This window comes from Meles meles, chromosome 17 (assembly GCF_922984935.1).
Source record: "Meles meles chromosome 17, mMelMel3.1 paternal haplotype, whole genome shotgun sequence".
NCBI lineage: Eukaryota > Metazoa > Chordata > Mammalia > Carnivora > Mustelidae > Meles > Meles meles.
In genome coordinates, this window is record NC_060082.1 from 7,155,127 (window position 1) to 7,227,215 (window position 72,089).

General features: G+C 41.5%; 1 protein-coding gene across 2 annotated transcripts; it reads left to right on the forward strand.

Moving 5' to 3' along the window:
* The first annotated feature begins 21,817 nt into the window (after positions 1–21,817).
* RGS4 (regulator of G protein signaling 4) lies at positions 21,818–28,969 on the forward strand. 2 transcript variants are annotated; one of them, XM_045983637.1, is made up of 5 exons: positions 21,818–21,968; positions 24,815–24,919; positions 25,227–25,288; positions 25,864–26,030; positions 26,461–28,969. In XM_045983637.1, exons 1-5 carry the CDS (start codon positions 21,925–21,927, stop codon positions 26,698–26,700), a joined length of 618 nt encoding a protein of 205 aa, XP_045839593.1. In that variant the 5' UTR covers positions 21,818–21,924; the 3' UTR covers positions 26,701–28,969. The 2 variants fall into 2 exon arrangements, with proteins under 2 accessions (XP_045839593.1, XP_045839594.1); XM_045983638.1 differs by lacking the exon at positions 25,864–26,030 and having other exon boundaries at positions 26,461–26,531.
* The last annotated feature ends 43,120 nt before the right edge of the window (positions 28,970–72,089 follow it).

The following is a 72,089-nucleotide window of genomic DNA, read 5'->3' on the forward strand; positions in this document are numbered from 1 at the left end:
AACCATTTTAAATATCTATGCCCCTAACGTGGGAGCAGCCAACTATATCAACCAATTAATAACAAAATCAAAGAAACACATCAATAATAATACAATAATAGTAGGGGACTTTAACACTCCCCTCACTGAAATGGACAGATCATCAAGCAAAAGATCAACAAGGAAATAAAGGCCTTAAATGACACACTGGACCAGATGGACATCACAGATATATTCAGATATATTTCATCCCAAAGCAACAGAATACACATTCTTCTCTAGTGCACATGGAACCTTCTCCAGAATAGATCACTCCTGGGTCACAAATCAGGTCTCAACCGGTATCAAAAGATTAGGATTATTCCCTGCGTATTTTCAGACCACAATGCTCTGAAGCTAGAACTCAATCACAAGAGGAAAGCTGGAAAGAACCCAAATACATGGAGACTAAACAGCATCCTTCTAAAGAATGAATGGGTTAACCAGGAAATTAAAGAAGAATTGAAAAAATTCATGGAAACAAATGATAATGAAAACACAACGGTTCAAAATCTGTGGGACACAGCAAAGGCAGTCCTGAGAGGAAAATATATAGCGGTACAAGCCTTTCTCAAGAAACAAGAAAGGTCTCAAGTACACAACCTAACCCTATGCGTAAAGGAGCTGGAGAAAGAACAAGAAAGAAACCCTAAACCCAGCAGGAGAAGAGAAATCATAAAGATCAGAGCAGAAATCAATGAAATAGAAACCAAAAAAAAAAAAAACAATAGAAAAAATCAATGAAACTAGGAGCTGGTTCTTTGAAAGAATCAATAAGATTGATAAACCCCTGGCCAGACTCATCAAAAAGAAAAGAGAAAGGACCCAAATCAATAAAATCATGAATGAAAGAGGAGAGATCACAACGAACACCAAAGAAATACAGACAATTATAAGAACATACTATGAGCAACTCTACGCCAACAAATTGGACAATCTGGAAGAAATGGATGCATTCCTAGAGACATATAAACTACCACAACTGAACCAGGAAGAAATAGAAAACCTGAACAGGCCCATAACCAGTAAGGAGATTGAAACAGTCATCAAAAATCTCCAAACAAACAAAAGCCCAGGGCCAGACGGCTTCCCAGGGGAATTCTACCAAACATTTAAAGAAGAACTGATTCCTATTCTCCTGAAACTGTTCCAAAAAATAGAAATGGAAGGAAAACTTCCAAACTCATTTTATGAGGCCAGCATCACCTTGATCCCAAAACCAGACAAGGATCCCACCAAAAAAGAGAACTACAGACCAATATCCTTGATGAACACAGACGCAAAAATTCTCGCCAAAATACTAGCCAATAGGATTCAACAGTACATTAAAAGGGTTATTCACCACGATCAAGTGGGATTTATTCCAGGGCTGCAGGGTTGGTTCAACATCCGCAAATCAATCAATGTGATAGAACACATTAATAAAAGAAAGAACAAGAACCATATGATACTCTCCATAGATGCTGAAAAAGCATTTGACAAAGTACAGCATCCCTTCCTGATCAAAACTCTTCAAAGTGTAGGGATAGAGGGCACATACCTCAATATTATCAAAGCCATCTATGAAAAACCCACCACAAATATCATTCTCAACAGAGAAAAACTGAAAGCTTTTCCGTTAAGGTCAGGAACATGGCAGGGATGTCCATTATCACCACTGCTATTCAACATAGTATTAGAAGTCCTAGCCTCAGCAATCAGACAACAGAAAGAAATTAAAGGCATCCAAATTGGTAAAGACGAAGTCAAACTATCACTCTTCGCAGATGATATGATACTATATGTGGAAAACCCAAAAGACTCCACTCCAAAACTGCTAGAACTTGTCCAGGAATTCAGTAAAGTGTCAGGATATAAAATCAATGCACAGAAATCAGTTGCATTTCTGTACACCAACAACAAGACTGAAGAAAGAGAAATTAAGGAGTCAATCCCATTTACAATTGTACCCAAAACTATAAGATACCTAGGAATAAACCTAACCAAAGAGACTAAGAATCTATACACAGAAAATTATAAAGTACTCATGAAAGAAATTGAGGAAGACACAAAAAAATGGAAAAAATGTTCCATGCTCCTGGATTGGAAGAATAAATATTGTGAAAATGTCTATGCTACCTAAAGCAATCTACACATTTAATGCAATCCCTATCAAAATACCATCCATTTTTTTCAAAGAAATGGAACAAATAATCCTAAAATTTATATGGAACCAGAAAAGACCTCGAATAGCCAAAGGAATATTGAAGAACAAAGCCAAAGTTGGTGGCATCACAATTCCGGACCTCAAGCTCTATTACAAAGCTGTCATCATCAAGACAGCATGGTACTGGCACAAAAACAGACACATAGACCAGTGGAACAGAATAGAGAGCCCCGAAATCAACCCTCAACTCTATGGTCAACTAATCTTCGACAAAGCAGGAAAGAATGTCCAATGGAACAAAGACAGCCTCTTCAATAAATGGTGCTGGGAAAATTGGACAGCCACATGCAGAAAAATGAAATTGGACCACTTCCTTACACCACACACGAAAATAGACTCCAAATGGATGAAGGACCTCAATGTGAGAAAGGAATCCATCCAAATCCTTGAGGAGAATGCAGGCAGCAACCTCTTCGACCTCAGCCGTAGCAACATCTTCCTAGGAACACCGGCAAAGGCAAGGGAAGCAAGGGCAAAAATGAACTATTGGGATTTCATCAAGATCAAAAGCTTGTGCACAGCAAAGGAAACAGTTAACAAAACCAAAAGACAACTGACAGAATGGGAGAAGATATTTGCAAACGACATATCAGATAAAGGGCTAGTATCCAAAATCTATAAGGAACTTAGCAAACTCAACACCCAAAGAACAAACAATCCAATCAAGAAATGGGCAGAGGACATGAACAGACATTTCTGCAAAGAAGACATCCAGATGGCCAACAGACACATGAAAAAGTGCTCCACGTCACTCGGCATCAGGGAAATACAAATCAAAACCACAATGAGATATCACCTCACACCAGTCAGAATGGCTAAAATTAACAAGTCAGGAAATGACAGATGCTGGAGAGGATGTGGAGAAAGGGGAACCCTCCTCCACTGTTGGTGGGAATGCAAGCTGGTGCAACCACTCTGGAAAACAGCATGGAGGTTCCTCAAAATGTTGAAAATAGAACTACCCTATGACCCAGCAATTGCACTACTGGGTATTTACCCTAAAGATACAAACATAGTGATCCGAAGGGGCACGTGTACCCGAATGTTTATAGCAGCAATGTCTACAATAGCCAGATAATGGAAAGAACCTAGATGTCCATCAACAGATGAATGGATAAAGAAGAGGTGGTATATATACACAATGGAATACTATGCAGCCGTCAAAAGAAATGAAATCTTGCCATTTGCGACGACGTGGATGGAACTAGAGCGTATCATGCTTAGTGAAATAAGTCAATCGGAGAAAGACAACTATCACATGATCTCCCTGATATGAGGACATGGAGAAGCAACATGGGGGGGTAGGGGGATAGGAGAAGAATAAATGAAACAAGATGGGATTGGGAGGGAGATAAACCATAAATGACTCTTAATCTCACAAAACAAACTGGGGGTTGCTGGGGGGAGGTGGGATTGGGAGAGGGGGAGCGGGCTATGGACATTGGGGAGGGGAGGCGAACCATAAGAGACTATGGACTCTGAAAAACAACCTGAGGGTTTTGAAGGGTCAGGGGTGGGAGGTTGGGGCAACCTGAGGGTTTTGAAGGGTCAGGGGTGGGAGGTTGGGGGAACAGGTGGTGGGTAATGGGGAGGGCACGTTTTGCATGGAGCACTGGGTGTTGTGCAAAAAGAATGAATACTGTTACGCTGAAAAAATAAATAAAATGGAAAAAAAAAAAAAAGAAGTGTTGTGAATAGAAACAGCTCATTGGCGCAAACATCTGGCCATCATCTGTGCCCTCAGCTGCACTGGTCTCAAACTGCTCTATGCCCCCCTGTGGAACCTTATCAGTTTGGTTGCTTGTGTCCTAGCCAGACTGTGGGATCCTTGATTTGCATAGGATATTTGGTTGTTTTTTGGTAATCCCAGTACTAGCACATGGTAAGTACTCAGCAATATGTTTTTAAATAAAGAATACCAGTCAGTCCTATTCTGATTTTTGTAGTGCTATAGGCTAAAGAGAAGAAGTCAGGATATCTAAAAAGCACAGAGAAGAAAATGGAGGACAAATCTGAACGACTTCTTAAATTTTGCCAGATTTCCCCTTGTGTGTACCTCTCCCTTCATGTGGGCAATTAGAGATTCCATTGTGTAGCCTGGAGGTGTTTAAGTTATGAGGAGCATGGCCTTGAGCCTGCGGTATATGTCAGCCATCCACATAAATGATGAATCTGGTATTACTTTGCTTTTTAAAGCTGAGTCACTTTGCTTAGAGAAGACTTGGCATTGAAGCATTCTGCTAGAGATGGGGTCAACGTCTGAAGATTGAGGAAAACCCAAGAGGGTCAATGTGGGAGGGTTCAGTGTTTGCTGAGCTGAAGGGGGGAATATGCCTGATGGTCTAAATTATTTTTGTAAAGTAAAGTGTTAGTCTTCCCATAACAAAGTGAGTAGGTGATCTGAGGAAGAATTAATCATTAATTGTATAGAATAAATGAGGTGGGAGTGTATTTAGGTTGATAATGAGAGAGAAACACCAGTGTTGCTAACTACCACATACCAGGTTGAACATTAATGAATCAGTTCTGTATCATGATCTTAAGTGGTAGGCACAGGGAAGTCTTATTATCACAGTTTTGAGAGAGGGAAACTGAGGTTTCGAAGAAGAAGTTGACTTGTTCAAGGTCACGCAATCAACTCATGGCAGCTCCAAGAAGACATCTCAAGTTTTTACTCGAAGCCCTTTAAGATGCCTTACTGTTTCCTCAGTCAGGGCACTGTGCTCTCGCACAGGCTGGAGCTCCAGAGGAGCAAACCCGACTTGCAAGATGTTCCTGAGGGCGACATTTGTTTGTAGATGACAGTCTTGGGAATCAAAACAGAAAACCAGCAGAACAAAACTGGTAAAGTCTAAAGACATCCACCTCATAACAGTGTAGCTACATCGTTTCAGATGATTTCTAGACCTCCGTTCCCCTGTGAGACCTCTTCTTCAGGAAAGAATGCTCCGTGGTACATTTCATTTGGCTAAAAAAGCCAGGCACAGACTCCTGCAAAGACAGAACCACAGTTAACCTTGGCAGTCTCACCTTTGTGAAGTGTTGCCCCAGTCCAGCTTTCTCAGAAATAATTTCTTAAAATTTTTTTAAAGAACCTTACACAGTAGATTGTATTCATCCCATTTCAGATAGTAACATCAGTGTGGACATGGAGATAGAGTGTCTTTGAGCTGAGGTCCCAGCAGACAGTGTTAGTCCCAGCTCAGAGGGGCTTGACCTCTGTAAGGAAGAAAATAGGACCCAATCAGATGTTGTGGGTTGAATTGTGTTCTTACCCTGAGAACCTATAAATGTGGCCTTATTTGGAAATGGGGTCTTCATGGATGTAATCAAGTTAAAATGAGGTCATCCTGGATCAGGGTGGTCCCTGATCTAATGTGATTAGTGTCCTTATAAGGAGAGGGAAATTTGGACACAGGCGCACTGGGGGAATGTTGCGGGATGATGGACACAGAATCTGGAGAGGTGGGTCTAACGGCCAGGAGCACCAAAAATTGCCAGCAATCATCAGAAGCTAGAAGTGACAAGGAAGGATCCTCCCCAGAGGCTTCTGAGGGACATTCTGGCCAGCTGACACTTTGATTTAGACTCTCATGCCCAGAACGGGGGAGAACACATTTCTGTTGCTGTAAGCCCCCGAGTTTGTATTCTGTATGATAGCCACATGAAACTAATACATCAGTATATTCTTAAGAGACATTATTGGATGGGGAATGGCAGCTGGTCCTTAGGCTGGGATATCATGCTTCTACTGAGTGAAAATAAGGAACCAGTAGAGCAAGCTCCCTGTCACCTAGAAGACAACATGGAAGTTTCATGAGGTCCTATAAGATCTGGCCCCTAGCGACTTCTCCAGCTTTATTTTGCCACTCCCTTATGTGCTAGGCACCCTGAACAACCCATCATCCCCAAACACGCCACTCTTTCAAACCCCAAGACATAACTCACACTGTCCACTCTTCTCCTCATGTCTCCCTGGAGAGCGCCTCCCTATGTTGTCAAAAACTGACCTCCGTGCTTTGAAGCCAAAATATAACTCAGAGAGAGTTGGGGAGAAAGAGGAACAATAGTTTATTGCTTTATTAGGCAAAGGAAGCTGCAGGAGGCTAGGCCTTCAAGAAACCGCAAGCCCGCCTGGAGGAAGGGGTTGGGGGTTTCCAAAGGGAAACACAGGATCTAGCTGGTTTTAACAGGAAACGTCTACTTGCTGTCAGCCTCCTTTATCTGGTCTTTAGGGTGGTACCAGGTTCCTGAAACAAGAGGCTAAGAAGGGAGGAGGGGAGTTTTGGAGAAAAGAGGGAAAGGGTTGCTTAAAAATCAAGCTTTCCTGAAGCATGAGTGCAGCCATCTTGGTTTTTGTTCAACTTGATGTTTTTTTTTTGTTGTTGTTGTTGTTGTTGTTTAAAGATATATATATATTTATTTATTTGACAGAGAGAGATCACAAGTAGGCAGAGAGGCAGAGAGAGAGAGAGAGAGAGAGAGGAGGAAGTAGGCTCCCCGCTGAGCTGAGAGCCAGATGCGGGGCTCGATCCCAGGACCCTGAGATCATGACCTGAGCCGAAAGCAGTGGCTTTAACCACTGAGCCACCCAGGCGCCCCCAACTTGATGTTTTTAAATGATTTCATCTACTCTGTGTGTCTCAGCTCAAGCATCACCACCTGTGTGAAGGCAGCTTCCCTGACTTCCTACACAAATACTGCCTTACTCACGTATCCCCCTGACAAGTTATCATAGCAGATACAACATTTCTTATGGGTCTCTTCACTATACTACGGTTCCCTAACCTTTGTGTTAACACCTTTAAAGGCCTCTCGTGAAAGACAGATGGTCAGAGTCTTCCCAGATATGGGCTTATGCTCTGGACTCCCCCATCTGGCTGAAGGTTAGGTAGAAGTCAGTGACCTTCCACAGGTAGAAGATACACACAATATTACCCAGCTCCTGAGAACCCATATAGTTTCTCTAGCTCAGGACCTCCAACCGGGGCATGATTAACATTGTGGACAGGACAGTCCTTTGTTGTAGGGGCTATTATGTGCACTGCAGGGTGATTAGCAGCATCTCTGGTCTCCACCCACTAGATGCCAGTGGTATCTCCCACGAAAAAGGGCTCCAGACATTACCACACGTCTGCTGGAAGGCAAAATCACTCTGGTCGAGAGTCACTGATATGAATGAGAGTGACAATGGTAAAAAAGCCAGACAGTAGACCGAAAGCAGGGCAGAGGAGGAGCTGTTGACCCTTCCACATTTAAATATATAAACAGTCCTTAAGTAAGGCCACAGGGGCTCATCCAGCCCTGAGTTTCTAGCCCAGCTCCGCTACTTAGTAGCTGTGTGATACTGGGATCTGTTGTTCGCTTCTATGAGTCCTGGTGTCTCATCTGGGTTATTGACAAAATGGGCCAACTGAGAAAACATCCATAAGCGCCTGACTAAAGGCCTGGCACCTAGTGGTTCTCAGTAAAAGTCATTTCCTTTTACCTTTTCTGTTGCTTTGGGAGTAGATGCAAGAGGAACCCTGGGGGACTTGATGCTTTCTCCCTGGCGACGTTCACCTGTGATGAACAAACAACTTGAGGTGAGAGTTCACGATCTCCAGGGCAGAGAAAAGGGTAGAGTGAGGACGGTAGTGCTGATGCCTGGCTGGGCAGGTAGGGGTGCCAGGCAATAGAAACAGAAACAAGAGATATTTTGGGAGCCTTGAGAAAAAGACGATCTGAGTCACAGGGAATTAGAAGCAGCAACATGGGGAGGCACTTAAATTTAATTTACAGGGAGAAAAGCAAGGCACAGATGAACATTGCTCCCATGACAGGCACTCGTAACCCTCTGACAAGCCCAATCTGAGGTCGTGTGTATCCTGCGATCCCACATACAACTTCTTTTGTTCCATTTGCACTTGAGTGGGAGACTGCCATATGGGGCCACTTACGAAAGGAATTTTGGGGACAGATGCTAATCCAAGGTACTCCCCCCATCACACGCACACATATATACACAGGCATGTGCATGCACGCGCATCCATCGTCTCCCTCCCCTGGGCAGAACTGCTATATTAGGTGGGATCTGTGAGCCCAAGGCACAACAATAAAACCAGTAATCATTGGAAAATGACTGCATGAAACAACGCAGACGCACTGCTCTACTTACCTAATTACTTTGCTCTTGAGATATTTTTGTTTAAAGCCACCGAGATAAGAGTAGCATTGCCATAGTAACCTCCTGTGGGATGGTGTTCGGCATCTCCAAGCAGATTAAATCGCCCACAGTTCCCATCAGCAGCGCTCTAGTGGCATAATTTCTAATAGCCTGGTGCATTTTCCCACTTGATTTTTATAAAGTAGAATGGAAACTGGATGCCCATTGGCAACGAGGCCCTGCCATTTCTATGTGGGTGTCTAATGAGGCTTCAAAGGGACCTCATTTCAGAGAACAGCTTTGAGCTATCAAGAGAAGCATGGGGAATTGGAGTCAGAAGATCTGGACCCGACCTTACTAGTAATTACTTATTAGCAATTACTTAACTAATTATTAATCTTCAGTAATTCCCTAACTTGGGATCTCTGTTCTATATTTTTTCCTCATCTGAAAAACAGGCTAGAGATGATTTTCCTTCTCCTCATGCCACCCCCAGCTCAGAGCCTGCTGTGAAGGCTACAGAAGAGGGTGAATACGGCAGCTCATGGCCATGTGCTAGGTCAGGATTTTATGGGATTTGCACCAGTTTTCAGGACCTCTAAGACATGACCCATGCATGTTTCCTGATTTCTTGCAGCTCTCTGAAGATCTCTCACATTGCATTGGTGTACGCTGTATAGAAACCATACCTCCCTTTCCTGAGTTTTAACCCGAGAGACTTCTGACCTAGAGAGTAAGATTTCATAGAGAATGAGAATAATCCCCAGGTTGTTTCTTTCATGGATAATCAAATAGAAATAAACTTCCTTTTCAAAGATTTCCAACCAAACTCATGTCCGTTTTCTCCAAAGGGGGGAGAAATAAGACACATTTCCTTGATTGAAATATGAAATCAGGGGCACCCATGTGGCTCAGTTGGCTAAGCGTCTGCCTTTGGCTCAGGTCATGATCCCAGGGTCCTGGGATGGAGCCTACATGGGGCTCCCTGCTAAGAGGAGAGCCTGCTTCTTCTGTCTTTATGCCCCTCCCCCACACTCATGCTTTCTCGCTCTCTCTCTAATAAATAAGTAAATAAAATCTTAAAAGATATGAAATCATCTTGGAAACTGAGAAAGCATTGTGAATATGTACGAGGACACTGTGCAGGCAGGTTCTGGGGCTAGGATATAGTAGCTGCTCAGTAAATGCCTATTCTATGGATGGATGGCAGTGGCCAGGGGCAGAGTGAGACAGGTGTCCATTAGCCAAGAGGACTCCAGTGCCTGGACACAATCAGAGCCTGTGAAAAAGAGAGAGCAAGAAAAAACTCCTTCCCTGTCTGCACGTTTTCCTTCCATTCCACCTTTTAACCAGATGACAAGGAGCAAAAATAAGAAATGTAAAACTGAAATGAATAACCTCCACCTCTAGTTTTGGGTAAGATACTAATTTGGCAGCTGAACGTAACACCACTGTTTGAGACGCTGTATTTGAGGTTATCAGAGCTCACCCTGAATGCACCTTGCCCCCTCCTTTGCCCCCATATCATTATTTGTGCATGTCTATTTTTAAGCTAAGACCCCTCTTTGTCTTTCCATCAGCCACAACACTTAGCCCTGTACTTTTCACTTAGAGTTAGGCCAAAATGTAGCTAATAACAATCATGACCTCATTTTCCAATTACCTTAAATGTAAAATGAAAAACCTCTTCGCTTCAAGACTTATTACTAAAAATCTTTCTAAAGTGCATTAGCCCACTCTCTGCCTTAAGGGGGAAAGTGTGACGAGCATAATTGGATCTCTGGTGACTCAGTGGCTCATAGGAGCATGAACATTAGTTCCCATTTATCAGCGGGGTTCTCAGGAAATGGGGGTTAAGGCCCAGAGACCGAGGTTGGGCCAACTGTGTGCTCATTTCAGATCCCAGTCTGGAAGCTTGGAAAAATAGATCTTTAATGTAAATACTGCCCCCCCCCATCACTTGACTTTTCTTCCTAAAAATTGAATACTGTTTCAACAGTACAAAAAAAAATTAATGTGTGTAGAGTTCATCAAATCTAAGTTTTATTTGCTCCCTTCCCCTCTAATCCAACAAGTATGGTCATTTGTCTTGTATCCAACTAATGCGGGCCTCACACCTCATGCCATCAAACCTACTGAGAGCTTGTAGAACTAGTCCACACAGTAGATCCTGGTCTATAGTGTTACTCTTTCTCTGTTCATCCTATACTCACCCAAATTCCAGTCATTGTCCTAGAACACAGACCTCTGTGCTGACCATTCTGTTTTCTTGGGACAACGGCAGCACATTTTAACAGGTGAGTCAGCCCACCTTCCCCTCCCACAGACCAAATCTTTGGCAAGATTCGCAGCCACTGTTGTGCTCAGGCTTCCTGGAGATGAAAACAGATGCCAAGTACGTCCTGTACACAGGACAGAGGAAGAGTCTGAAGCTGCTGAAGATGACAGACGACAAGACAGGAGAGGAAGGAGGAACTTGTAAGTGCAGCCCTGGTTATGAATTGGCGATGTGTAACATGGGATTATTTTTTATTATTATTATTTTTATTTTTACTTTTTTTTTTTTAGTGATAGAGAACAAGAGCACAAGTGTGGGGAGGGGCAGAGGGAGAGAGAGTGAAATCTTAAGCAGGGTCCATGTCCTGTGCAGAGCCTGCGGGAGGGCTCAATCTCAGGACCCTGAGGTCATAACCTGAGCCATAATCAAGAGTCGGACACTCAACCAACTGAGCCACCCAGATTCCCCCGGTTTTTGATAATTTTTGCTTAAGATTCTGCGGATGTTTGTATGTGGCACCAAGAGAGATCCTGGGATTAGCTCAAGTTACGCTACATTTCTTGAAATCCTAGTCATAATTTTCAAGGCTCGCTGGATGACACGTCTTCTATAAAACCTTCCTGTTTTTTTCTAAGTTGGTGTGATCTCAATCTCTCTCTTCTCTTCTGAATCTCTTTGGCATTTTGTACCTCTTTGGTGACACTCATCTGACACGATTTTGTATTGTGTTAACTTCACTTTTCATTTCTTCCTGTTAGAGGACTCCAACGTGCCTGAGAACAGATGGCAATTTTCTCATCTGTATAGTCTGTGATACAAAACTACCGAATTGAATGTGGTTAAAATGAGCAAAGGTAAATCCCGATGCTGTGAATGTCTTGCAGGGTCTTGCACCAGTGGGGTGATTTCTCATGGCTGGGACACCTAGCAAGGCTACAATTGCATCAAAGACCCAGCCTCAGGGGAACTCTGTAGTGTGAATTATGGCTCTGGCTTTGTTTCCCTGGAAAAGCAAGTGAGCTTGGCTTTCACACCCTACTGCCAGTCACGGGGAGAAGGCACTTAAACTCCTAGGCAACTCCCACTTTTTGAGTTTGCTGCTAAAGCTGACGTTGGTCCTCCAAGACAAGGTCAGGTGCAGGTGAGTAGAAGGGAAGACATTCAAAATTTTGGGGGGAGCTCACAGAAACAGTAAAAGGGATTCAGGGGAATCTTGTCAGAGCACCGAGAGCGTCTGCTACAACCCTGTTCTTCTCTTTTTGTTCTCACTCCCCTCAATGTCTGCATTTTACACTGGACTATCATCTCTGTGAGGTCAGAAGTGATATCTGTCTCGTTCCTCGGGTCCAGCGTAGTGCCCAGAACATAGTGGAAACTAATTAACTATTTGCCGAATTCTCCATAAAAATGGCCAGAAATCTGCTCTGCTTATATGAAGTGAATCTCAATGATTTTGCCATAAATGGGAAGATGAGTACATTTAAAGAGACATACATGAGCACAGTGCCCCTCGGCCTGATCTACGTCCCCATAATCCTTGTGCCATCCAGCCTCCGCAGGCCTTTCTGTTCCTGAGTGCTGGTAATGGTATTTAGAGCCTGGGTAATGCAGCTGAAGCTTTATTCCATTTACCGCATTCTCACTGCTTCCAGCAGCCTCTCAAGGCAATCAACAATAATAGAAGCTGTCACTTCCTGTATTTCCATCTGTGGCCACAGCCGTGGATTCTCCAATCGTGATACGCTAAAGAAACTGACCTAAAGACATCACTGATCTCATTTGTTTTCTCCCCTTTGAGTGTTCCCGGCTGGTGGGTCAGTTTGAGTGGCTAGAGCAGAGCTGCTTCAGTAGGCGCCACATCATTCCCTCTGGTCATCACTTTGCTTTATGATGGAGTGAAGAGAGAAGCTGGACTTATATATCAAATGACTTCCTTTCGCTTCCTGTCACTCGCTCCTTGTGTGATTTTGGACGAGTCATTTAACCTCCTTGTGGTAGACCTTGTAGCATTTAGAAATATCTGCTGCCACTTCTAGGGGACAGATTATGCTGGCCTGCCCCTGGGTCATGAAGTTTGGTTGTGTGATTTGCTTTGACTGATGACATATAAACAGAACTGATGTACATCACTCCTAAGAAAAAGTTGTCATAGAACACCAGCAATATTCCAGACGGAGCTCTCGTCTCAGACTCCAGACAACAGCAAACATAGCCTGGAAGGACACTTGGGATGAACAAGAAGAAGTCTTTGTTCTTTTAAGTGCATTTGGATCTGGGAGGTTGTATATTACTGTGGTAGAATCTTAATTTATCCTGACTGACACACATCTTCTTTTTTAGTTTACTCATTGGTAAAACGGATGGTATAATAATTCCTACTCTGCAGGATCATGGGTTTATTCATTCAGCACCTATTTAGCTTAAGCTTCCTAAATGCAAGATAAATACTGGGTACCAGTAGGTTCTGCAAGGATGGAATATGGTCAGCCTCCTATCTATCATCAGCGAGATTATAAGACAGTAAAAGAAAGAGTACTAGTGTGTGTGTGTGTGTGTGTGTGATTAGCATTTATGACAGAAATTGCTCAATGCCACGATAGGTAGTAACAGAAGTACTTTGGTAAACTGAAGGAAGGAGGTCTCTTTTCACTGTGGGCTCAGTTAACTCTTCTAAAGGGATTTCAAGTTTGGAGATTGGGTAGCTACGAGCAAGAAGTCTTCTGCTAGATAAAAAATGACTTGGGTATAAGAAAGCATGGACCATTGAGAGAGAAAAGTCAATACTTCAGAGTGTTTGGGAAGGGATTGGAAAATAAGGTCAGAAAGATACGAGGAAGTCAAGTGTCGGGTAGTGTGGGTGAAGAAATTGTAACTTTCTTTTGCAGAAAGTTAGTGGCACAAGCTTGTTGAGGCAGGCTATCACTGCAGTGTGCTGGATGGATGAATAAGGGAAAGAAGAGTTCATATGGAACCCAGTTCAGTAGATCTATCGTTACATTGTAGCCCAGCGACCAGCACCGGTTTTTGTTTTTGTTTTTGTTGTTTTGTTTTGTTTTGTTTTCTGTGAAAGGCCAGAGAGCAAATATTGTAGCCTTTGTGAGCCTGATAATCTGTATTGCAACTGCCCAACCCTGCCACCAACACATGAAAGCAGATATAGACTAAATAAATAAACGAACAAATGGGCAACGCTATGTTCCAGTGAAACTTCAGGGATTTCAGAAGATGACCTCATGGGGCAGAAAGCTCTTCTGTCCTTCCAGTTGCTTCATGTAATTCTGCTCTCTTTTTGATGTTCTGACTAAGGAGTTTGTTTGAAGCAGGAGCACTCTTGCTTACAAAAGCAACGAAGGTGGGGTGCCTGGGGGGCTCAGTCAGGGAAGTGTCTGCCTTAGCTCAGGTCCTGATCTCAGGGTCCTGGGATCGAGCCCCGAATTGGGCTCCCTGCTCAGCAGAGTCTGCTTCCCCCCCTCTCTCTGACACTCCTCCCCATTTGTTCTCTCTCTCTCTCTTTTTCTCTCTGTCTCAAATAAATTGGGGGAAAAAAAAGCAATGAAGTCATCTGTTCCAGAGGACATGTAAGGGGTCTGAACCAGGTTAATAAGGCCAGGAGAGGAAGAGCAGAGTAAAAACACCACCGGAGTAGATTGACGGGAAAAAACACTGGAGGCAGCGTGGTTTTTGGAGGGCAAAATTATCTCAATTTTGGACATACGGAGTTTGATCTGAAAGGCAAATGAGATAATGTAGAAGAAGTGCTTTGCAAACTGTGAAGTGTTACAGAAATTGGATATTTTAAGAGGAAATGGCTGAGGCCATTTTATGGCTCAACAAAAACCCATCAACACTCCCCCAAAACAATCAAGGCACATGAACTCTCTATTGTGGGACAGTCCTTCCATATTTCTGGGTCAACACCTCGGCACAATGATACTATTTCAGTCACTGTTATTTCCTGTGAGATGAGGGGCAGCTGTTTCCATGGATTGATATGAGTAAGTATGTTTACTTGTTCACACATACGTCCTGGTCAGAAATCCTACCAGATTATAGAGCTGCTTCCCTGAGGACCTTCAGCTGGGGGGATACTGAGCTCAGAAATGGATGAAACTTGAGAGGGGTTCCTCAGGTGGGTTCTCATTTTAGGATTTTGATGCAGTATTTCCTTAAAACGTGACCTTTCTAGAAACAGATATAATGACTTTCTACACCTTAATTATCAAGTCAAATGATTAATTATAAATACAGAAAAGATTATAAATTAAAAAAAAACTTTTTAAATAAGGCATATGCTCAGAGGAATTTATCCTATTGGGAGCTACTACATGAATTTACTAGACTTCCAGAATTGTTCCTTCTTTCTTACCTTGCCTTCTCTTAGATTTGTTAATTGTACCAGTGTGACTGAAGAGTGAAGATTGAAGTCATTGCATTCATTAAATCAGGGAGAGAAAGGCAAATACCATATGATTTCACTTATCTGTAGAATACAACAAACAAAACCAATGAGCAAACAAACACACTCATAAACACAGAGATCAGACCAGTGGTTGCCAGAGAAGAGGGGTGGGTGGAGGAAGGGCAAACCAGACAAAGGGGAACAAGAAGTACAAACTTCCAGTTATGAAATAAGTAAGCCATGGAGGTGTAAATTACATCATGGGGAATATAGTCAATAATATGGTAATAACACTGTATGGTGACAGATGGGGACTACACTTATCATACTGAGCCTTTCACAATGTATGTAATTGCAAATCACTGTGTTACACACCAGCAACTAATATAATATTATACGTCAGCTGTACCTTAATTAAACAATTTTAAATAACTAAAGTCATTAAATTTAAGTGGACATGGGAAGTTTAATTCACTGGTGTGACAGAGGCTGACCCCATCACCCCGGTTCCCTGGATGAAAAGAAACAATGCATATAGGCAAAATATCATTGGAACAAGCAAGCACATGAGATGAGAAGCTTCTAGCAGCTCATGGCCAGGCAGAGAAGCACAACCAATATGAGAGGCAGTATCACATGGGAGTTAAGAGCATGGTCTCTGGAACCAAGTGGCTTAAGCTTCAATCTTGCTCGTGATTTCATAGCTGTGACACCATGAAACACATTACTTAGCTTCTTTGTGCTCAGGTCCCTCGTGTGTGAAATGGACAAATAAGGATACCATCGTTTCAGGTAGGGAGGTAACTCAGTTCACCTCCATGACCACCTCATGCTCTTCCCTCCTCCTCTCCGAGCATCTATGATTGTCCCTATTTGTGAATGTCTAGTATTTTCCTGAAATTAATTGTCGAATGACTTTCTCCACTACCAGAATGCAAGCTTTTCAGTGTTGGGATGGAGCCTTCTCCTCCTGCCTGTTGCACACCCCTACCATTCCTTCTCTAGACAATTTCTACAGTTTTCTACACAACCTCTTGATGTCCTGGGTTCTATTTACCATAAAACAGTCCAAGATCCAGGAAATGTGAGTCATAAAATGCACATGCCACCTCCTCGCACTGTAGGGGAAATAAAGTTCAAGCCCCTTATGTAGATTCCTACCCGTCTATCCATCCTAGCCTAACCTTATCTTGCTGTTCTTGTTTCTACTCCCTACATCCTAACCCCTGTCGTTTTCTATGCGTCAGACTTTTTCTGGCCTCAGGGCCTTTACGTCTGCTTTCTTCTGCCTGGGATGCCCCATTATTTGCGTAACAGGCACCTTCCCATATTGTAGGTCCTTCTTAGAGAAGCCTTGCTTCTTCATCCAATATGAAGTAGGACTCCTTACCCTGTTCTTTCTTAAGGCATCCTTTGGTGTAGGTCTTCTTTTTCTCCTTGACAGCATTTATCCCAATTCATAGTTACTTTATTTATTTGCCTATATACTCGATTTTTGCTCTCCACCTCCCCACCAGAATGTAGGATGGTAAAGTGCAGAGTCTGGTCTTGTACCTACTGCCTAGCATGGCACTGAGCACACAGAGGGTATCTGTATGTATTTGCTAGATATTTTTTAAAATATTTCTTTCTTTCTTTATTTGAGAGAGAGATAGAAGAAAGCAGGGGTAGGGCAGAGGGAAGAGAAAATCTCAGGCAGACACCATGCTAAGCACAGAGCCCATTGCAGGGCTCAATCTCACCACCCATGAGACTATGACCTGAGTTGAAACCAAGAATCAGACACTTAACTGACTGTGCCGCAAGTGCCCCTGTGTTTGTTAGATTAATGAATGTCTCCAGAGTAAGCACCTTTTCAGACCCACAGAAGACATTGAACATAAAGGTTTGCATAAACATTACAAGGAAAGGTAACACAGATTTAAAGAGAATTTAGATAGAGGTTGGGTGCAAGAACAGTGCTGGCAGAGGACAAAAGAGGTAGCGATGGGTTAAGATGGAGGGCAGGGGAAGAGGGTTCGACAGGTGGGGAATTGTGTCAGTATTCCAGGTGGATGGCACAGCGTCAGCCCGGGCACGGGGTAGGGAAGATACACACATGTGTGGGGAATCCTCAGCAGTCTGGGATGAATATGATGAAAAGAGTGGAAGGAGGGATGAAAGGTATGCTGTGGTCCAAGCATCAAAGTCCTGGAGGGTCATGTCAAGAATCTGACATTTTCATTTGAAGGCAAGTGGGAGCCCATGCTTGTTTTTTTTAAAGAGATGAATAATGATCACAATGCTAATTCATATAAAATGTGTAATACATTTCTGATAATAATAGTTATGTTTTGAGATTCCCAAGCATTCCTGATAACTCTGGCATACATTGTATCATATAATCCTAACAATATTCATTCAACAAATATTACTGAGCACCTCTACCAGATCATAGAGTATTATACCATTCGACACAAGAAGAAGCTGGAATTCAGAATGTTTACGCTAGCTTGCAGGACCACCCAGCCAGTATGTGGAAGAGCTATTATTAGAATCCGAGTCGACTTGACGGCGAAGTTCAAGCACATTCCAGGATACCATGTCATCTCTTTCCATTTACACATTTTAAATGAAGTCTTATGAAACTCCTGTTTCTATCTTGGGCTAAGTTCTGCATAAGAAAGATGAGATCTTTGGGATAAGGATATTTTGGTTCTTCCCTTATGTCTTAGGAAAGAAAGATTTTTCCCTCAGCTCATTAAGTGTGACACCAACCAAGGGAAATTGAGCCATACCTCACCTGGTTTTAGTCTAGTGTCAGGGCGAAGGGCTCTGATTTCCTGCATGTGACCACCAAGCTTGATGCAGAGAATTAAGACACCTTTCCCAAAAGGGAGGCACCGGGGAAGTCCCTGTTCACCTCCCTGGTGTACAGCACTCTCCAGTTGGTTATGTTTGCTTTTTGGCCTTAAATCAATAACTTGAACTCTCACTGACATCCCGGCCATTGTAGTCAACTATTAAGGGGGGAGGGCGTGGTTCTAACAGCTGAGAGGAAATTGTCATCTGAGATGGTATGAATGTTGACTAAGGCTGAGCCTTGGTCTCTACCCTGCCCCCGTAGGGGTCCCTTTTTAATACTTAGGAGAAGAATCATGTGCCTGCCACGAAAGCTTCTTTCCTTGTTTCAGATCTCAGAAAAGCTTGAGCAATGTTTTCTCTTGTTCTCCCTGAGCTAAGGGTGGGGAAATTAGAAACTTACCTGGGGACCGCACACAGCTCACATCCAGTGTGGTTTAATGTCCCTCAGTAGGAAGCAGTTTACAGAGCATGGGCCCACAATGCCTTCCAGATGCTAAGCATTCACAGTTAAAGAGCGTTTTTCCACCTATAACCTCCTTTGATGCTCACCATCCTTGGCCAGCAGTGTTTTTTACCATTATCTTCTTTCACCTGGACTACTGGGATAGACTACAAACTTTCTGCCACTATCTCCCTCCCTGACACTGCTTCCCAAGTTCTTCTACGGCACTATTGTGATCTGCTTGAATACATCACCTAGCCCTCCAACTACAGGATGAAATCTGGTCTTCATTGTGACCAGAAACACTCTTCGGGTCTCAGAGTGTCCATCTAGCTTCCTTTCTCTCTCCCTCTGCCCCAGAGCCATGGTCACATGCAACATCTCGGTGGTCTCTAAATGATACACTTTCATCCTTCGTGGCCGTGGTAGCATAGAGGATAATAGTAGACATCCTGGACTGTCTGAGTTGACCTCCTGTCACCACCACCTTGTAGATACATAAACCTCAGGTAAGTTACTCAAACCCTCTATGTCTCATCTGTCAAATGGGACCACTGTAGGCCTTCTTTCACCATGAAAGATCTCACTCCAGATCCCACTTCTTCAAAGTGGCCTTTCTGAGCACGTTGGCTAAATGAGCCCCTTGCCATTCGGTTTCTTTCTGCGACATCACTTGCTTATTGTCTTCATGGCATGGGTTAAAATCTGGAATTACATGTTTATTTGCTGACTCCTCCTACCTGGGTGGAAATTCCGCTCGGGTGGGGACTTGCCTGCTTGTGGTTCTTCAGACAGAACCTGTCACAAAGTAGGTGCCAAAAGACAGGTCTTAAATCAACGAATAAATAAAAAGTAGGTCTTTTGAGAATGAAGCTGTTCCACCTCACGAGAATCATTCAGGAATGACAAATCACAGAATAATAGAACAAAAGGCTTTGTGCATGTCAGAGAAAGAGGGCGGAAAATTGTCAAGGTATCATGATGTACCCGTCTTTGCCTCCTCAAACATAATCCAGTCCTGCAGTGTAAAATAAGTTAACTTATATAAAGCTTTCCCAAACATTCTTTGAAATATTAAAACTCTTAAGAAATTAAGAAATTGCAGTTAAAGAAGTGAAATAATATGAAATGCCTTGACAGATAAATAGGTAATCACAAAGTTAAAAAGATCTGGATTTAATAGAGAACCAGAGCAATGCTGTCAGGGCCCAAGAGAAAATCAGGCAGAGTCTCCTTGAAGGAAATGCCCAAAATTAATATTGCATTTTGTTATCTGCTGTATATAATCTAACAATAAACAATATTTGCCTAGCACTTTACATTTTATAAATATCTCTGTTTACATAGTTTATCTCATTTGATGTGACAGTTTAATAATACGATAGCCAGTAGAAAATCTACACCACCTAGTTTCAAGAAACCAGTTCTATCAGTAAAAAAGCCAAGATCTTGGCATATCACTTTTCTTCTTGTTTACCTTTTTGGTAAAATGAAGGAGTTAGCCTAGATTACCTTGAATCCCATCTAGCTTATCTATTGGCACCGTTTGTATTTAACTTATGGCAAGTCACACTTTTCTTTGACCCAGGTTCAAGGTCTTCATTCATGTTGCTAAAATCAAATTATTTGAATGATCACTCTCTTGGGTGCCTAGGTAAATAAAGAAGGCCCTGGTCTTTCTCTTTTAGTTATTCTCTACTCTTTAATGCCAATTCTGACTAGTCCATCTCCCTACCTTCCTTGGTCTGATGGCCTCTGCCATTTTGCATTGCATTGTGCCTCCTTCTCCAACACAACCAAAGACAAGAAAGAGCTTCTCTCTCTCTCTCTGTCACATAAAATGTATCCGTTCCATGTTAAACCTTAAGGAAAAGTTGTCTGTAGTTAATCCAATTTTTTTTCCTTGGAGAAAGCCAGAGAATTTTTCCTATAATTTAAATACATCTTCTAGAAGTTATGGCCGTGCCATCATTTTCTTTTTCCTCTGCCATCTCCCTGCTCTGAGAGCCATGGACTGGGGTAATGGGGTGTGCAGTGTGGGATGTCTAGGGTCATCTGTATGGTAGACACGTTGCTCTTTTATCACTTCCCTTTCTATATTCTAGGGTACCTTTGCATCTCCCTGGAACCCATCTATTTTTGTCTTTTCCATCTAAACCATTTGATGTCCCTGCTTCTCATATGTAAGGTACAGTCACTATATCTGGTGATCAGGAGCCTCTCTACTTAAAAAAGGAAAGCTGTTTGTATCTGACATAGCAATTCATTCCCTCCTTCCATGCATAGCTTTCCTGCATGGGCGAGACCCCTGTCACTCTGGTGTGAGCACTGGAGCCAGGACCACAAGAAGGAAACGCCTGCATGGTTCTTCCAGGCATTCAGTCTGTCATGCTGTGTGCAAAAGATACTAACTGTACTAACCAGATATTCAGAAGCACCGGTAGGGTCAAATAATCTTATGTTCACTCTGAAGCCTGGTAATACATATGCAAATTGCCCATTTTCTTCTTTTTCTACTCTTCTTCCTCCCCTTCCTACCCCACCTCCTCCTCCTTGTTTGTGACCAGTTTGAAGACCTGAATCCATAAGACATAATAAGATAATAAGTCCATTTGCAGATAAGAAAGTGTCTTTGTATTTGTTCATTTACTCTTTCCTCTGGCTCTCCATGGCTGTGTTGCAGCTTTTTGGCTGGAGGCATGTATGTGTGAGAGAGACCATCAGTGCTAGGCTGAATCCTGTTCTTAGTAAGATTTCCAGAAAAGTATTCCACAGTCAGGCTGATTACAGATGTGGCCGATCCACTGTCCCTAGGCTAATTTTCTGTGCCGCTGGGCATGCAACCTTCTGCTCTCCAGCCATGCCTCTCCGCGCCGGAGCGCGGATGTGACAACCCAAAAGGCAACTTCTGCAAATCGAGACCTGGAAACCGCCGTCCTGCCCAATCCCCTCTGGAAATAGTGAGGATGAGATCTTGGACCACGTGGGATATGCTATTTCCAATGCAAAAAAGGAAGCGCATTGAGATTCAGTCCCAAAATGAGCCCACGAGCTCCCGCGGGCGCCTTTGCTTCCAAGAGGCAACCTGCCTCGACACTGTTTTTACAAGAAGAACGAATAAAGCGATGTTTCTTAACATCTGAAACTCTCTCGCCCCTCCCCCACGCCTTTTCTAGAAATTCAAAACCCCAGACCGACATCGGCAGAGACAGGGAGCACATTTCTCTTTTTTGTTCGCCCGCTTCGCAAGAGGTTGGTCTCCGGCTGTTCACTTTGCTGGGTGATGCGTCAGTGCCTCCCCTCGTAGCTCTCGCCGCCCGGGAAGGGGGGGGGGGGCGGGCTGCTGCGGGGCGGCGGTTTCAGAGCTGCCGTCTGATTGGCCGGGCTGCTGCGGGGCGGCGGTTTCAGAGCTGCCGTCTGATTGGCTGAGCGCCCGCCGCGGGGCTATAAAAGGGACCCCTGAAGGCTCCGGAGCAGCTCGGAGGAGTCCGACAGCATCTTCTCCGGGGAAAGGCCAAGTGCGCTCAAAACCGAAGCCACAGCTCTTCTTGCCGCATTTCCTCCCCAGCTTGCGAATCCCACACCGAACAAGATGTGCAAAGGACTTGCAGGTCTGCCGGCTTCTTGCCTGAGGAGGTAAGATTATTTTCAGCCAACCACCACGTTAAACTTTCCGATAGACTTTCTTAGTTACTTACCCATACTCCTTACTGACCTAGTTCTTTGGAATTAGAAACAGTGTGGTCTGGGGGTGGGGGCTCAACTTGCTAGCTTTCCTCCGAGATCAGCTCAAAATCGTCACTGGAGAAGTGTGCCCCTCCGAATGTTGGCACTTATGTGTTGTTTCATATGACCTCGGTTTTGAGGGCTGTTCTGATCTTCTCACCGAGCTAGTTCGAATGAAGAACTGATACGAGTTTTCGGACCGAATGCAGTGGTCTGTGATGGCATCACTGGGGTCTGTGGAATCGTGTCTCTGAGCTTTCCGACGGGGTGGTTTAGGGGAAGACAGCCCAGAATGATGTTAAACTTCATCACAGACACTGTGTTTTCTGTGTGCTGCTGAAGCATCTTCTACTGCTATGTCCTTATAAGCGAGTGTGGCAATACCATATGAGTTCCAGTATGAGACCCTCCCTTTTCTTATTGCCCTTTCCCCCAGTTCCTGAAATGCCTTATGTGAGTGGTGGTTGAGAAGTATTGATCCTAACAATTCAGTTAAGGGTTCTGTAGAAGATCTCATCCTGCAGACATTGTTTTGTTGATGTACTGTCTTTTGATTTTAAAAAAGGTAAAGCTACTCCATAGCTCCTCGTATGACTTTGGCTCAAAAAAAAAAAAGTATAAATAAATGCTTTCAGAGACTGTTTACATATTAGGCAGCTGAAGAAAAATACAAAACTAGTGCATATGATATTATTTATTCTTACAGTTAAAGGCAGAAAGTCAGTGTGTATGTATACTACCCCCTTGCTTCCCTGCAAATAAAAATTACCTTAAATCTCACCTTAGAAATATCCCAGAAAGCAAGTCTCCTGTGCACTTCTTAGAAGTATACCTTTCAAATATTCTGTCATTCAGGAGTGTGAAACAATATTCTTTACTAAATGCACTTTCTTGGCTGCTTTAAAATGAAGCAGGAGTTCCTGACCGCTACCATTACTATCCTGAGATGAAGGGAGCAAAGTACTCCAAGTTTCAGTTAACTCCTATATAAAATCAACCTATGTAAAATCAACACAAAATTCAGGGATGTCAGGAAAGAGTTATGCCCTGGTAAGTATTTAGAGAGACAGATGAAAGGTTGCACTAGTCTGTCCAAGGAGCTGAGAAGCTAAGCTGGGGAGGTAACCTGTATAGCAGCAAGGTCAATGGCTCTTCCATCTCCTCACTGGTCAACTTCCAGTCAACTATTCCAACACTTCAACTATTCCAACACTTCAACATGCTAACATCACTGCAGAAGGGCTTGAACTACTCAAGATCACAGAGGCAGTACATGGCCAAGTGCACATCAAATCCAGCTTCCTCACTCACCTCTGAAGTCATGCTGGTTTTTATTTTATGGTTGCATTGCATTATTAGGACAAATATAACATCCTTGCTAAACATACTTCCAGCTCTTTATGCAATAATTTGCATTGGTCAGTAACTTAGATCTCGGCCTGACCCGGCACATGGGAATGTGAAGTGAGTTTTTGACAGAATCATGATACAGATGTATCTTAGAATCACTCGAGCCTTCATGATTATATCTTGCTCTCATTAAGGAGGGTTTTGCATCCCCTGACAGGTCGGAGAAACAGGGTAGGAGGAGGGAATTTGTCTTGTGAGGAAGAGAAAATACCGTTGATATTAGGGGCAGTCCAAGAACATAATGGAATTCAAGCTTGCTGGAGAAAGGCGCATTGACAAGCCACTGATAGAACAGGAGCCGCCCTAAAATGTCTTTTTCTCCTTGTGACTTTATTTTTCTCCTTCTCGGGAGGAATGTCTAGTCATTCATTTTCTTCTAAAGTGACATTGCTCTTTTAAAACTATTTCTTGGCTTTTATAATAAAAGAGATACAAACAAAAGAGTAATTAACAAAGAGAAAGTTGAGCTTAAAACCTTATTAAAAGGTCTTTCCATCTGAGGAAGTCACGCGCCCCGCTGCCCCCCAGCTACCTGTTAGGCAGTGCGGTAAGCTGGAAGCTCTGCTTTAATTAAAGTCACTAGCGGCAGTGGTGACCCTTGCCTGCTTCTCTGTTGTTTTTAAGACTTGGGTGCCCTTTATAGTGTGAATGCTCTTCATGTGTAGATATTAAACAGGAAAGCAGTAGGAGCAGCAGCAGCAGCAGCAGCGAGAGATTTCTCTAGAAGCAAGCTTGAAGTTGCTCAGGTGCCGGCCAGAGCATTGGCGTTGGCCACCCCCTCCACTTTGCTCTGCTGGAGCCGCACACCCAGCTCCATGAATATCCCCTAACGTGAATCTCTTGGCACCACCTCAGGTGGGACCGAACAGCCCTTTCCCAGATGATGGTGCCTCAGTAGGTCCCTCTGCTAGCAAGGAGGCAGGTGGAAACGGGAACCACTGTCCAGAAGGTGGCGTGCGGCAGGAAGGCACCTTGTTCTGCAGTTAACTGCTTGCTCTCCCCTTCCCATAAATTACCCAAAGAGCAGTCACATTTTCACTGTGTTTCTGTTAAAAACACCAAAGCGTTCCATCGGTCAAAACGACAGGTTTACAGAAGAGGCTCCTGCAGCCGACTGAGGGTCCGAATTATGCTGCAGACAGAGCAGGCTGGGCTGTTGTTTCCTAGTGAGTCAGAGGCAGACACAGCAGTAGGATCTCCTTTCCTGACAGTTCACGCGACTTCAGCTCCCCTTTCCTGAATAAACTGCCCCTACTCCTTCACTAGTAGTGGACTCTTTGAGCTCTGCCACTAAGGTATCTTTTAAACGAGCTAATTAGCATCATGCTTTTTCTTCTTCTGTGCAGTGCAAAAGATATGAAGCATCGTCTAGGTTTCCTGCTGCAGAAGTCTGATTCCTGTGAACATAATTCTTCCCACAGCAAGAAGGACAAAGTGGTGGTGTGTCAGAGGTAAGAGAAAAGGCCTCTGTGGAGACCCAATGAGTATTAACTATTTAATGTCAGGATGTTCTATGAGGAGAAAAGGAAGTTGTGCTCTTAGTTAAACTAGATTTGGAACAGGGTGGCATCCATTTTCATGAAGACAGTACTTTCATGTGAAATGTCCATGCATTAATGGAAAGACTGACTTAATCAACAACAGGTCTCATCATAGGGATGGGACAGAAAATATCTGCATGTTTTCAGGACTTAAATTTCTTGCCCTAAGTTTGTATCATGGCATTCAAGTTATTCTTTCTCTCTGTAATGTCTCTAGGGTGAGCCAAGAGGAAGTAAAAAAATGGGCTGAATCACTGGAAAACCTGATCAGCCATGAATGTAAGTCTGACGGCTTTCTTCCCCACTAGGATGAGGACAAAAGCTCTCTAGATAGACAAATTATCTCATACTATATTTGATCTCATAGGAAATGCAGACACAATTGGGTTTCTTCTGACTTCCAGACTCAGGAGAACCAGTCTGCTTGAATTTTACCATGCCCTCTAGCTTTGTGATAGACAATGGGATGTTCATACAGAAACCATGTGGAAAACCATCTCTCTCACCACATGGGAAAAAGGTAGAGGGAAAAAGTTCTAAATATGGAGACTTCTTATGGAATCAGCTTTAGTTTCTCTTTCTCAAACTTACTTTGGCAATTGATGGCTGCATGGGTGTCTCAGAAACACTGAGACTTCAAACCTTGAGCAAGAAGCACTAGTTATAACTGGGATCCAATAGATGTCAAACAGATTAGGGTCACCTGACCCCAAGTGGCCCCCAGAAAGTGGGGAGGGAGGGGTAGTTTTACCCTATGCTTTATTCTCTCAAGCACCTTGGCTTTCTCTGAAATACACTGTCCCAAGAGGCCTGCTGGTGTGATGATTATGGTGGCTCTTTCTCTTCCATCACAGGTGGGCTGGCAGCTTTCAAAGCTTTCTTGAAGTCTGAATACAGCGAGGAGAACATCGACTTCTGGATTAGCTGCGAAGAGTACAAGAAAATCAAATCGCCCTCTAAACTAAGTCCCAAGGCCAAAAAGATCTATAATGAATTCATTTCAGTCCAGGCAACCAAGGAGGTAGGTCTTCATGGCAGAGAGCTCTCTGGATCTTAGTGAAATTTCCTGCAAGTGGTATTCAGTGGTGTGGCTCTTTAGATCACCTGAGTTAAAGGAAAAAGTCTGACAGTGGACGAGGTCATTATAATGTCCACAATCCCAAATCAATCAGTTAAGAAGCTCTTTCATCCAGATGACTTTAGATGATCTCCCTGAATGAGTTATTTGATAAACCTTCAAATTGTTGTTGTGAGAAAGAACAAATATATTGCCTTGCCCACCGAGAAGCAGATGAGCTTTTTACACTCCGTGGCATGAACCGGGGTTGAGCTGACTGTTCTTTTCATTTCTGGGGTATGGAGGGTGCGCACAGATTACTCACCACAAAGCATGTAGCCTCCCATCTTCAATGGGGCAATGTGTCTAATACATCTTGGCCTTTGCCCGGCAGGTAAACCTGGATTCCTGCACCAGGGAGGAGACAAGCCGGAATATGCTAGAGCCCACGATAACCTGCTTTGATGAGGCCCAGAAGAGGATTTTCAACCTGATGGAAAAGGATTCATACCGCCGCTTCCTCAAGTCTCGATTCTATCTTGACCTGGCCAACTCTTCCAGCGCTGGGTCAGAGAAGCAGAAAGGAGCCAAGAGTTCTGCAGACTGTCCTTCCCTGGTCCCCCAGTGTGCCTGATTCTCGCAGGGGGCTGGAGGCCTGAGATGCTAAGACTCTATGCCTGGAAAACCTGAGGCCAAATATTGATCTGTAAGCTCCAGGGCTTTATCCATGTTGTAGCTTAGTGTTCATGCTGCCTGCCATGTGTGAGTCTCTCCTGTGTAAGAAGTAGATCTAGTTTTGGTGTTTGGTTTCCATCAGGGCAGGACCTCCTTCCAGTCTAGCTTTACCAGAATTCCTTTGGGGTGTCACATGAGCAAGTATCCAAAGAATGGTTTTGGAGGGGTGGCTTTCCAAAGACTGTTGCAGTTCTCTTCTCCCAATGGTTTGACCTCAGGTTGGTTGGTTGGTACGTTTCATGTGACATCCACAAGCACATGTATTCTGTTGGCACTTTCTCTAAACTCTAGATGTTAAGATATGGTTGATCTATTGTGTGTACCTATGTGTGTGTGTGAATATATATATACATGTATACATATATTCACACACACACATAGGTACACATTCTATGTATATGTGTCTATATGTATATATACATATATATTTCTGCAAGAATAGATAGGAAAGATCCTAGGTGCTCATCAATGGAGTGTGTGTACATACCTACATGCATGTACTGATCCCTGGTCTTTCATCCTGCAATCAAACAGGCAAATAGAACCAGTTGCCATGCAGGCCAAGAGAGGAATGCTAATCTGTGGAAAGTTGATTCTGTAAACTCCACAGGTCTTGTTGGAGACGCATTCGAGGGACTCCATGCATAGTTCAACCACCGACAGCCTCCACGTTGAACAGTATTCTAAGGAGCCAATATCATAAAGAATCTTATGCCTGGCTGACACAGTTCTGTCTTGAGCTGGTTATTACTGTTGGCACTTTTCAGTCCCAAAGCTGCTGGCCTCCCCTTCTCTGCCCGAGTGCTTGGTATGTGGTTATCAGCAGTCGGGCCGGTACGGGAGTTGGGAGAGAAGATGCTTGAGCTGAATGAAAACAGGGAGGTAGGGCCTCGCCAGCTCTACCTGTTGTAAGATGCTGGCTGAGTGAGGGCATGGAACTTCAAGGTTAATAGTCTTATCCTCTCCTCTTTTCTCTTCTCCTGATCAAGGTGCTCTCCTCATTTTGTTTTTTCCTGAGAACTTCAGCCATCAGTTGAGGCTCCTTACCTCACTGTGGGTTTGGTTGGTTGTTTCCCTATAATGGCTCCAAGCTATATACCTCCCCTTACGAACCAGCAGGGTGGGAAGGATTGTGTTTTATAAAGGACAAACAAGTTTTTACAAACTGAAAAGCCCTCACAAGTTTCTCTTGTAGGAGAGAAGTAGGAGCTTGTTCATTCCACACCAAACATCAGGGCTGCACATATCTCTTTCCAGGCTCTGAGACTAAATGAGAGAGGAAAGAAGGAAAAAAAAGAAAAAAGAACAGAAAAAAAAAAAAAAAAGATACCAATTGTTAGAACTACTGTTTGGAACTTTTCAAGGCACATGAAATACTTGAAAATTTCTCATTTATGTTATTTATGATGTTGTTTTCTACAATGTTTTTATTATTGTATTGTTTTATAAATGGAGGTGCAGGATATCACCTGAATTATTAATGAATGGCCAGGAAGTAATTTTCTTCTCATTCTTCTAAAACTACAGCCTTTGAAGTGCACACACGCACACACACACACTCACGCATGCCAATGGCACCGATTCCTTCAGCATAAATTTCATGCGTGAGCACCTTGTGGCTTTTAAGCCAACAGACTGGGTTGCAGAATGAAAACACCAGAGTGTATCTATACAAATATCACTGTATTAAAGATGTAGGTTTTCTCTGTTGTGCCCTTCTTGTCTCTCTGGCAGTCTTACTCCATGTTCCCAGAGTTCTTCCTCAACGTCCTTTTTATTATACCTGGTTCTACAGTTTCGTCTCTAGTTGACTCCAGGATCCAAACTTGTAACTCTATTGATCTTGCCCAATTATAACTGTCACGACTTTCAGATTGTACCTGTGCTCATGAGCTGCTGTCTTACAAAGAGGTCCGGAAGGTCATTCCGAATGAGAAGTAAATTATTTTATGTAATACAATTTTCAAGTGTGTTTTTCAATTGTACTTTCCTCTTATTTTACGACTATCTGACATGCTGAGCTTACCTGCTCATGATCTGTGGGCAGAATACTCCTTCCCTTTGCATGCCTGCTTTTATCATGTGCTTGAAAGGCCTCAAAGCTGATACTTCCAGTGAAACACATGCATCTTAATAATAAGGGTAAATAAATGCTTCATATGAAACTATCTGCTTGTAAACACATTAATGATCCACAAAATGTGTGATGAGAAACAGCAGTGTGTAGGGCGATGACAGAACATGGCTCATGTCCAGTCTCCGATCTGTCCCATGCCAAATCTGGAGAAGGAAGCAGAAAACAAATGTCGTATATTCTTCTGTTCCTGCCACTGCTCTGACTCCCTCTCATCACAGAGTCGAGGCAGTCTTGGCTCCAGAGACTTTGCTCAACAGACTTGGTGATGAATGTGTAGGTACTCAGTCGAGACTGAGAATGGTTCAGAGAGAATTCGCCTTTCAGAGTTGTCCTTCTCTTACTTCCAAGTATCTGTCTGATAGAGAAGGCAGGAACAGAGGAGACTCAGAAGGTGGACGGGAGCTGTAGATACCTGAGGGACAGATTCCTGCCCGAACTGCTTAAAATCCTTCTCCTCCACCCCTTACAGATTCTGTTCCCTAGAAAATTCTAGAATCCCTAGAAAATCCTAGAATATTCCCATTCATGGATAAAGAAGATGTGGTATATATATATATACAATGGAATACTCTGCGGCCATCAAAAGAAATGAAATCTTGCCATTTGTGATGACGTGGATGGAACTAGAGGGTATCATGCTTAGTGAAATAAGTCAATTGAAGGGACAACTATCATATGATCTCCCTGATATGAGGAAGTGGAGATGCAACGTGGGAGGTTTGGGAGGTAGGAAAAGAATAAATGAAACAAGATGGGATCGGGATGGAGACAAACCATAAGAGACTCTTAATCTCACAAAACAAACTGAGGGTTGCTGAGGGGAGGGGGTCAGGAGAGGGTGGTGGGGTTATGGACATCGGGGAGGGTATGTGCTATGGTGAGTGCTGTGAAGTGTGTAAACCTGGTGATTCACAGACCTGTACCCCTGGGGATAAAAATACATTATATGTTTATAAAAAAAAAATTAAAAAAAAAAGAATATTCCCATTCATAGTCACAGGTACAAGGTCTGTTAAGCCGTGAGACCCCCATTTCCTGAATTCTACCTTTCCCATTGCAAGAGACAGCTTACAGGGTACTAAGAACCACAGATTTCAAGCATTTTGAGGAAGAGATCCTTTCAGGGACCTGATGAAAATTAGGTACCATCTCCAAGAAAAATACACAAAGGAATTCAAATTCATCAGAAATATTTAAAAGGAAGTTTTACAATCCCCCCAACCCACCCCCCCCGCAAAACACACAGGGCTGTCTTTCCCCTCTCCCATGTGGGTGTGCCGGACTACCTGTCAGTGTGTGGTCGCTGCTGCCTTTATATAGTACCTCTTCCAAGTATGGACAGAGGAATTCAAGTCACTGCTATTAGCAACTCTGAGCAGTGTGCTCGTCTCCAATCTCCACCTTGCTCATCCTTTCTTCTTAATGGTCAGCCATGAAATAAATAACACATATGTACAAACTCTTTCTGACTGCGATCAAGGACGATGTTTTGAAAAACACTCATTATTGCTTGTTATATGTCAGATATTGTCCTAAGCACTGCATATAAGTAATAAATTTAATTCTCATACCAACCCTGAGATAAAGATGCTAGTCATGGGCATGGCCTCTGCAAAACATCTCCTGATTTTTATAGGTGAGGAAATTGAAGTACAGAGAAGTTAAGAAAGACCTTGTCAAGGTCAAGCTGCCATCAAGGAGCAAAGCTGGGATTTGAACTGAGTCATCCCTCCTCACAGGATGGCAGAGACTTGAGCATTTACCAAGTACCGACACACAAACAGATGGGGAGCAGAAAATCACTTTCAAAAACAGTGTGGAGATTCCTTAAGAAATTAAAAATAGAGCTTCCTTATGACCCTACAATTGCACTACTGGGTATTTACCCCAAAGATACAAATGTAGTGAAAAGAAGGGCCGTCTGTACCCCAGTGTTCATAGAAGCAATGGCCACGGTCACCAAACTGTGGAAAGAACCAAGATGCCCTTCAACGGATGAATGGATAAGAAAGATGTGGTCCATATACATTATAGAGTATTATGCCTCCATCAGAAAGGATGAATACCCAACTTTTGTATCAACATGGATGGGACTGGAAGAGATGAAGCTGAGTGAAATAAGTCAAGCAGAGAGAGTCCATTACCATATGGTTTCGCTTATTTGTGGAGCATAACAAATAACATGAACCAGGTGGTGGGTAATAGGGAGGGCACGTACTGCACGGAGCACTGGGTGTGATGCCAAAACAATGAACACTGTTATGCTGTAAATAAACAAATAAACAAATAAAATAAAAAAAAGAAAAAAAAAAGAAATAACATGGAGGACATGGGGATATGGAGAGGAGAAGGGAGTTGGAAATTGGAGGGGGAGATGATCCATGAGAAACAATGGACTCTGAAAAACAGTCTGAGGGTTTTGGAGGGGCAGAAGTTGGAAGGTTGGGCGAGCCTGGTGGTTGGTATTATGGAGGGCATGTATTGCATGGAGCACTGGGTGTGGTGCATAAACAATGAATTCTGGAACACTGAAAAGAAATTAAAAAAAATAAAAATTGAAAAAAATCACTTTCAAACCTATATGGTCAGGAATAGAGTCAAATGCATTTCCATCTTTCTCTTCTCCTTCCATGGCAACCATGGGGATTATATGTTTCAGATTGTGTAGCAGCAAGGTGAAGGACCCCTTGACTCACTTCAGAATATCAACTGAATAAGGAATAAACCATTGCTGGTTTGAGTCATCTGTTTACAAGACTGTTTATTACTGCAGCAGAGCATTTCTTAACCTGAGAAATGCAGAAACTATGTTCTTCATTCAACTATGTGGTTGTCATTTTATCATGTGGGGGCAGGCACAAGGGTATGGATGAGGAGACTCCTTTACATTATAGCAGTTTGCAAACAAAACGACTTTGTAGAGACTCCATGACCCGTGATGTGCCAGGCTCTGTCCCAGCACTCCATGTTAATAATGCTTAGATGTTCAGAGTTAGAAATGAGATGATAGAAGGAGGAAAGAAGAAAGAAAAATCAAAAAGAGCCATTCTCAGGGAAAACTCACTATCCATCAGCCTAGGCCCAACATGTGGACCAAAAAAAAAGAATCAGCTGAGCAAGCCACCCAGATAAATTGACTTATGTAACTGCCAAGACTGAAAAGCATAGTGAAAAAACAAAAGGGCTCCATTCACTGAATCAGCTACTGAATTCAATACATGAGTTTGCTTAGGCCACTGAACTGTGTGATAGCCACTAAATTGTTCATCATTAAAAACTGTGGTGTTAATATGCATTGTTTTCTGGATGTCACACAGAAATATGACATGAGAAAGGAAAATACTGGGTTTTGACCTTTTTGTGGTACAGAATAGAGGCAGAATTGGATGAGGTGATTGAGGAAGTGTTCACCTAGGAATAACATCCAATGTTTAAGATTTTGCATCCCAAGTGATAATGACCAAGCTGAGACCAAGGACTATGGAATTTCTGAAGCACATCGGTGGAGGTCAGTAATGCCTGAGAGAGAACTGGGTTTCCAAAGGAAAGCTAAAACTTAATAGTAGCATCTTACATCTATGGTAGGCTTATTAACTGGCAAGTCTATGCTGAGTGCTTTCCATGATCTCATCTAAGTCTTAGACTTAAACTCCGAGGGATGAGGCATCTGGGTGGCTCAGTGGGTTAAAGCCTCTGCCTTCGGCTCAGGTCATGATCTCGAGGTCCTGGGATAGAGCCCGGCATCGGGCTCTCTGCTCAGCGGGGAGCCTGCTTCCCTTCCTCTCTCTCTGCCTGCTGCTCTGCCTACTTGTGATCTCTGTCAAAAAAATAAATAAAATAAAAAAAAACTCTGAGGGAGATGCAATAAGTGGTTTTTCATTATGGGTAGAGAAAATGTGACACAGGCAAGTTCAGAAAGTTACCCAAGATCATACATCAAAAACAAACAAACAAACAAACAAACAAAAAAAAACAAACCGCAGGGCATGGGCCCAACCCAGAAATCTGCCTCCAGAGTAAACATGTTTAATTACACTAGTCAAGGAGAAGGGGGAAAGAGGGAGGAGAAGGAAGAAGGACTCACAGTAAGTGAGGGGATCCTAACAGGAAGAAATGGAAGTAGAATGGTGAGAAGAGGTAAAAAGATGAAAAGAAAAAGAAATGGAAGACCAGAAGGGATAGAAAATATGAAAGGAAGGACCATGAAAGATCGAGCTGAAGAAACAGAAATAAGACACATTGTGAGGAAGGACAGACTGCCAGTCACCTGTGCTAGCATCTGGGTGGCTCCCATCCCATAGCATCCTGCTGCTGCCTGGCAGTCTCTGTGCCCTGTATGAGCTGGGGCAGGTGCAAGGTCTCTTTGGGACTACTGAAAAGAGAGTTTGGGAAGCAGGGCATAAATACTAGTTTCTTCTCTAAGGATCACTTTTTAGTTTCCTTTTTCTCCCTCTAAATTTCCCAGATCCAGAGCAAGTCTTTAAATAACCCCCCACCCCCAGCCTAGCCAAAAAAAACACCAAACAAACAAACAAACAAACAAATAAACCTAAAGGAAGAATGGAAAAGGATAGAAGAACAGGTTAACTTTCCCTTGGTTCCAGTGCATCACTGCTTTGGGGTGACATTGTACAGGGACTGCAAGTCATTCAGCCATTGTAGGGGTCATACACCAACAGGACCCCAGAGGGAAGCAGGAGTTTGGCACATGGTCCTGGTCACATTGCTCGTGCTCCCCCTGGGAGGGAAGCCAGCAATGACCACAGGGTCTAGGTTAAAGGGAATTGCCCCCAACTTGAGTCTGGTCAAGTCAACAGTATGTACCAATCAGCAGTGAGTTAGACCGTGGGAATTAGCGGGGATGGGGAGTGACCTCTTGAGAGTCACTCTTCAGGGTCAACTGGGGGGACCTTGCTTTTGAAGAAAGTAAAGCAAGAGTTTTGTTGATGTTTTAGAAGAATTATTTGAAAAATTCCCAGACTATTCCACCAATCCATCTGGCTTTTGAGTAGCTATATTCTGTCAGGCCGGGATGTCCCCTCAACAGCAACCACATGTGTTGGAAAATAAATCCTAGCTCTGTCATGTCAAAGACAAGACCTGCTCATTCCTTCTCTGACCACCTTCCTGTCTTATATGGTCCACCTTCCTGTTTCACTTCCCATCTCTCCTCTGTAGGATTTGGAACTTTCTGCTACCCTTGCCATGCTGCTAATAATTCCAGACTTTGCAGTATTAGAAAGGAGAACTGCTAGAGCAGTTTGCCAGTTCTAGATCAACTCTTCTTCCAGTTCCTATCTTGGAGACACCTTCCCTTACATGGGACCCTTTGAACCAGAAACCACAGAATCACCCCTGGTTCTTCCTCACTCCCTCTCTCACACCCAGTAGTTACCCTGTTCTGCAGACTTCCTCTGGGTAAGATCATTCAAAGCCTATTCCTGCCTCTCTACTGGTATGACCAAGGCAGGCCCTTCCTCCAGGCCACCGTCATACGTGGCCAGGCTGACTGCCTTCTGGTCTCTCCACCTCCAGTCTGATATCCTCTGAGTCACTCTTCCTAACCACCAGTCAGCTCTGAGACACAATTGACCTCTCCCTCTCGGGCTGAAAATCCTCAATGCTCTCAACTCTCTAGGCGAGCTTTGAGACTATGATTTTTTTTTCTTCCATTTTATTTATTTTTTCAGCGTAACAGTATTCATTCTTTTTGCACAACACCCAGTGCTCCATGCAAAACTTGCCCTCCCCATTACCCACCACCTGTTCCCCCAACCTCCCACCCCTGACCCTTCAAAACCCTCAGGTTGTTTTTCAGAGTCCATGAGACTATGATTTTGAACTCTCTCTAGCCCCCTGCCTCATCTCTCATGACCCCTCCTCTGATCCAGGTGTAACGATTTGTGCTTCCTGATGGGACATGTCATTAATCACCTCTCATGATTGTTTCAGCCAGTCTTCCATCCTTCTTCATGCAGCCTCCTCCTACTATTCATTTTAAACTCAGCTCAAGACCTATCACAGTGAGAAGCCTTCTCCCCGCTTTGACAGGGCTTTATTGTTTCTCTGATATCGAGGCTTCCCTTGATATTCTGTCATGTTTTCAGTGCTACTAGTACAGTGTCCTGTAACCACTGATTTATGAGTGTGTCTCCCAAACCACACGGCCAATTCCTCAAGGTTACCGACCATGTCTCATTTGATTTTATAATCTCTGCACAAAGTAATGAGCCTAATACATGGAAGGTGACTATTTGTTGACTGAGTGACTGCCTTTGGTTTCGCATAGCCCTGGATGCAAATTGGAAAGTGATCTGTCAGGCCCCTTCCTGAACAGTTCCCATACACTGAGTGTTCACATGAGCCTCTCAGGCTTTACTGTAATCTCGCCATTTTCCTTGTGGAAAATGCAGGGATATTTCTCCCAGCCTTGTGCTATGGGTTGGGGGTGAAATAACCAGAATAAGAAGGAGCTGGTTGAAGCCACTTTACAGAGAAAAGAGGATTAAAAAAAAAGAAGTTGATAGAGTATGAACAGAGTGTTTCTGTATCTCTTCTATACATACAGTGGAAACTTACATATATTTTATATGAATTTACATACAACAAAAATTAATATGCTTTTGGACACATATAACCTTCTCATTTATATCCACAGCAGAAAATAGCTAACTTTTATTGTTTACTCTCTGCTAATATACCTCTCTATGTGTATGAACTTATTTACTGCATGTAATAACCCTATGGAGAAGAGGCACTAAAATTTATCACTCTCCTTTTAGAGGTGATAAACTGAGGCACAGGAAGGCGAGTATCTTGCCCAAGATCACACAGCTCATACACTGAGGATCCAGGAGTTCATCCCAGGGCAGTGTCGTCCCAGTACCCATGCTCTTTGCTATACCCTCTCACACACAAGCCTAGAATTCTGTCTACTAGGTGATCACTTAGAAAAAGTGTATTAATTGACCACTCTTCCCTTAAAAAAATGATTCTCTGAAAGTTCCTTCTACTAATCTCACTTTTTTTCTTGTTATGCTCCTATTTCTGCTTGCCTTTTCTATTTCTTTTTTTTTTTTTAATTTACGTATAATGTATTATTTGCTTCAGGGGTACAGGTCTTTGAATTATCAGGCTTACACATTTCATGGCTCTCACCATAGCACATACCTTCCCCAATGTCCATCACCCAGGCACCCTATCCCTCCCCTCGCCACCCCCAGCAACCCTCAGTTTGTTTCCTGAGATTAAGAGTCTCTTATGGTCCTTCTCCCTCCCTGGTCCCATCTTGTTTCATTTTTCTCCCTCCCTTCCCCCCATGACACACCCCGCCTCTCAAATTCCTCATATCAGAGAGATCATATGAGAATGTCTTTTTCTGATTGACTTATTTCACTCGCCTCTTCTACTTCTTGTAAAATTCTAACATCTAACTTCCAACTGTCTAACACTCCACTCCGTGTTTCCTCTCGACCCTTCTCCCCTGACCTACACAAGACACTCTTGTCCCTGGAGTGATAATCAGGACTACTAAGACCAAACTAAATCTAGACTAGTACTGTTACTGGCATGCCCACATAGCCTGCCCAGCTGCCTCTTTAATTTCTACATCCCCACTGACGTCTGGACTCAGTCGATGGAACAATTATAGATGGCAGGTGGGACAGTCTCCACACCTGCCTTCCATGCTGTTCCCTGATTGGCTCTCCAGCACACTGATAATTGAGAAGTTGAGGACTGCATGACTTCAGCACTAAAAATAAGAACTGAAAGTAAGCTCATAGCACTGTTTATTTTTCAGGATGAAATACTATAAGAAATTTGAATCCAACGAATAACCTTAAGTTGAAATAGAGAAACCCATATAAAACAAAGGAAAACTGGGGCACCTGGGTGGCTCAGTGGGTTGGCCCTCTGCCTTTGGCTCAGGCTGTGATCTTGGCGTCCTGAAATGGAGCCCTGTGTGGGGCTCTCTGTTCAGCAGGGAGCTTATTTTCCCCTCTCTCTCTGCCTTCCTCTCTGCTTGCTTGTGATCTCTCTCTCTGTGTCAGATAAATAAATAAATAAATCTTTTAAAAAAAGGAAAAATTAAAGCAAATAGGATAGTAATTAAAGGTAAATGTTCAAGTCTATATTTTTAAGTAATAATAATAGTTTTCACTTATTGAGGGCTGATGTTTAACCTGGCACTGGGATTTGTGCTTTGCATGTGTAACTCCATTCAGCTCTTCCAATATTTCCACTTTGCCAGTTAATAAAGCTATTCACTCCAGATCTCACCACCAATAAACAACAAACTTGGGACTAAGGTAAGGTCAGTTTGAACCCAGAGCTCTTTGGGTCTTAATGACTTAAAATGACTCTTCCCCCAAAATGTACTGCTTCTAATAACCACCTCAAAATGGCTCTCTCATAAAAGGATACCAGAATTTGTGGGTGATTTTATGAGAACTTTTACTCAGTTATGGATAACCTGATCTAGAACAAAAGAAAACTCTTGTCTGAAGCAGCAATGGGGGAAACTTTATATAAATGACAGATTCCATGCTCCATCTCTAAAGATTTGGTGTTTGGGGGATAGATATCTTAAAAAAAAATCTATGTTTAGTGATCTTGGTACATAATCAGCTTGGAAACTATTAATCTAGGGGACCCAGTTCAGAACCAGGAATCTGAGTTTGTCCATCAAATAGGTCAGTTCATCACTCTCTATATTAGACTCCCCACTGGCAAAATAAACTTTATAAAAACCCCACTGTATGACCTGGACATAGAAGCTATGCAGACAGAGTAGCCTGCATAGAGTCATTGAGAGATGAGGGTAAAGGGCCCTCTGCTCAGGGTTTTACATGGATAGTGATGATAGAGCATAACATATTAAACATAAACCATGCTGGCTCATTTGACATTCATAACTACCTGTGAAGTATGTATCACTATAAAAATAAAAATTAAAAAAATTTTATTTTTATTTTTTTCTCTCACTATATACAAAAATAAATTTTTTATGTTAAGCATAATGCAAAAATGTTAAAATATTAAAATTATATTTATGTATGCTCTCCTAACTTACTTTTTTATCTATATACTATAGATTTGTTTAAAGATATAATTTAAATAAAAATTTTATTTCTAGTTAATAATATCTTTCTTTTAAATATTTTAGTAGAATATGCATATTCCTGATTTGTTTGGATCCATATTTACCACTTTTTTGGAATTTTCCCCTGTTTGTTTTTTCTCATTTTAATTATTTATCACTTATTATTTTATAAGTTAAATTTTCTGCCTGGGTAGCTCAATTGATTAAGCATCTGCCTTCAGCTCAACTCATGGTCCCAGGGTCCTGGGATCAAGTCCAGCACTGGGCTCCTTGCTCTGCAGTGAGTCTGCTTCTCCCTCTGCCTGCCACTCGCCCTGCTCGTGCTCTCTCTCTCTCTTTCTCTGACAAATTAGTGAAGAAAATATTTTAAACAAATAAATAAATAAATTTTCTGCTGAATTATTTTAGAGGTTATTCTGTATACTCTAACATGCGTACATGACCAAGCCAAACATTAATCTGTATTTTACTCCTTAACTGGATATTTCAGAGACCTTAGATTAGTTTGACTTTGATAATCTCTATCTCAGCATACATAACATTTCTGTCCATTATTTTGACTTTATTTTTTCAAATATCCAAAATTGAATATTATTGTTTTCCTGAACAATCAAGATGTAGTGCATACCAGGATTTTTATTCACCATTCCTTTCTTTGAGGATTATTTTCCTTCTCTTAGTTATAAAGCTGTCAGATTTCCTTTAGTGAAAATCTGTGAAAATTATACTCTAACAAAAAAAATTCTTTTACTCTAAAATTGTGATTTTGTCAATTTTCAATAAAAAATTATTTTACTCTCATTCTTCAAAGAAAATTTCACTGGAAATACAATTTTAATTAGATGTTTATTTCTCCCTAACCCATGAAAGGTAATATTCCATGACCTTTGAGCCCAATGCTGTGATTGGAAAGTCAGCTATAAGTGTAAGAACTTTCTCCTTTGTAGATATCTTTCTTTTCCTATCTGCCTTTAGATTTCCCTTTGCCTTCAATTTTTCCTAGTTATAGGTTTATTCATTCTTGGCCATGCTCAACTATAGATAAAATTTGGAAAATGCTCAAACATGATATGTTTGATTATTGATGATTGTCCCATTATCCCTCTTATATTCTTCAGGAATTCCTTAGACATGTTGATCTTTACATCTCATGTCTTATGCCTCAACTCTCCCTCTGACATTCTGAATAATTTCTTCAGGTCAGTTTACTTGTTGTTTTGCTTCCAGAATTGTACAATGATCTGTTTAAGCCAGTTTGTTCATTTCTCCTTTAAAATTTTATTATTTTAATATTTTTACATTGACATTTAACTTACAAAATTTATTTTTGTATGTAGTGTATTAGAAGAAAAATATGTTTTTATCTTCTATCCATGATAAAACTGAATACCCAGAATCCCAAAGATGCAATATCATATTATTAAAATTAATAAAATTTGGTCAACTAACTTGCTTTGTATCTCAAATATTAATAGCCTTTTCTTTCCTCTACCAATGAATTCCTATAGATGGAAATAAAATAGATCCCATTTACTATATTTAAGAATGCATTTAGTAAGAATACGTTTAAGAAGAAAATAACATATACAAATAAAACCATAAACATCTTAATAATCATATAAAGCAAGAAGCTGAGACTCAATGCCATTTTGAAATGAAGTTTACCTAAATTAATCTATACATGTAATGCAATCCCAACGACAATCTCAATAAGATGTTTTTGGAGCTGCATAAAATGTTCCTGATTGTCATATAGAAGGAGTAATATCAAAAAAAATCACGAAGAAAAAGTATGAAAAACAAGAATAGTGAGGACAGATTTGTCCTACCAAATACCAGAAATGATGTGACTGCATTCACATCATTAAAAATTAATCTAACCTTAAGAATAAAAAGATAGAGCAAAATAACATAACATAAAATACCAAATTATTCCCCAATATATAGTTCATTTATATAAAAAATTTATAGTGCTTATACTTCATTTCAATAGGGAAAAGAAAAATTATTTTAATATGTAGTGTAGCTACAACAAGCTACTCATTTTGCATTCCACTTTATAGTCAAAGGGAAACTCAAGGTCTCTAGAGTTTAGAAACATTCTCAAAAAGAAAGTCAGCTTCAAGACTTCCTGACATTTCTCTGGATTCACACTTCTACTCTGTTTCTTGGCTTTTGAGAATTCCTTACTTTCATGCTAACTTACTAACATATTTTTTAAGACTGATTTCATATGTTATCCAGCACTTGGTATTGTTCTTAGGGCAGATTTGTTCAGGATATCTGGTCTACCATGGGAGGATACACACATCCTTTTTACAGGGTCCTGTGGGCTTATGAGGGGATGAAGCAAAAACAGTTCAAGAAACTGACATAAAGCAGACTGTGTTTGCAGCAAAGAGTATTAGTGCAGTGAGAAATGTTGGTTTGGGGTTTTTCTTTATTAAATGTTTATGTAATTGATCTACCAGGACAAAAAGTAAGCTAAAGATGGCTATAGACTGTGAGTAGGTTAACACCAGTTAAATATGCTCAACATATCAATAAGGAAAGCTGTGAATATACGTCAGGGACATATAAAGGAGTCTCTGGCCTGAATAAAGATTAGTGAATGCTACTTATTATACTGTTCTAAAATTTTAAATCCAGGAAGACCCATAGGTCAGAGGAGATAGTAACTGGAAGTCAACTCATTCTCTTCTTGTTTTCTTTGACATTCTGTTCCCTTTGACATTCTGTTTCCTGTTCTCAACCTGGTTACAGATTCTGTCACCCTCCCATTTCAAATTTCTATCTGCATATTCTAGTCCAAGTGAAGTCTTGCCCTTCTAGAAAAAAGGAACGACTCCAACTGTCCTCACTGATTCCCTTCTTTATCCCCAATATGCACAACTTCGATAAAAGTTAATTCTATACAGCCACGTGCCATTCTTCAGTATTTTCCCAAATTCTTATTTATTTTCTCTAAAAAAGGAGGAAATCTTTGAAGGCAGACCTCATATGGAAGGTTCTTCTATATAACCATAGCCCTAGAATAGTCATAGGCATAGAGACTAGTGATCAGCAAATGTTTTGTTTATGTCATTTATTCACAAATAGATGACTTAAAAATGTAGTGTTAATTAAGGTGTTTCTCATGCAAATACTGGAACTCATCTGGGATTTATCGGTCTCACTACAGGACACTTTAAACCCTTGGAGCTCTGTGGATCAGAGTAGATCTTCAGTAATGTTTGCTTGCTGAATAGACGGACTTCAATGTAAAAAAAATAAAAAAGTATGCAAAAGAGAAGATGAGAGATAAAGAAAAAAGGAATAGAGGAGAAAAAGAAGGAAGGGAGGGAGGAAGGAAGGAAAGAAAGAAGGAAGAAGGGAACTAAGAAAAGAGGGAAGGGAAAAAAGAAGGAAGGAGGAAAGGAGGGAAGAGAGGCAGAAGCCAATGCAAGAAAATAAGAATATGTGAGGAGAGTATATTTAAGTCAGAACATAATGTGCTTGGCAATCACTTGGTGCTCAAATGAACACACTGATTCCCCAATCAGTTAAGCGAACATTAGACACAGTTCAATTACGAGTTGCTGTCCGATAGCCAGCTTTACTGGAAAAGGTGAATTGGTCAGCTGAATTTCTCTTTCACAGATCACTGGGAGGAAAGCTCTTCCTGTGGTTCCAATGAAGCATATGTACCTTGGTCTCTCTTGCGTTTAGCCATTCTTTACTTGGATTAGCTTCTGCCAGGAAATGGACTGTTTGAGATAAATTTTAGGCAACACTGGGTAGTGACATTGATTCTTTCAGGTGACAGGTTGTCCCTTAATCAGTTCTTTTTCTCCATGAGGTCGGCTGACTCCAAGGTGGGAAGAAACTCACTCAGGAACATTGTCCTTTTGGGAAAATACTGCCGAATTCATTTTCATGGGTTTTCATCCTCCCAACAGCAGATGGCAATGATGAAGCCAGTATTGTTACCACGAAGACCTAGGTGTATCTGTCATCCAGGACTGTTCTCTTTAAGACCTTGAGACATTAAAATGAAGCTTTCCTTTCCATCCATCAGTATTCAAGAGGAAATGAGAGCCAGAAAAATAGAGTGAGGAGGGAAAGGGAGTTTATTACCTTTACAAGCTAAAATTGGAACTATGCTCTAATAAATCCCTTTTATGGCTTATAGTTCATCGGTTTTAATTTGGAAAAGGATGGGGCTAGTGATGGAATGAAGATAAGCAGAACTTGTTTAATCTCCAATGAGTCATGCTTATGAAAAATGCCTGCTCCCCGGGTCATTTAGCCATGAGCAAATTATCATCCTTTCTTGTTAGCAACATTTCTCAATTTCACCTTCAGTTCTTTAAATAGGGACAGAAAGTTCTTGAAGCTCATATCCACAAAATAACAATTAAAGTGAAGACAATGCTATAGAGGCCCAACGTGGACATTTATATTCTCTCCCCTCCACTGCCCCAAATATAAAGAGCTCCCTACTTGAAGCCTGAGAAAAGAAGAACAAATAGTAGATAACATAATCCCTATTTTCCAGAGACTGGTCACAATTTATTGAAAGAAAGATCTGGAGGTAAGCAGGGAAAGTATTTTAAGGAAATTTTCAAAAGTAGCCACCTATGCTGACATCACAGAAGGTGAGTTGGAGCTTAATGGGGTGCCCTGAGACAGTACTTATTGGCTGTGAAACCCATGAAAAGCATTGGGTGATATACTGGGGTAAGGGGCTATTGATAGACCTATAAGGATGAATACAGTGCTGGGTGACCTCAGTTAAAAACATTTTGAAGTTTAAGTATAAAACTCAAAGTGTTATTTCTAACCTAGACACTAACAACCTTCAGTGAACAATGACTTTATGTTGTCATAGGTCATTATTCATTATAATTAAGCAATAGGTTCTTAAAGAAGATCAGACATCTCCTGATTGGATGCAAATTTGATGCAAGCTAGCACATGATGTAATATTTTAATATTGAGATCTTGGGGTAATTGACTGATGGAAAATATTGAGAATAAGAGAATAGGAATTTATATAGGCCATTTGGGTGTGAGAGGACTATTAATGATCAACTGTCCTTCACCATTCTATGTGTTCCTGGTGGGACTACCAGTCAGTCACAAGAGCACGACCCCTTCTCCCCTCCATGCAACTGGACAGGTGAAATGAGCAATGTCATGTGAATCTGAAGAACAAAAATGTCCCTGAATTCCTGCTGTTGAGATCTTCCCAGATCCTGAACTTTTCAAAGCTTGATTATTTGGTTCTTCTGTCAATTCTGTAAATTGTATAGTACTTTTGATACATTCTTTTTGAATCTTCTTGAATTGCCAAGTTCACTCCCATTGTTTAAAGCCAGAAGTCACTATTGATAACACTGTCACTGGCAGAAATGTGTTCTGGCAGGTGGAAATATTATATAAAATTCCCAAACTCTCCTTATTTAAATTTCATATCTGTACTTCAAGCAACCTTTCTGATAACTCATTTTTCTTGACCCATGGAGACAACTCTCAAGACATTAAAAATTTCGAGGAGGAGTCAAGATGGCGGAGAAGTAGCAGGCTGAGACTACATCTGGTAGCAGGAGATCAGCTCGATAGCTTATCTAAACATTGCAAACACCTACAAATCCAATGGGAGATCAAAGAGAAGAAGAACAGCAATTCTAGAAACAGAAAATCAACCACTTTTGGAAAGGTAGGACTGGCGGAGAAGTGAATCCAAAATGACGGGAAGATAGACCACGGTGGGAGGGGCCAGCTCCCGGCAAGTGGCGGAGCAATGGAACACAAATTCAGGACTTTTAAAAGTCTGTTCCATAGGCAGTAACCTCTTCGATATCAGCCACAGCAACTTCTTTCAAGATATGTCTCCAAAGGCCAAGGAAACAAAAGCGAAAATGAACTTTTGGGACTTCATCAAGATCAAAAGCTTCTGCACAGCAAAGGAAACAGTCAACAAAACAAAAAGGCAACCCACGGAATGGGAGAAGATATTTGCAAATGACAGTACAGACAAAAGGTTGATATCCAGGATCTATAAAGAACTTCTCAAACTCAACACACACAAAACAGATAATCATATCAAAAAATGGGCAGAAGATATGAACAGACACTTCTCCAATGAAGACATACAAATGGCTATCAGACACATGAAAAAATGTTCATCATCACTAGCCATCAGGGAGATTCAAATTAAAACCACATTGAGATACCACCTAACACCAGTTAGAATGGCCAAAATTAGCAAGACAGGAAACAACGTGTGTTGGAGAGGATGTGGAGAAAGGGGAACCCTCTTACACTGTTGGTGGGAATGCAAGTTAGTGCAGCCACTTTGGAGAACAGTGTGGAGATTCCTGAAGAAATTAAAAATAGAGCTTCCCTATGACCCTGCAATTGCACTGCTGGGTATTTACCCCAAAGATACAGATGTAGTGAAAAGAAGGGCCATCTGTACCCCAATGTTTATTGCAGCAATGGCCACGGTCGCCAAACTGTGGAAAGAACCAAGATGCCCTTCAACGGATGAATGGATAAGGAAGATGTGGTACATATACACAATGGAGTATTATGCCTCCATCAGAAAGGATGAATACCCAACTTTTGTAGCAACATGGACGGGACTGGAAGAGATTATGCTGAGCGAAATAAGTCAAGCAGAGAGAGTCAAGTATCATATGGTCTCACTTATTTGTGGAGCATAACAAATAACATGGAGGACATGGGGAGATGGAGAGGAGAGGGAGTTGAGGGAAACTGGAAGGGTAGATGAACCATGAGAGACTATGGACTCTGAAAAACAACCAGAGGGTTTTGAAGGGGCGGGGGGGTGGGAGGTTGAGGAACCAGGTGGTGGGTAATAGGGAGGGCATGTACAGCATGGACACTGGGTGTGATGCCAAAACAATGAACACTGTTATGCTGTAAATAAACAAACAAACAAACAAAAAAGTTTGTTCCACTGAGGGACATTGCTCCAGAGGCTAAACCGGGGTGAAGCCCATGCAGGGTCATCGTGGCCCCAGGTCCTGCAGGGTCACAGAAGGATCGGGGGGTGTCGGAGTGTCGCAGAGCTCGCAGATATTAGAATGGAGAAGCCGGCTACAGAGACAGAGCCGTGGACTGAACTCTCCGCTCGGGGTTACCTTGAACCGGTTGCAGGCTCTGTGAACTTGGAGCACGGCTGGAGGCTGGGGATACGGGAGTGATAGGGCGCTGTTCTCTGGGGGCGCACTAAGGAGTGGGGACCCGGACTCTCGGCTTCCCCTGGCTGGAGACTGGGAGCTGCTATTTTCATTCCTGTCCTCCCGAACTCTACGGAAAGCGTTCAGGGAACAAAAGCTCCCAAAAGCGAACCCGAGCAGATTACTTAGTCCACCCTGGTAAGGGCAGTGCAATTCCACCTGGGGCAAAGACACTTGAGAGTCACTACAACAGGCCCCTCCCCCAGAAGATCAACAAAATATCCAGCCAGGATGAAGTTCATCTATCAAGAAAGTAGGTTCAATACCTAGGACAGCAGCAGAATTCCAGAGGAGGAGAAAGCAAAGCACGGAACTCATGGCTTTCTCCCCATGATTCTTTAGTCTTTTTTCCTTCTGTTAAATTTTTAAAAACTTTTACCCTTTTCTTTTTTAACGTTTTTTTGACTAGTTTATCTAAAATATATTTTTTCTTTCTTTTTTATATTTTTTCCTTATTTGTTTTATTTTTTTTAAATTTTATCCCCTTTCTCCCCCCCACAATTTGGGGTCTCTTCTGATTCGGTTACAGCGCATTTTTCTGGAGTCTTTGCAACCCTTTTAGTATTTTATTTGATCCTTCATATCCTCTTATCTGGACAAAATGACAAGGCGGAAAAAAATCACCACAAGCAAAAGAACAAGAGGCAGTACTGAAGGCTGGGGACCTAATCAACATGGACATTGGTAATATGTCAGATCTAGAGTTGAGAATGACGATTCTGAAGGTTCTACCCGGGCTTGAAAAAGGCATGGAAGATATTAGAGAAACGCTCTCTGGAGATATAAAAGCCCTTTCTGGAGAAATTAAAGAACTAAAATCTAACCAAGATGAAATTAAAAAAGCTATTAATGAGGTTCAATCAAAAATGGAGGATCTCACTGCTAGGATAAATGAGGCAGAAGAAAGAATTAGTGATATAGAAGAGCAAATGACAGAGAATAAAGAAGCTGAGCAAAAGAGGGACAAACAGCTACTGGACCACGAGGGGAGAATTCAAGAGATAAGTGACACCATAAGATGAAACAACATTAGAATAATTGGGATTCCAGAAGAAGAAGAAACAGAGAGGGGAGCAGAAGGTCATTGGAGAGAATCATTGGAGAGAATTTCCCTAATATGGCAAAGGGAACAAGCATTAAAATCCAGGAGATGCAGAGAACCCCCCTCAAAGTCAACAAGAATAGGTCCACACCCCGTCACCTAATAGTAAAATTTACAAGTCTTAGTGACAAAGAGAAAATCCTGAAAGCAGCCCGGGAAAAGAAGTCAGTAACATACAATGGTAAAAATATTAGATTGGCAGCAGACTTATCCACAGAGACCTGGCAGGCCAGAAAGAGCTGGCATGATATATTCAGAGCACTCAACGAGAAAAACATGCAGCCAAGAATACTCTATCCAGCTAGGCTATCATTGAAAATAGAAGGAGAGATCAAAAGCTTCCAGGACAAAAAAAAAAAAAAAAAAAAAAAAAAAAAAAAAAAAAAACAAAACAACTGAAAGAATTTGCAAACACCAAACCAGCTCTACAGGAAATATTAAAAGGGGTCCTCTAAGCAAAGAGAGAGACTAAAAGTAGTAAATTAGAAAGGTACAGAGACAATATACAGTAACAGTCACCTTACAGGCAATATAATGGCACTAAATTCATATATCTCAATAGTTACCCTGAATGTTAATGGGCTAAATGCCCCAATCAAAAGACACAGGGTATCAGAATGGATAAAAAAACAAAACTCATCTATATGTTGCCTACAAGAAACTCATTTTAGACGCGAAGACACCTCCAGATTTAAAGTAAGGGGATGGAAAACAATTTACCATGCTAATGGGCATCAGAAGAAGGCTGGGGTGGCAATCCTTATATCAGATCAATTAGATTTTAAGCCAAAGACTATAATAAGAGATGAGGAAGGACACTATATCCTACTCAAAGGGTCTGTCCAACAAGAAGATCTAACCATTTTAAATATCTATGCCCCTAACGTGGGAGCAGCCAACTATATCAACCAATTAATAACAAAATCAAAGAAACACATCAACAATAATACTATTAAGTAGGGGACTTTAACACTCCCCTCACTGAAATGGACAGATCATCCAAGCAAAAGATCAACAAGGAAATAAAGGCCTTAAATGACACACTGGACCAGATGGACATCACAGATATATTCAGAACATTTCATCCCAAAGCAACAGAATACACATTCTTCTCTAGTGTACATGGAACATTCTCCAGAATAGATCACATCCTGGGTCACAAATCAGGTCTCAACTGGTATCAAAAGATTAGGATTATTCCCTGCATATTTTCAGACCACAATGCTCTGAAGCTAGAACTCAATCACAAGAGGAAAGCTGGAAAGAACCCAAATACATGGAGACTAAACAGCATCCTTCTAAAGAATGAATGGGTCAACCAAGAAATTAAAGAAGAATTGAAAAAATTCATGGAAACAAATGATAATGAAAACACAACGGTTTAAAATCTGTGGGACACAGCAAAGGCAGTCCTGAGAGGAAAATATATAGCGGTACAAGCCTTTCTCAAGAAACAAGAAAGGCTCAAGTACACAACCTAACCCTACACCTAAAGGAGCTGGAGAAAGAACAAGAAAGAAACCCTAAACCCAGCAGGAGAAGAGAAATCATAAAGATCAGAGCAGAAATCAATGAAATAGAAACCAAAAAAACAATAGAAAAAATCAATGAAACTAGGAGCTGGTTCTTTGAAAGAATCAATAAGATTGATAAACCCCTGGCCAGACTCATCAAAAAGAAAAGAGAAAGGACCCAAATCAATAAAATCATGAATGAAAGAGGAGAGAACACAACTAACATCAAAGAAATACAGACAATTATAAGAACATACTATGAGCAACTCTACGCCAACAAATTGGACAATCTGGAAGAAATGGATGCATTCCTAGAGACATATAAACTACCACAACTGAACCAGGAAGAAATAGAAAGCCTGAACAGGCCCATAACCAGTAAGGAGATTGAAATAGTCATCAAAAATCTCCAAACAAACAAAAGCCCAGGGCCAGATGGCTTCCCAGGGGAATTCTACCAAACATTTAAAGAAGAATTAATTCCTATTCTCCTGAAGCTGTTCCAAAAAATAGAAATGGAAGAAAAGGTAGTGCATAAAGAAAGCAAAGAGAGGAGGAGTCAAGATGGAGGAGAAGTAGCAGCCTGAGACTACATCAGGTAGCAGGAGATCAGCTCGATAGCTTATCTAAACATTGCAAACACCTACAAATCCAACGGGAGAGCGAAGAGAAGAAGAACAGCAACTCTAGAGACAGAAAATCAACCACTTTCTGAAAGGTAGGACTGGCGGAGAAGTGAATCTAAAACGACGGGATGATAGACCGCGGGGGGAGGGGCCGGCTTCCGGCAAGCAGTGGAGCAACGGAGCACAAAATCAGGACTTTTAAAAGTCTGTTCCACTGAGGGACATTGCTCCAGGGGCTAAACTGGGGTGAAGCCCACGCGGGGCCAGCGTGGCCCCAGGCCCCGCAGGGTCACAGAAGGATCGGGGGTGTCGGAGTGTCGGAGAGCTCGCAGGTATTAGAACGGAGAAACCGGCTGCAAAGACAGAGCCGAGGACTGAACTCTCAGCTCGGGGTTACCTTGAACTGGTCGCGGGCTGGGTGAGCTCGGAGCGCGGCTAGAGGCTGGGGATACGGGAGTGATTGGGTGCTGTCCTCTGGGGGCGCACTGAGGAGTGGGGCCCCAGGCTCTCGGCTCCTCTGGGCCGGAGACTGGGAGGCCGCCATTTTCATTCCCGTCCTCCGGAACTCTACGGAAAGCGTTCAGGGAACAGAAGCTCCCAAAAGCGAACCCAAGCTGATTACTTAGTCCGGCCGCTGGTAAGGGCGGTGCAATCCCGCCTCGGGCAAAGACACTTGAGAGTCACTACAACAGGCCCCTCCCCCAGAAGATCAACAAAATATCCAGCCAGGACGAAGTTCATCTATCAAGGAGAAAGCAGATTCAATTCTTAAGACAGCAGAGCAATTCCAGAGGAGGAGAAAGCAAAGCACGGAACTCATGGCTTTCTCCCCATGATTCTTTAGTCTTGCGGCTACTTCAATTTTTTTTTCTTTTTTCAATTTTTTTTTCTTTTTTAAATTTTTTTTCTTTTTTCTTTTTTCTTCTTCTGCTAAATTTTTTAAAACTTTTACCCTTTTTTAACGTTTTTTGACTAGTTCATCTAAATATATATATTTTTCTTTCTTTTTTATATTTTTTTATTTGTTTAATTTTTTAAATTTTTTTCTTTTTTCTTTTTTTTTCTTTTTTTTTCAGAACCTGTTTTTATCCCCTTTCTGCCCCCCCACAATTTGGGGTCTCTTCTGATTTGGTTACAGCACATTTTTTCCGGGGTCTTTGCCACCCTTTTAGTAGTTTATTTGCTCCTTCATATCCTCTTATCTGGACAAAATGACAAGGCGGAAAAAATCACCACAAACAAAAGAACAAGAGACAGTACCGAAGGCTAGGGACCTAATCAACACAGACATGGGTAATATGTCAGATCAAGTGTTCAGAATGACGATTCCGAACATTCTAGCCAGGCTCGAAAAAGGCATGGAAGATATTAGAGAAACCCTCTCTGGAGATATTAAAGCCCTTTCTGGAGAAATTAAAGAACTAAAATCTAACCAAGTTGAAATCAAAAAAGCTATTAATGAGGTTCAATCAAAAATGGAGGCTCTCACTGCTAGGATCAATGAGGCAGAAGAAAGAATTAGTGATATAGAAGACCAAATGACAGAGAATAAGGAAGCCGAGCAAAAGAGGGACAAACAGCTACTGGACCATGAGGGGAGAATTCGAGAGATAAGTGACACCATAAGACGAAACAACATTAGAATAATTGGGATTCCAGAAGAAGAAGAAACAGAGAGGGGAGCAGAAGGTCTATTGGAGAGAATCATTGGAGAGAATTTCCCTAATATGGCAAAGGGAACAAGCATCAAAATCCAGGAGATGCAGAGAACCCCCCTCAAAGTCAACAAGAATAGGTCCACACCCCGTCACCTAATAGTAAAATTTACAAGTCTTAGTGACAAAGAGAAAATCCTGAAAGCAGCCCGAGAAAAGAAGTCTGTAACATACAATGGTAAAAATATTAGATTGGCGGCAGACTTATCCACAGAGACCTGGCAGGCCAGAAAGAGCTGGCATGATATATTCAGAGCACTCAACGAGAAAAACATGCAGCCAAGAATACTCTATCCAGCTAGGCTATCATTGAAAATAGAAGGAGAGATCAAAAGCTTCCAGGACAAACAAAAACTGAAAGAATTTGCCAACACCAAACCAGCTCTCCAGGAAATATTGAAAGGGGTCCTCTAAGCAAAGAGAGAGCCTAAAAGTAGTAGATCAGAAAGGTACAGAGACAATATACAGTAACAGTCACCTTACAGGCTAATAATGGCACTAAATTCATATCTCTCAATAGTTACCCTGAATGTTAATGGGCTAAATGCCCCAATCAAAAGACACAGGGTATCAGAATGGATAAAAAAACAAAACCCATCAGTATTTTGCCTACAAGAAACTCATTTTAGACGCGAAGACACCTCCAGATTTAAGGTGAGGGGGTGGAAAACAATTTACCATGCTAATGGGCATCAGAAGAAAGCTGGGGTGGCAATCCTTATATCAGATCAATTAGATTTTAAGCCAAAGACTATAATAAGAGATGAGGAAGGACACTATATCCTACTCAAAGGGTCTGTCCAACAAGAAGATCTAACCATTTTAAATATCTATGCCCCTAACGTGGGAGCAGCCAACTATATCAACCAATTAATAACAAAATCGAAGAAACACCTTAATAATAATACAATAATAGTAGGGGACTTGAACACTCCCCTCACTGAAATGGACAGATCATCCAAGCAAAAGATCAACAAGGAAATAAAGGCCTTAAATGACACACTGGACCAGATGGACATCACAGATATATTCAGAACATTTCATCCCAAAGCAACAGAATACACATTCTTCTCTAGTGCACATGGAACCTTCTCCAGAATAGATCACATCCTGGGTCACAAATCAGGTCTCAACTGGTATCAAAAGATTAGGATTATTCCCTGCATATTTTCAGACCACAATGCTCTGAAGCTAGAACTCAATCACAAGAGTAAAGCTGGAAAGAACCCAAATACATGGAGACTAAACAGCATCCTTCTAAAGAATGAATGGGTTAACCAGGAAATTAAAGAAGAATTGAAAAAATTCATGGAAACAAATGATAATGAAAACACAACAGTTCAAAATCTGTGGGACACAGCAAAGGCAGTCCTGAGAGGAAAATATATAGCGGTACAAGGCTTTCTCAAGAAACAAGAAAGGTCTCAAGTACACAACCTAACCCTACGCGTAAAGGAGCTGGGGAAAGAACAAGAAAGAAACCCTAAACCCAGCAGGAGAAGAGAAATCATAAAGATCAGAGCAGAAATCAATGAAATAGAAACCAAAAAAACAATAGAAAAAATCAATGAAACTAGGAGCTGGTTCTTTGAAAGAATCAATAAGATTGATAAACCCCTGGCCAGACTCATCAAAAAGAAAAGAGAAAGGACCCAAATCAATAAAATCATGAATGAAAGAGGAGAGATCACAACTAACACCAAGGAAATACAGACAATTATTAGAACATACTATGAGCAACTCTACACCAACAAATTGGACAATCTGGAAGAAATGGATGCATTCCTAGAGACATATAAACTACCACAACTGAGCCAGGAAGAAATAGAAAACCTGAACAGGCCCATAACCAGTAAGGAGATTGAAACAGTCATCAAAAATCTCCAAACAAACAAAAGCCCAGGGCCAGACGGCTTCCCAGGGGAATTCTACCAAACATTTAAAGAAGAACTAATTCCTATTCTCTTGAAACTGTTCCAAAAAATAGAAATGGAAGGAAAACTTCCAAACTCATTTTATGAGGCCAGCATCACCTTGATCCCAAAACCAGACAAGGATCCCACCAAAAAAGAGAACTACAGACCAATATCCTTGATGAACACAGACGCAAAAATTCTCGCCAAAATACTAGCCAATAGGATTCAACAGTACATTAAAAGGATTATTCACCACGATCAAGTGGGATTTATTCCAGGGCTGCAGGGTTGGTTCAACATCCACAAATCAATCAATGTGATAGAACACATTAATAAAAGAAAGAACAAGAACCATATGATACTCTCTATCGATGCTGAAAAAGCATTTGACAAAGTACAGCATCCCTTCCTGATCAAAACTCTTCAAAGTGTAGGGATAGAGGGCACATACCTCCATATTATCAAAGCCATCTATGAAAAACCCACCGCAAATATCATTCTCAATGGAGAAAAACTGAAAGCTTTTCCGTTAAGGTCAGGAACACGGCAGGGATGTCCATTATCACCACTGCTATTCAACATAGTACTAGAAGTCCTAGCCTCAGCAGTCAGACAACAAAAGGAAATTAAAGGCATCCAAATCAGCAAAGAAGAAGTCAAACTATCACTCTTCACAGATGATATGATACTATATGTGGAAAACCCAAAAGACTCCACTCCAAAACTGCTAGAACTTGTACAGGAATTCAGTAAAGTGTCAGGATATAAAATCAATGCACAGAAATCAGTTGCATTTCTGTACACCAACAACAAGACTGAAGAAAGAGAAATTAAGGAGTCAATCCCATTTACAATTGTACCCAAAACTATAAGATACCTAGGAATAAACCTAACCAAAGAGACTAAGAATCTATACACAGAAAATTATAAAGTACTCATGAAAGAAATTGAGGAAGACACAAAAAAATGGAAAAATGTTCCATGCTCCTGGATTGGAAGAATAAATATTGTGAAAATGTCTATGCTACCTAAAGCAATCTACACATTTAATGCAATCCCTATCAAAATACCACCCATTTTTTTTCAAAGAAATGGAACAAATAATCCTAAAATTTATATGGAACCAGAAAAGACCTCGAATAGCCAAAGGAATATTGAAGAACAAAGCCAAAGTTGGTGGCATCACAATTCCGGACTTCAAGCTCTATTACAAAGTTGTCATCATCAAGACAGCATGGTACTGGCACAAAAACAGACACATAGATCAGTGGAACAGAATAGAGAGCCCAGAAATCGACCCTCAACTCTATGGTCAACTCATCTTCGACAAAGCAGGAAAGAATGTCCAATGGAACAAAGACAGCCTCTTCAATAAATGGTGCTGGGAAAATTGGACAGCCACATGCAGAAAAATGAAATTGGACCACTTCCTTACACCACACACGAAAATAGACTCCAAATGGATGAAGGACCTCAATGTGAGAAAGGAATCCATCCAAATCCTTGAGGAGAATGCAGGCAGCAACCTCTTCGACCTCAGCCGTAGCAACATCTTCCTAGGAACAACGGCAAAGGCAAGGGAAGCAAGGGCAAAAATGAACTATTGGGATTTCATCAAGATCAAAAGCTTGTGCACAGCAAAGGAAACAGTTAACAAAACCAAAAGACAACTGACAGAATGGGAGAAGATATTTGCAAACGACATATCAGATAAAGGGCTAGTATCCAAAATCTATAAGGAACTTAGCAAACTCAACACCCAAAGAACAAACAATCCAATCAAGAAATGGGCAGAGGACATGAACAGACATTTCTGCAAAGAAGACATCCAGATGGCCAACAGACACATGAAAAAGTGCTCCACGTCACTCGGCATCAGGGAAATACAAATCAAAACCACAATGAGATATCATCTCACACCAGTCAGAATGGCTAAAATTAACAAGTCAGGAAATGACAGATGTTGGAGAGGATGTGGAGAAAGGGGAACCCTCCTCCACTGTTGGTGGGAATGCAAGCTGGTGCAACCACTCTGGAAAACAGCATGGAGGTTCCTCAAAATGTTGAAAATAGAACTACCCTATGACCCAGCAATTGCACTACTGGGTATTTACCCTAAAGATACAAACATAGTGATCCGAAGGGGCACGTGTACCGGAATGTTTATAGCAGCAATGTCTACAATAGCCAGACTATGGAAAGAACCTAGATGTCCATCAACAGATGAATGGATCAAGAAGATGTGGTATATATACACAATGGAATACTATGCAGCCATCAAAAGAAATGAAATCTTGCCATTTGCGACGACGTGGATGGAACTAGAGCGTATCATGCTTAGTGAAATAAGTCAATCGGAGAAAGACAACTATCATATGATCTCCCTGATATGAGGACATGGAGAAGCAACATGGGGGGGTAGGGGATAGGAGAAGAATAAATGAAACAAGATGGGATTGAGAGGGAGACAAACCATAAATGACTCTTAATCTCACAAAACAAACTGGGGGTTGCTGGGGGGAGGTGGGATTGGGAGAGGGGGAGGGGGATATGGACATTGGGGAGGGGAGGCGAACCATAAGAGACTATGGACTCTGAAAAACAACCTGAGGGTTTTGAAGGGTCAGGGGTGGGAGGTTGGGGCAACCTGAGGGTTTTGAAGGGTCAGGGGTGGGAGGTTGGGGGAACAGGTGGTGGGTAATGGGGAGGGCACGTTTTGCATGGAGCACTGGGTGTTGTGCAAAAAGAATGAATACTGTTACGCTGAAAAAATAAATAAAATGGAAAAAAAAAAAGAAAGAAAGCAAAGAGAATCCTAAAAAAAAAAAGAAAAAAAAAAGAAATGGAAGGAAAACTTCCAAACTCATTTTATGAGGCCAGCATCACCTTGATCCCAAAACCAGACAAGGATCCCACCAAAAAAAAGAACTGAGAACTACAGACCAATATCCTTGATGAACACAGACGCAAAAATTCTCGCCAAAATACTAGCCAATAGGATTCAACAGTACATTAAATGGATTATTCACCACGATCAAGTGGGATTTATTCCAGGGCTGCAGGGTTGGTTCAACATCCGCAAATCAATCAATGTGATACAACACGTTAATAAAAGAAAGAACAAGAACCATATGATACTCTCAATAGATGCTGAAAAAGCATTTGACAAAGTACAGCATCCCTTCCTGATCAAAACTCTCCAAAGTGTAGGGATAGAGGGCACATACCTCCATATTATCAAAGTCATCTATGAAAAACCCACCGCAAATATCATTCTCAATGGAGAAAAACTGAAAGCTTTTCCGTTAAGGTCAGGAACACGGCAGGGATGTCCATTATCACCACTGCTATTCAACATAGTACTAGAAGTCCTAGCCTCAGCAGTCAGACAACAAAAGGAAATTAAAGGCATCCAAATCAGCAAAGAAGAAGTCAAACTATCACTCTTCACAGATGATATGATACTATATGTGGAAAACCCAAAAGACTCCACTCCAAAACTGCTAGAACTTGTCCGGGAATTCAGTAAAGTGTCAGGATATAAAATCAATGCACAGAAATCAGTTGCATTTCTGTACACCAACAACAAGACAGAAGAAAGAGAAACTAAGGAGTCAATCCCATTTACAATTGCACCCAAAACTATAAGATACCTAGGAATGAACCTAACCAAAGAGGCTAAGAATCTATACACAGAAAATTATAAAGTACTCATGAAAGAAATTGAGGAAGACACAAAGAAATGGAAAAATGTCCCATGCTCCTGGATTGGAAGAATAAATATTGTGAAAATGTCCATGCTCCCTAAAGCAATCTACACATTTAATGCAATCCCTATCAAAATACCACCCATTTTTTTCAAAGAAATGGAACAAATAATCCTAAAATTTATATGGAACCAGAAAAGACCTCGAATAGCCAAAGGAATATTGAAAAAGAAAGCCAACGTTGGTGGCATCACAATTCCGGACTTCAAGCTCTATTACAAAGCTGTCATCATCAAGACAGCATGGTACTGGCACAAAAACAGACACATAGATCAGTGGAACAGAATAGAGAGCCCAGAAATAGACCCTCAACTCTATGGTCAACTAATCTTCGTCAAAGCAGGAAAGAATGTCCAATGGAACAAAGACAGCCTCTTCAATAAATGGTGCTGGGAAAACTGGACAGCCACATGCAGAAAAATGAAATTGGACCACTTCCTTACACCACACACGAAAATAGACTCCAAATGGATGAAGGACCTCAATGTGAGAAAGAAATCCATCCAAATCCTTGAGGAGAGCACAGGCATCAACCTTTTCGACCTCAGCCGCAGCAATATCTTCCTAGGAACATTGGCAAAGGCAAGGGAAGCAAGGGCAAAAATGAACTATTGGGATTTCATCAAGATCAAAAGCTTGTGCACAGCAAAGGAAACAGTTAACAAAACCAAAAGACAACTGACAGAATGGGAGAAGATATTTGCAAACGACATATCAGATAAAGGGCTAGTATCCAAAATCTATAAGGAACTTAGCAAACTCAACACCCAAAGAACAAACAATCCAATCAAGAAATGGGCAGAGGACATGAACAGACATTTCTGCAAAGAAGACATCCAGATGGCCAACAGACACATGAAAAAGTGCTCCACGTCACTCGGCATCAGGGAAATACAAATCAAAACCACAATGAGATATCATCTCACACCAGTCAGAATGGCTAAAATTAACAAGTCAGGAAATGACAGATGCTGGCGAGGATGCGGAGAAAGGGGAACACTCCTACACTGTTGGCGGGAATGCAAGTTGTTGCAGCCACTCTGGAAAACAGCATGGAGGTTCCTCAAAATGTTGAAAATAGAACTACCCTATGACGCTGTAATTGCACTACTGGGTATTCACCCTAAAGATACAAACGTAGTGGTCCGAAGGGGCACGTGCACCCGAATGTTTATATCAGCAATGTCTACAATAGCCAAACTATGGAAAGAACCTAGATGTCCATCAACAGATGAATGGATAAAGAAGATGTGGTATATATACACAATGGAATACTATGCAGCCATCAAAAGAAATGAAATCTTGCCATTTGCGACGACGTGGATGGAACTAGAGGGTATCAAGCTTAGTGAAATAAGTTAATCGGAGAAAGACAACTATCATATGATCTCCTTGATATGAGGACATGGAGATGCAACATGTGGGGTTAGGGGGTTAGGAGAAGAATAAATGAAACAAGACGAGATTGGGAGGGAGACAAACCATAAGTGACTCTTAATCGCACAAAACAAACTGGGGGCTGCTGGGGGGAGGTGGGGTTAGGAGAGGGGGAGGGGGGTTATGGACATTGGGGTATGTTCTATGGTGAGTGCTGTGAAGTGTGTAAACCTGGCGATTCACAGACCTGTACCCCTGGGGATAAAAATACATTATATGTTTATAAAAAAAAATGACCATTAAAAATGATAAATATTAAAATACATTTGTAAATAAAAAAAAGACACTAAAAATTTCCATTTATTTCTAATAAGTTAGCCCTTGATGCATAACAAACCACTCCAAATCTTGAAACTCAATTACTTAAGATAAGAATTACTTTTTCCCGACTGGGGAGTCAAGATGGCGGGGAAGTAGGAGGAGGCACCATTTCAACCTGTACCCTAATGTGAGCTGATTACCTACCAAAGAACTCCGACCACCCATGAAATCAGCCTGAGATCAGAATTATACACGTCTGTATCTCTACTGGAGCAGAAGACGCCAGTGGCAGGTAAAGCAGACTGGGAGCATAGGACTGATATCAGAAGATAAACAAAAGGGGGAGGGAGCCACCAGAGGTGACCGATTGGAAAGTAACACCCCAACACGAGAGTGCTCTGTGTCTGGGGACCAGCATTAACTTGGAGTCTGGTTGAAAGCACTCAAAAAACAAACAGCAAAGGATCGCGGGGGGTAATAGTGGGAACCTGGGCAGTTAGGGTCAGGGACCTAAGTCCCCGGACCCAGGACAGCCTCCCCTGGCGCGGAGCCAGAGAGAGTGCGGTGGAGAAATCAGGTCTCCGTCCCTGAGCCGCCAGTGCACTTGAATGCCAGCGCGCCCGAGAACGAGTGGGGTCTGGCTTCCGTGAGGGGCTGGGAGCCTGGCCAGAAGGCAGTCCTGAAACGCGCGCGTCCCACACCCTCCCTTGGGATAGGTGCTCATTGGCGCTAGCCTGGAGCTCTGGCAGTCGGAAAAACCAGACATTCCCAGCCCGGGACAGCGGGAAAATCTCAGTGTGCGATCTCTGCTCGGAACCTCTCTGGTGGTCTGGAGCTGCCTAGACAGCCACCGCTGCCCTGGTTTTGGGTACAACGAGGAGCTCCTGCATCCCCAGGGACAGTGACTCAGAACCGACTCTGCCAGCAGCTTTTGCAAAACAGTCTGAGGCTTCTCTCTGAGAGGGAGGTTGGGGTGCTGTTTGCTCTCCTCTAAACCTCCAAAAACCATCAAAAGCTGTCAAGGCGAGAGAAAGCAGATGAAAGAACATAAAAACCCCCAGAGAACAAAAGGCTGAAAAAAACAGTTTCCATGAAAAAGTGCTCCACGTCACTCGGCATCAGGGAAATACAAATCAAAACCACAATGAGATATCACCTCACACCAGTCAGAATGGCTAAAATTAACAAGTCAGGAAATGACAGATGCTGGAGAGGATGTGGAGAAAGGGGAACCCTCCTCCACTGTTGGTGGGAATGCAAGCTGGTGCAACCACTCTGGAAAACAGCATGGAGGTTCCTCAAAATGTTGAAAATAGAACTACCCTATGACCCAGCAATTGCACTACTGGGTATTTACCCTAAAGATACAAACATAGTGATCCGAAGGGGCACGTGTACCCGAATGTTTATAGCAGCAATGTCTACAATAGCCAGACTATGGAAAGAACCTAGATGTCCATCAACAGATGAATGGATAAAGAAGAGGTGGTATATATACACAATGGAATACTATGCAGCCGTCAAAAGAAATGAAATCTTGCCATTTGCGACGACGTGGATGGAACTAGAGCGTATCATGCTTAGTGAAATAAGTCAATCGGAGAAAGACAACTATCATATGATCTCCCTGATATGAGGACATGGAGAAGCAACATGGGGGGGTAGGGGGATAGGAGAAGAATAAATGAAACAAGATGGGATTGGGAGGGAGACAAACCATAAATGACTCTTAATCTCACAAAACAAACTGGGGGTTGCTGGGGGGAGGTGGGATTGGGAGAGGGGGAGCGGGCTATGGACATTGGGGAGGGGAGGCGAACCATAAGAGACTATGGACTCTGAAAAACAACCTGAGGGTTTTGAAGGGTCAGGGGTGGGAGGTTGGGGGAACAGGTGGTGGGTGATGGGGAGGGCACGTTTTGCATGGAGCACTGGGTGTCGTGCAAAAAGAATGAATACTGTTACGCTGAAAAAAAAAATAAATAAAAAAAAATCTCCATTAAAAAAAAAAAAAAAAACAGTTTCCTGAAAAAAAAAGAGCTCACCCCCTTGAGGGGAGCGGGAGGACCTAACTCAGGGAACATCATTGTCTGAAAACCCACGTGTCAGGCCCCTCCCCCAGAAAACCAAACAGGAAGGAAGAAAAAAAAAAAAGAAAGACTACAAGAGAACAACCACCACTACTTCATAAATACAACTTTTATTTTTAACTCTTTACCAATATTCTGGTTCTTTTTTTTTTATACATACAGATAATTTTTTAACCTATTTACCATCACACTGAGATGTCCAGTACATCAAATTCTTTAATAACCTTCTAACCTGAACTTTTTGCTACATACACCCGTGTTTTTCTTTTGTTTTTCTAGTTTTTTAATTCTTTTTTAATTTTAACTTAGTTTAGTCTAGTTTATTCTTTTTTAATTTTTATTTTCTACTATACATATAGAGTTAAACTTCAAGGTAATCCCCTTTCCCCAATCAATGCTACCCCTATAGGCAAACCAGTTTCTAATCCCCCTGTAACTTAGGAAAGTTGAGTCCCTTAACAAAAACATCAAGATACCTTCAGGAAGAATCAAAATAATCTTCCTCACCCACACTGAGAATCTATAACCACTCTCCCAATTTTTCCTTCTGTCAGTGTTTCTGTGAATTTGTGTTTGTCCTGATAATATATAAATCTTATACTTGGGGTTCTTTCTGATGAGGTTCTTCCCTTTTTTTTGCTTATATATACATATTTTTTTCTCTTTTCATATACTTTTATCACTCTTTTTGTCTGTCTGTTTTTGTTTGTATACTCCACAAATCTTACCTTGTGGCCCATTTGGGCTGAGCCTTCTCTTTTATCTTCCCTTTTTTTCCTATCTCTCTCTCTCTCTTTTTTTTCCTTTTTTCTTCCCCCTTTTTTTTTCTTTCTTCTTCTCTATTTCTTTTTCTTTTCTTTTTTCTCTCATTTGGGTGGGGAATCCTGATTGCACAGAAGCGTTCCAGGGTGCACATTTACTGCACCACAATCGATAAGTCCAGCTGCATCTGTTTAGTCATCTCTTACCAAAATGACTAGGAGGAGGAATACCCAACAGAAGAAAAATACAGAGGATGGGCCTTCTGCAACAGACCTAATGGCTATCTACATAGACAGTATGTCAGAAAAGGAATTCAGACTAACAATTATCCAGGCAATAGCTAGGTTGGAGAAAGCCATGGATGACCAAACAGAATTGATTAGGGCAGAACTGAAAGCCACCAGGGATGATGTTCACAATGTTAGGGCAGAACTGAAAGCCACCAGGGATGATGTTCAAAATGCTCTCAATGAGTTCCAATCCAATCTAAATTCTCTAAAAGCTAGGGTAACTGAGACAGAAGATAGAATTAGTGATCTGGAGGACAAACAGATAGAGAGAAAGGATCAGGAGGAAGCCTGGAACAAACAGCTCAGAAGCCACAAAAACAGAATCAGGGAAATAAACGATGCCATGAAACGTTCCAACGTCAGAATTATTGGAATCCCTGAAGGGGAAGAAAAAGAAAGAAGTCTAGAAGATATAGTGGAAGAAGTTGTCTATGAAAATTTTCCCAATCTCACGAATGGAAACAACGTTCATGTACTAGAGGCAGAAAGATTTCCTCCCAAGATTTTAGATTCTCGAAAGTCCTCACTGCACCTTGTAGTTAGAATGGGGAATTATGTTTCAAGAGAGACCCTCTTAAAAGCAGCTAGGACAAAGAAGCTTCTTACATACAGAGGAAAGCCCATTAGAATAATGTCAGACCTTTCCACAGAGACCTGGAAAGCCAGGAAGGGCTCGCAAAATATATTCAGAGTACTAAATGAGAAGAACATGCAACCAAGAATACTCTATCCAGCATGACTGACATTTAAAATGGATGGAGAGATAAAGAGTTTCCAAGACCGACAAGGCTTAAAAGACTATGCAACCACCAAGCCAACACTGCAGGAAATATTAAGGGGGGTCCTATAAAAGAGAAAAAATCCTAAGAATATCATTGAACAGAAATATAGAAACAATCTATAGACAGAAAGACTTCAAAGGCAACACGATGTCAATAAAAACCTATCTCTCAATAATCACTCTCAATGTGAATGGCCTAAATGCGCCCATAAAACGACACAGGGTTGCAGATTGGATAAAACGACAGGACCCATCCATATGTTGTCTACAAGAGACCCATTTTGAACCTAAGGATACACCCAGACTGAAAGTGAAGGGATGGAAAAGCATCTTTCATGCCAATGGGCCTCAAAAGAAGGCCAGGGTAGCGATTCTCATATCAGATAAATTAGATTTTAAACTAAAGACTGTAGTCAGAGATACAGAAGGACACTACATAATTCTTAAAGGGACTATTTGCCAAGACGATCTAACAATTGTGAATATCTATGCCCCCAATATGGGAGCACCCAATTACATAAGAAAACTATTAATCAAGATAAAGAGTCATATTGATATGAATACAATAATAGTAGGAGATCTTAATACGCCTCTCTCAGAAATAGACAGATCATCGAAGCAGAAAATTAATAAAGAAATAAGAGCATTGAATGAAACATTGGACCAGATGGACCTCATAGACATATACAGAACATTCCACCCTAAAACAACAGAATACTCATTCTTCTCAAGTGCACATGGAACCTTCTCCAGAATAGACCACATACTGGGTCACAAAGCAGGACTCAACCGATACCAAAAGACTGACATTATTCCCTGCATATTCTCCGATCACAATGCTTTGAAACTGGAGCTCAATCACAAGGAAAAGTTCAGAAGGAACTCAAACACCTGGAAGCTAAAGACCACCTTGCTTAAGAATGCTTGGATCAACCAGGAGATCAAAGATGAACTTAAACAATTCATGGAAACCAATGAGAATGAAGACACCTCGGTCCAAAACCTATGGGATACAGCAAAGGCGGTTCTAAGGGGGAAATACATAGCCATCCAAGCCTCCCTCAAAAACATTGAAAAATCCAGACTACACCAGCTGTCTCTACACCTTAAAGAACTGGAGAATCAACAACAAATCAAACCAACTCCACATGCAAGAAGGGAAATAATCAAGATTAGAGCAGAGATCAATGAGGTAGAAACGAGAGATACAGTAGAACGTATCAATGAAACTAGAAGCTGATTTTTTGAAAGAATCAATAAGATTGATAAACCATTGGCCACACTAATCCAAAAGAAAAGAGAGAAAGCCCAAATTAATAAAATTATGAATGAAAAGGGAGAGATCAGGGAGATCATATGATAGTTGTCTTTCTCCGATTGACTTATTTCACTAAGCATGATACGCTCTAGTTCCATCCACGTCGTCGCAAATGGCAAGATTTCATTTCTTTTGATGGCTGCATAGTATTCCATTGTGTATATATACCACATCTTCTTGATCCATTCATCTGTTGATGGACATCTAGGTTCTTTCCATAGTCTGGCTATTGTAGACATTGCTGCTATAAACATTCGGGTACACGTGCCCCTTCGGATCACTATGTTTGTATCTTTAGGGTAAATACCCAGTAGTGCAATTGCTGGGTCATAGGGTAGTTCTATTTTCAACATTTTGAGGAACCTCCATGCTGTTTTCCAGAGTGGTTGGACCAGCTTGCATTCCCACCAACAGTGGAGGAGGGTGAGGACATGGAGAAGCAACATGGGGGGTTAGGGGGATAGGAGAAGAATAAATGAAACAAGATGGGATTGGGAGGGAGACAAACCATAAATGACTCTTAATCTCACAAAACAAACTGGGGGTTGCTGGGGGGAGGTGGGATTGGGAGAGGGGGAGCGGGCTATGGACATTGGGGAGGGGAGGCGAACCATAAGAGACTATGGACTCTGAAAAACAACCTGAGGGTTTTGAAGGGTCAGGGGTGGGAGGTTGGGGGAACAGGTGGTGGGTGATGGGGAGGGCACGTTTTGCATGGAGCACTGGGTGTTGTGCAAAAAGAATGAATACTGTTACGCTGAAAAAATAAATAAAAAGGGGAAGAAAAAAAAAAAGAAAAGGGAGAGATCACAACTAACACCAAGGAAATAGAAACAATCATCAGAAATTATTACCAACAGTTATATGCCAATAAGCTAAGCAACCTAGATGAAATGGATGCATTCCTGGAAAGCTACAAACTCCCAAAATTGAACCAGGAAGAAATTGACAACCTGAATAGACCGATATCTAGTAATGAGATTGAAGCAGTGATCAAAAACCTCCCAAAAAACAAGAGCCCAGGACCTGACGGATTCCCTGGGGAATTCTACCAAGCTTTCAAAGAAGAAATAACACCAATTCTCCTGAAGCTGTTCCAAAAAATTGAAGCAGAAGGAAAACTTCCAGACTCTTTTTATGAAGCCAGCATTACCCTGATCCCAAAACCAGGCAAAGACCCTACCAAAAAGGAGAATTTCAGACCAATATCACTGATGAATATGGATGCAAAGATTCTCAACAAGATCCTAGCAAACAGGATCCAGCAGCACATTAAAAAGATTATCCACCATGACCAGGTGGGATTCATCCCTGGGTTGCAAGGTTGGTTCAACATTCACAAATCAATCAGTGTCATAGAACACATCAATAAGAGAAGAGAGAAGAACCACATGGTCCTCTCAATTGATGCAGAAAAAGCATTTGACAAAATCCAGCATCCGTTCCTGATGAAAACGCTTCAAAGTATAGGGATAGAGGGAACATTCCTGAACTTCATAAAATCTATCTATGAAAGACCCACAGCAAATATCATCCTCAATGGGAAAAAGCTTGTAGCCTTCCCGTTGAGATCAGGAACACGACAAGGATGCCCACTCTCACCACTCTTGTTCAACATAGTATTAGAAGTTCTAGCAACGGCAATCAGACAACAAAGAGAAATAAAAGGTATCCAAATTGGCAAGGAAGAAGTCAAACTCTCTCTCTTCGCAGATGACATGATTCTTTATATGGAAAACCCCAAAGACTCCACCCCCAAACTACTAGAACTCATACAGCAATTCAGTAACGTGGCAGGATACAAAGTCAATGTACAGAAATCAGTGGCTTTCTTATACACTAACAATGAAAATACAGAAAGGGAAATTAGAGAATCGATTCCATTTACTATAGCACCAAGAACCATAAGATACCTGGGCATAAACCTAACCAAAGAAGTAAAGGACCTGTACTCGAGGAACTACAGAACACTCATGAAAGAAATTGAAGAAGACACAAAAAGATGGAAGACTGTTCCATGCTCTTGGATTGGAAGAATAAACATTGTTAAAATGTCTATACTGCCTAGAGCAATCTATACTTTTAATGCCATTCCGATAAAAATTCCACCGATATTTTTCAAAGAGCTGGAGCAAATAATCCTAAAATTTGTATGGAGTCAGAAGAGACCCTGAATTGCTAAGGAAATGTTGAAAAAAAAAAAAACAAAACTGGCGGCATCACGTTACCCGATTTCAAGCTTTACTACAAAGCTGTGATCACCAAGACAGCGTGGTACTGGCATAAAAACAGACACATAGACCAGTGGAACAGAGTGGAGAGCCCAGATATGGACCCTCAACTCTATGGTCAAATAATCTTCGACAAAACAGGAAAAAATATTCAATGGAAAAAAGACAGTCTCTTCAATAAATGGTGCTGGGAAAACTGGACAGCGATATGTAGAAGAATGAAACTCGACCATTCTCTTACACTGTACACAAAGATAAACTCGAAATGGATAAAAGACCTCAACGTGAGACAAGAATCTATCAGAATCCTAGAGGAGAACATAGGCAGTAACCTCTTCGATATCAGCCACAGCAACTTCTTTCAAGATATGTCTCCAAAGGCCAAGGAAACAAAAGCGAAAATGAACTTTTGGGACTTCATCAAGATCAAAAGCTTCTGCACAGCAAAGGAAACAGTCAACAAAACAAAAAGGCAACCCATGGAATGGGAGAAGATATTTGCAAATGACAGTACAGACAAAAGGTTGATATCCAGGATCTATAAAGAACTCCTCAAACTCAACACACACAAAACAGATAATCATATCAAAAAATGGGCAGAAGATATGAACAGACACTTCTCCAACGAAGACATACAAATGGCTATCAGACACATGAAAAAATGTTCATCATCGCTAGCCATCAGGGAGATTCAAATTAAAACAACATTGAGATACCACCTAACACCAGTTAGAATGGCCAAAATTAGCAAGACAAGAAACAACGTGTGTTGGAGAGGATGTGGAGAAAGGGGAACCCTCTTACACTGTTGGTGGGAATGCAAGTTAGTGCAGCCACTTTGGAGAACAGTGTGGAGATTCCTGAAGAAATTAAAAATAGAGCTTCCCTATGACCCTGCAATTGCACTGCTGGGTATTTACCCCAAAGATACAGATGTAGTGAAAAGAAGGGCCATTTGTACCCCAATGTTTATTGCAGCAATGGCTACGGTCGCCAAACTGTGAAAAGAACCAAGATGCCCTTCAACGGATGAATGGATAAGGAAGATGTGGTACATATACACAATGGAGTATTATGCCTCCATCAGAAAGGACGAATACCCAACTTTTGTAGCAACATGGACGGGACTGGAAGAGATTATGCTGAGCGAAATAAGTCAAGCAGAGAGAGTCAAGTATCATATGGTCTCACTTATTTGTGGAGCATAACAAATAACATGGAGGACATGGGGAGATGGAGAGGAGAGGGAGTTGAGGGAAACTGGAAGGGTAGATGAACCATGAGAGACTATGGACTCTGAAAAACAACCAGAGGGTTATGAAGGGGTGGTGGGGGGGGTGGGGGGGGGTGGGAGGTTGAGGAACCAGGTGGTGGGTAATAGGGAGGGCACGTACTGCATGGAGCACTGGGTGTGATGCCAAAACAATGAACACTGTTCTACTGTAAATAAACAAATAAAAATAAATAAATAAAAAAAATGTGAAATTTACCAAAAAAAAAAGAATTACTTTTTCCCTTTCAGGTATCTGTGGAATGACTGAGGGTTCTCTGACCTAAACCAGGCATAGTTGGGCTTATGCTCAGATTGCAGGTTATATCTTGGTCTTTTCCATATACCTACTCCCTATCTTTATTGGCCAGTAGGCAATCCACATCTTGTTTTTCTCAAGGAGATGGCAGAAGTGGAAGATGGCAAGACCTATTTTGCAAACATATTTCAAGGCTGTCCTCACATCTCATCAACAAACATCACATTAGTTAAAATGTCACATAGTGAAAGCCATGCTGGGAAGCCATTCTGGGAAGTATACTTTGTCTCTCATAGAAGGGAAGGAGTGAATATTTGCTGTAAAGTAATCTCAATTATCGCATTCCACCTCTCATTCACATTTTAATATCTCTTCCACACAAAATATACTCACTGCAGTCTAAGATCATCAAAAGTCATGTTCAGTCCCAGCCTCAAGCTCAATGTTCAGAATCCCTGGATGCCCTTCATGTTCAGAAGAAGTTATCTTATTTTATAGATCTATAAACTTACCGGACAATTAATCTGCCCTTCATGCTCTCGATATGCAGTGGGCTATGGACATAAAAATTGCAATGAATACTCTTATTTGGAAAAAGAAAAAATGAAATACCCGTAATAGTCACTGGTCCGTAGAAACTGAAAATATGCTGAACAAATGTTGCCAAGTCTCTCTGCACTGAGGGTAGAACAGTTCTCTTATTGAATGTTAGTCCACTGTTTTCCGTAGCTCTTGAGTCAGCCTCTGGGGGGTTCTTCCTTTTCCATCACACTCCTTGGCTCTTTCTGCAGAAGGCATCGGTACATCTGCCCTCTTTGCCCTGAGCAGCTTTCTCACTTGCCTTATGCCTGTAACTAATTGGGAACATGGAGATTGTTTTATGTATTAGATATAAATCACTTTTTTATCTAGGTGGACAGCATGTTTATCAGTACAACTCTATCAAAACTTTATGGGTTTTCTATGTACTTGACTCTGTTCAATTCCATGATGCCAAAAGCACATTCACAACTTCTTTTTAGATATGCTCCATTTCTAGGTTTAATTAATGGTTCTTTAGGCACATCAAACTGATGAGGCACCATGTTCTTAAGCTTGCTAGCACTCCTTCTTTTCAATGATGGAACCCTAGTTGCCAGATTTTGGGGAGAAGTGATAAAAATGCATAAGTAAATATCTACCACCCCATGTCACACACTGATGCTCTGTAAATATTACTTAGCAGTCCCTTCTTTTTTCATCTGGTTTTAAGTCCATTTCTTATTAATTTGGTTCAGTGTTAACCAATATGCCCCAAGTGAAATATTAATGAGAGTCTAGTCACCCCCAAGAGAATTTATAAAAATTAAAATTTTATACAGCAGAGCTGGGTACTAGATCACTATTAAGAAAATGTACCAAGATATTACCTTTACATGAGGAAAGTCCAAGCTACCTCCCTCTTCCTTCAGAACACTACTAATAGTCAGCAAGATATTTATGGAGTAGATTCATAGATTTGAATTTTTGTACGTTCTCTAGTTTTGCATTTAGAGAATAGTATCATTGGACTCCCTAACCCTAAAGTGTTCAGCCCTGAACAGAACAATGGCTGCTGCTTTCTCTGCAAATGGAAAGGGGACACTGATAAACTCCAGAAAGAAGGCACAAGAATCTCTCAATAGATGACCTCATCAGTGACTCTAGGCAAATCCCTTTCTAAGCCTTCATGTCTTTATCCATTCAGGAGACATAATGGTAGTTGCCTTACAGAGTTGCTATGAAGATTGAAGAAGGTCTGGCTCTAACTGCCCAATATAGGATAGTGGACTAGCTCAGTCAACAACAGTTCTGATCCTCTTATAACTCACACTCCAGTCCTGCTAGCTTGGAAAGCTAAAGAACTTTACTCCCCAATTTCCTTTGCATCAAAATAAGTGTGATCTGAGCTCCACTAATCAGATGGTTTTGTATGAATCTTTGATATGGACCGGAGTTACACAGAGAGAGAACCAGGATATAGGGCAGTCATGTTGCTGGCTTGATGGTGGCAAATTGTGGTTCTAGATCTAGAACCTAGTGGTGACTTTCCTGATTCAGCAGCTTCAGCTTCCTGTTCATGGCAGACATGGTCTTGCCCTGAAGCCAGAAGCCATGGTAACTAGTTTTCTAATTATGAAGTTCCTTCAAAATGGAAGAGGGAGCAGTACCTCCTTGGCAGTCCAGCTCTTTGGTGTAGACTTAGTAGTTATTTCTGGAAGCTCAGATCAAATCTGTTTCTTCAGTTCTGCCCATGAGTCTGTGCACTCTTTGGAACAAGTAATAAACTCTTTTTTTTTTTTCCTAAACAAGCTACAGTGGATTTGGTTTCTACATTTCAGAACCATGGTGAATGTAGTGCACATTAATATGTTAGCTATATCTGAAGATAAGACTCACAGAAAGCAATTTTTTAGGGAATAAAGTTTGGCCTAATGGAAAAATCATCGCATTGGGAGACACTGTATATTCCAATCCAGGAGCCCTATGAGTCATGGAACATCAGACAAATTATTTCACTTTTCTGAAATTCAATTTATTCATCTATAAGCTGCTGCTAATAATATCAGCATAATGGATTTTCCATTTATTCAAAATATATTTATTACAATTCACTAAATGTAAACTCTTCTAGACACTTTATTTCTAGACACAAGATAGACTAGTGCCTGCTCTCACAGTGCTTAAACTCGACTGAAAAGACAAAGACAATAAAAAATCTGGCAAATAAAAATATGTGATATGCCAAGTGGGAATAAGCACTTACAGAAGAAAAATAAGTCAGGAAAAGGGTTCGAATATGATGAAGAAGGGGAAGGTGGTCTTGTTCTACGTACTGGGATCACAGAAGGTTTCTTTGTACGATACCTGAAGTTTGTGAGGAGAGAAGTACATGACTACCTGAAGTAAGAGTGTTCTGGGCAGAGGGAAAGTGTGCTTTGTACATTTAAGGACCAGCCCAGAAGGCCAGTGTGACGGGAGTGCAAAGGGGGATGGGATGTACAGTTGGCACTGTACATGGGCAGTGGGTAGCAGGGCACCCAACTGTGGTTCCCAGGCTACTAAAAATCCTTTCTACTTTACTGGAATTGAAAATCAGATATAATATGTACACCTCCTCACTTGGCACGAGAGCTCCCTTTTCTTCCTTCTACAAAAGTAAGTTAGTTTAATCTCTATACATAAGGCCAAACTAGCAGGACTTCCTAGGTAGGCTGGCAGATTTTTTGTTTTTTTGTTTTGTTTTTAACTTCATCTGTATTTTTCTCCACTCCAGAGAACTATAAAAAAGCTACTCTTCTCCATAGACTATCAATCCACTGGCTTTAAAATAGACCACTCTAATAACTCAACGAATGAGAGTTCATGTAAAGAGAAATCAAAGTAGAAGGAACAACCTTGCAGGAGATTAAAAGAAGTGGATGCCCCTAGGCTCACAGCAAGTGGGCTGACGCCTCACAGGAGAACAACTTTGACAAGTGTTTGCAGCATGAGAGAAGAGTGGTTCCGCAGCCTTGCCGCCAAAGTCAGCCAACTTCTCCGCACTGCCCTCTGACATAGAGCAGACCTAGATGTTGGCCTTGCATCCCCTCTCCTGCTGGACCTTTCTGTGAAGCCATTTGTGGCCCATGCTGCTCCTTCTGTCTGGATTGACCCTCCCCCTTTTAACCTAGCAAAGTTTATTCTATTTTATTTTTTAAATAATTGAGGCCTCACTTCAGTGCCACCTTCTCTGTGAAGCCTCTTTGGATTCCCCAGGGAGGGGTTGGTTAATTTTTCTCTCTGTTCTGATAGCATTTCCTTCATGTCTTTATTGAAACCCTTCATAGTTTCTCCTCATGACATCTCCAAGTCTCAGGCTAGTGCACGTCTTCATCTTTTAGTCCACTGCTTGACAAAATGTTTGTTGATGGATGGAAGGATAGAAGGAAGGAAGGAAGGATGGGAGGAAGGAGGGAAGGGAGGGAGGGAGGAAAGAAGAGAGGGAGAAAGGGGAGGGGGAAGTTATTTATATTCTTTGTTGCATGCCTTTTTTGAAAGAAGCAGAATATATGAAACTTAAGAAAAACCTTAAAATCCCTAGGCAACTAAAAATATAAGTGGGCATTTTGGTGATGATAAGAAGCAAGGTTTCTCACTGGAGACTTCGAAAATTCTAGATAGGAATCAAATGTTCAGTAAGAAGTAGTATCTGCTTTGGGAAATTGTAACATTCTTCATTCACTCTGCCTGACCCTAGGCTATGGTGGAAATTAAGGACAGATCTGCGTGTTTTCTTTGTGATAAGCAGTTTTTTACTCATCTTTATTAAAATAAAACATTGATTTGAGGGAACTGATTTGCCTATTGAGAAATTGAGTCCTGGTTTATCTCATAGTTTAATATTTTGGCGAATGTAATGAAAATAATTTCCACCAAAATACGGTTTTCTTTTTTCCAAGTTTTGTTGTCTTTGTCGGCTCTGCTGTTTATTTCAACTAAACCAAACCAAGAGTCTGAAGGGAGCCAGAAGATTGCTAATATAATATGGCTCACATTTATGCAGGCTTCCTTCTGGAAGGTTAATAGGCCAGATGGTAATTACCCTACTTTTTAAATTTAGTTTTATTTTATTTTTTCAATGTTCCAAGACTCATTGTTTATGCACCACACCCAGTGCTCTATGCAATACATGCCTACCTTTCTTTTCTTTTTTTTTTTTTTTAAAGAAACAAGTACAGAGAGATTACTGTGTTTATAATCCTCTTTGAGAACAGTGAACTTAGGCATTTGTGGAGCATTACTTTGCATCTAAATTTTTCACTGATTTAAAGCATTAGTTTTGTAGTAATACAAAATCCTTCATTTTCAAACCTACATTATTTTTAGCAACAGATTTCATTTATTCTTAAATATTACACAGGGTGTAAGCTGTCAAGAATGGAACTCTGGTCATAGTCGGATTTTTAAGGGAATAGGTTGTGTAAGACTGAAGGAAAAGGTAGGCATGGTCAAAGGGCCCAAATTTTTGAAAATGAAAATGACCCAAAAGAGATGGGAAGTTCTAAAAAAAGCTGAAGTTCAAAATGTGGAAGTTTAATAATAGGACACATGACAGTGTTTTAGGAAATAATGACTAACTAGATTTAAAAATACCCCATACAGTAGTGTTTGTAATGCAAATCCAGCATAATGACACAGCTTCAACCCTGGATAATGTCTAGAAGTCAATAAGATGTTTCTATAAAACAAACGGTTCTATTTTCTCTTGCCCCACTGGTTTGTTGAATGTCGGCCAACCACTTCCCATAGCCTCATTCTCTACAAATTGTGAAAAGGAGAGGAGAAAATTTCTCCCTTCAGGATATGTATAATTCCCACTAAAGTAATTAATAAATGATGAGATTTTGGGGAGAACCGACCTGTGATTTGAGCCAAGAGTCATAAAGGCAGAGGAGAAA

Bases quoted from the DNA above. Each gene is read 5' to 3' on its own strand.
- RGS4 (XM_045983637.1), top strand. From the start codon at position 21,925: ATGTGCAAAGGACTTGCAGGTCTGCCGGCTTCTTGCCTGAGGAG. The intron at 24,920-25,226 runs GTAAGAGAAAAG...TAATGTCTCTAG, and splicing joins AAAGTGGTGGTGTGTCAGAG to GGTGAGCCAAGAGGAAGTAA. The intron at 26,031-26,460 runs GTAGGTCTTCAT...TTTGCCCGGCAG, and splicing joins CAGTCCAGGCAACCAAGGAG to GTAAACCTGGATTCCTGCAC.